General features: G+C 41.5%; 2 protein-coding genes across 6 annotated transcripts; both read right to left on the reverse strand.

The window, feature by feature from the left end:
* Positions 1-1,393: 1,393 nt before the first annotated feature.
* On the reverse strand, positions 1,394-47,428 carry LOC111970978 (contactin-associated protein-like 5). Its single transcript, XM_023997768.2, has 23 exons — positions 47,394-47,428; positions 47,089-47,255; positions 24,689-24,882; positions 23,404-23,554; positions 18,688-18,891; positions 18,309-18,493; positions 17,991-18,134; positions 13,338-13,611; positions 13,028-13,171; positions 12,690-12,855; positions 11,454-11,560; positions 9,600-9,719; positions 8,944-9,144; positions 8,239-8,395; positions 7,938-8,065; positions 7,573-7,743; positions 7,094-7,312; positions 6,700-6,939; positions 5,729-5,989; positions 5,507-5,640; positions 5,078-5,381; positions 3,183-3,245; positions 1,394-2,978 (listed from the first exon to the last, which is right to left on the reverse strand). The coding sequence occupies exons 1-23, from the start codon at positions 47,426-47,428 to the stop codon at positions 2,728-2,730; spliced, it is 4,020 nt and encodes a 1,339-aa protein (XP_023853536.2). The 3' UTR covers positions 1,394-2,727.
* An 11,248-nt stretch (positions 47,429-58,676) lies between these two features.
* On the reverse strand, positions 58,677-61,699 carry LOC111970979 (protein S100-B). Of its 5 annotated transcripts, XM_070445964.1 has the most exons (5): positions 61,344-61,699; positions 60,815-60,923; positions 60,260-60,313; positions 59,697-59,852; positions 58,677-59,411 (listed from the first exon to the last, which is right to left on the reverse strand). In XM_070445964.1, the coding sequence occupies exons 4-5, from the start codon at positions 59,832-59,834 to the stop codon at positions 59,262-59,264; spliced, it is 288 nt and encodes a 95-aa protein (XP_070302065.1). In that variant the 5' UTR covers positions 59,835-59,852; positions 60,260-60,313; positions 60,815-60,923; positions 61,344-61,699; the 3' UTR covers positions 58,677-59,261. The 5 variants fall into 5 exon arrangements, with proteins under 5 accessions (XP_070302065.1, XP_023853541.1, XP_023853540.1 ...); XM_023997773.2 differs by lacking the exon at positions 60,815-60,923 and having other exon boundaries at positions 61,480-61,699; XM_023997772.2 differs by having other exon boundaries at positions 60,260-60,923; positions 61,480-61,699.
* Positions 61,700-72,089: the final 10,390 nt, after the last annotated feature.

Genomic DNA, 72,089 nt, shown 5'->3' on the forward strand with positions numbered 1-72,089 from the left:
AGGCTAGCTGACTCCTGACTCCAATTAGCTTTCGGAGAAGTCATTAGCATACTTTTTCCAACCTACACTGTGAATGTTTAAATTATGTATTCACTATAGACAAGACAAATACAATACTTTGTGTGTTATTAGTTTAAGCACACTATGTGTGTCTATTGTTGTGACTTAGATGAAGATCAGATCAAATTTGATGACCAATTTATGCAGAAATCCAGGTAATTCTAAAGGGTTCACATACTTTTTCTTGCCACCCTAGCCTRGCTACTGTTATTTTACTGCTGCTCTTTAATTATTTGTTACTTTTCTTTTTTACTTATCTATTTTTTATTTAACACATTTTTCTTCAAACTGCATGATTGGTTAAAGGCTTGTAACAAAGCATTTCACTGTAAGGTCTACACCTGTTGTATTCGGCGCATGTGACAAATACAATTTGAGTTGATAATCATACACAGGTGAAGAACTAGGGAAGACAAAGCTCTCAGGGAATGTGGCATCATCATCCTCACCATGTATATCTCTGTAGCTGTCACAACAGCTAGAGGAAGACATATAGTCTCATTACTGGCATGTCCCAAAAGGACTCAGTCAACTCTTCTATTATTTTCTCCCTCTGTAACCAACCTGAAGCTCATGTTGCTGGCTTTGTTGTTTCTCAACATCCAGACTAGATTTCTTCGAAATGTTTTCCTTTTGCTTGATAATAAGTTGAACTGGTACGAGGTGCAAACTTTGCTCATGTGCAAACGCTTAGTACCACGTTTTGAATATTGAACTAGCCTTCTTCTRCCACTGCATGCCATTTTATTTTGATAGGAGGAAGGAGAGGAGAACAACAACAGTGAATGTGGACCAGAGTATAACAGCACGGTTTCGATTTTAGGATCAGCCCACAGCTTGTAATTGTATTATTAACTAGCMGAGGGCAGAGGACAGGGTAATGGTCTACTTCATCACTCTGGGCCTCTAGAACCGCTTCTTCCCGAGTGATATATGATATAACAAGTCATCTCTATCATCCAACCACCCCGCTTTTCCCTAGTCTCCTAAAAAATATAAACAAATGGCCGCATAAGAACATTACTCATAAATATGCACTTCCCGCATTTTTTAGGAGTTTTCTTTTTCTGGTTTGTGATAGTGTGGGGTAAATTATATTGTGGATAAATCACAGTGCCAGACTTTGATAATAGATGTTTTTAAGATTATATGACAGATAACAGTGTGTACTTTGTACTGACCCAAGCTCAGGTGGAAGAGGCAAAAGAGATCTGGGAAAGCGAGATGAGAATAACACATTTCATATCAAATCACAACATATACTGTTATTCACATGAAGCTGTAAAAATGTATTTATTAAATATACATTTGTTTACAATATACCTGAATAATTCTAGAAAACAAATTCAAAATAAATAGAATATTTAAATGAATTGTATTCAATAATTGTATCAGTGAGGTACAGTGAGGTACATCTTTTACAATAACGTTCTGTAGATAAATACCTAATGCACTTAAAATAATATAGACAGCCAATAACAATCCTTTATCGTGGGTCCTTCATGACAGAAAATCATCCCCTGAATACATGTTTCCTTTGTATAGCAAGCTTGCCACCCAGATTTGTTGTACAATTGAGTTGTTCTGTTGGTTTGCTAATTGTGCAAAATATGAAGACTTGACGTTTTACCAATGTAAGAGCAAGTGACATGGTTTCTGGAGGAGACTGTAGCAAATGTGTACAATACTGTACTTCTCCGTTCAACAAAACTCACGACAACAACAACCAGGACAAGCGCTCTCCTGAGAAGGAAACGACCGTTACACCCTAAACTCCCTCGGATTATCTTCTTCAGGTCTAGAGATAATTCATTTCGAAAGTTACTAGCACAATCACATAACGTTGTACTGTACTATATTTTCACTTTCAGACATCTAGTATCCGTTTACTGTACCACTCTTTGGTGATTCATAAAAGCATAACATGTCGCAGGGTGTCGGTGATGGTGGATGCAGAAAGAAATGAAACGGTTATTGGCAGTGAGGGCACAACAAACAACATACTGGGAACAGAAAACCGATGTGTTCAGAGAACAAAAGGGGACCAGCCACAAAGTCCTTGGCACACAGTCACAATGCTTTTCAGTGAGATTTGATCAGTGGTTTAGCCAGGGAGCAAGAACAGGTGCATTGCTTGCCCAGACCTTGCCTTGGCAGATGGCCGAACATCATTAATCAGTCGTTATCACATTCACAATCCACAAGTGAATACAAGTAAGTGAGTTAGAGTACCGGTGCCCAACCAACCCCAAACGGATAAATCCCTTTAATTGTACATTCAGAATGGAAGGCTATATAAAGCGCGCTTATAAAGTCACTGGGGTGGATCTGATTCTTTGAGGCTTTTTGTCTCCTGACTTTAGAGCAATATAATATAAAGTAGATATATCATAAATGTTCTCCAATTGTCATTGCACATAAAAAGTGGTACAGCTCCCATGCCCCAATAAACAGCCTTTGAGATATAAAACTGCGGAATGACCATCCTCCCTTGYGTCATTCTTGGAGCCAGACAGTGAATGGATCACCAATGATCACTGCTCCTAGAAAGRCCAGGGACAGGCAGGTGACTAACCTACCCAGAGGGGCCTGTTCTGTATTTGAGGCCAGGAAGAACAGTGCGCAGAACAGGAGGCAGGAAATTGGGCAAAGAAGGCTATGGTGGCATCAGATGTAGTACTCCATTCTGCTGTGACTCACAGAGCTGAGCAGGTCCAGGTTTAGATCCAAGACCAAGTCTACAGGATAGCTGTTCTCCAGGCCTGCAGGGTAGCTGTGTTCCGGGCTGTGTCTGGGATCCTTCTTCTGTGAGATGGAGGACTTCTCCTGGGGGTGGGTGTGGCTGTAGCGGCGGTACAGGAAGCATGACGTCACGGCCACGGCACAGAGGGTGATGAGGAACACAACTGTGATGAGACCTGGGAAGAGAGAGCCAGAGGGAGAGAACATTGCTTTAACTTTAAAGTTAATAATTCTGGGGGTTACTTGGTAAATATGAATATCCCTAAAGTCAAGAGTATTTGTTTCAGGGAGAATGGCTGTACACTGACAGAAATTAAATAATTTGRTACATAATTTKAATTATGAACAAACAGATAACTGGGGATGATCTTCTGGCTAACCTCCAATTACTGCTGAATCACTTCTTGTCTTCTTCAGTCGATCTATGCCCCTATCGACGCCCTCTGAATGATTTATTCCAGAAGAAAGGAAGCAAGCAAACAAAGGAGATGTCAGACATGACCTTCAATTAAATTCGGTGGACGATGAAAGGCTACGTGGAATTTATAAAAGCATTTCAATCAATGAGTCATTTAATTTAGTAATTATGCCTGCTCATGTCAAACCCTAAAAGAGATAGGTCAAGTTAATGAGTCATTAAAGACCCACTCTGTGGTACTTACAGCCGTTTAAACCCTTTGCATAATTTGGATTTACAGTGCATTCGGAAAGTATTCAGACCCCTTCCCTTTCTCCACATTTTGTTACGTTACAGCTTCATTCTYAAATGGATTAAATAAATGTTTTCCCTCATCAATCCTCATTAACACAATACCTCATAATGACAAAGCAAAAACAGGTTTAGAATTTTTGGCAAATCTATTACAAATAAAAAACAGAAATACCTTATTTACATAAGTATTCAGACCCTTTGCTATCAGACCCGAAATTGAGCTCAGGTGCATCCTGCTTCCATTGATCATCCTTGAGATGTTTCGACAACTTGATTGGAGTCCACCTGTYGTAAATTCAGTTGATTGGACATGATTTGGAAAYGCACACATCTGTCTATATAAGGTCCCACAGTTGACAGTGCATGCCAGAGCAAAAACCAGGAATTGTCCGTAGAGRRCRGAGACAGGATTGTGTCGAAGCACAGATCTGAAGATGGGTGSCAACAAAATTCTGCCCCCAAGAACACAGTCTTAAATGGAATAAGTTTGGAACCATCAAGACTCTTCCTAGAGCTGGCCGCCCAGCCAAACTGAYCAATCMGGGGAGAAGGGCCTAGGCCAGAGAGGTGACCAAGTACCRGATGGTCACTCTGACAGATTTCCAGAGTTCCTCTGTGGACATGGGATAACCTTSCAGAAGGACAAACATCTCTGCAGCACTCCACCAATCAGGCCTTTATGGTAGCGTAGCCAGYCAGAAGCCACTCCTCAGTAAAAGGCACATGACAGCCCACTTYGAGTTTYCCAAAAGTCARCTAAAGGACTCTCAGACCATGAGAAACAAGATTCTTTGGTCTGATGAAACCAAGATTGAACTCTTTGGCCTGAAGGCCAAGCGTCACGTCTGGAGGAAACCTGGCAGCATCCCTACGGTAAAGCATGGTGGTGGCAGCATTATGCTGTGGAGATGTTTTACAGGGGCAGGGACTGGGAGACTAGTRAGGATCGAGGGAAAGATGAACGGGGGAAAGTACAGAGAGATCCTTGATGACCTGCTCCAGAGTGCTCAGGACCTCAGACTGGGGTGAAGGTTCACCTTCCAACAGGACAACGACCCTAAGCACACAGCAAAGACAACACAGGAGTGGCTTCGGTACAAGTCTCTGAATGTCCTTGAGTGGCCCAACCAGAGCCCAGACTTGAACCCGATCAAACATCTCTTGAGAGACCTGAAAATAGCTGTGCGGTGACGCTCCTAATTCTACCGGAGAGAGCTTGAGAGGGAAGAGATTGAGAAGAATGGTAGAAACTCCGAAATACAGGTGTGCCAAGCTTGTAGCGTCATACCCAAGAAGACTCGAGGCTGTAATCGCTGCCAAAGGTGATTCAACAAAGTACTGAGTAAAAAAACAAAAAACYTTTTTTGCTTTGTCATCATGGGGTATTGTGTGTAGACTGATGAGGGGYYAAAATGGTCGAATCAATTTTAGAATAAAGCTGTAATGTAACAAAARGTGGGAAAACTCKWTACTTTCCGAATGCACTGTATGCTAATAGAATTACATAAATAAAATCCATATTGTGAAGCCAAACATGATTCACATCAATGSTGTTAAACTCACCAGATGTTGATTGTGAAGTTGTACTATCAGCCAAGGCTCCACAGTTCGATTCAACTAGATTGCCAAGAACATGGACTAATGAGCTTCCATGATTCAAAATGGCTGTCTTCAGCGGTGTCAAATGATTGAACTGGACAGACGACAGGCAGCCAATGAAACCCTTGGATCCTGCCCTAATGACCTCCTCAGCCAAACCAGCATGTCCTGCTGATGTACCTGTGACTTTACCCAAAGTCAGAGATCGTAGTGTGTTCATCTTCATGTCAGAAAAAAGGTTGTATTTTTGGTTGATGTCTTTGTCAATCTGGTTTAAGAAAAAAGCAAACATTTCCAAATACACTTGAACATGCCATCAAGGTGGGATGACTGTCTATGCTATAAGCATGATGCTTTGCTATGTTGAAATAGATTCAGATAGATATCACTGACCTGGACATGAAGGTCTTTGCCTRCCCGGTGTACTTGGACACGGTGGAGCTGCCCATCGGCTAGGCTGGAGGCTTTGGGAGTAAAGATCTCTGCTCTCTTCTCTCTGTTCAGATGGAACCAGATCTGCAGACTCCCTACAAAAGTTAAGAAAATCATCTTACAATGTTGTTAAGAGATAAAGACAGAGAGAACAATGGGATTGAGATAGCAAAAGATAGCTACCGTTGTTAGCGAGGATGATAGCCAGGTACTGTTGATGGTAGGTGCTGACACAGAGTAACATGGCAGGGGTGTGYGTCGTCAGAAAGCTGAAGGCAACATTTTCTCTGGARTRGCRGTTGTGGGCATAGATGGCTGAGGACTGGCTATGGACTGGCTGACTGCTGGACGACTGGCTACCTCTGTCTCTGTTGTGCATGACTGGAAAAGGCATCTGGAAGGTAAGGGTCACCGAGGAGCCACTCTCAAAGGACATTGACACTTCTGTTACAGGGATACAAACATGGATGTTGTTATTAGTGTAGAAGGCTCRTARTCAGTAGTGCTGTATTGTGCTGTTGATCTCAGACACTGAATCAGACAGCATTTGCAAGAACCGGCTTATCTGAATGGMGAATGGGTCAGAACAAAAGGGATGCTTGAAAGAGTAAAACTCAAAGAAACATGGCTAGATCATCAATGGATCAAACAGAAGTCACAKATTCTCTGCGGTACCAAGTGCCTCTACCCCTAAAGCACGACCCTGTCCAGAAACCTCATTCAAAACGCTGTGAATAGGTGATATCTGAATATCTGAAGTGATAAAACCTGCTTTGATGCCAGTGGATTAATACAGGATTCATCCATAATGGGTGACGTAGTCTCCTGTTGTGTGTCAGGCCAACATGAACAAAGCTTTTGAATGGAARTCAATCCAATAGAAAATATGTCCTGGCCCGTCATATTAGTTTCAGATTTATGGAAATGAATGAGCCAAAGGGATTGAAAAGAAAGTATCTCTGATCTTTTTAATACATATGCTTTGATCACTCCTTTGATCAAATACACTTCCCAAATCTTTTGAAATAACACTTTTGTAAATCTAATTTCATACTTTCAAATATTGTAGCTACATTGTCCTAACCACAAAGACAGGCATTAACTCAGCTTCTCGCAATCTTTTTAGCTTATTGCTGTTTGTTGGGGTTACTCACCTTTCTTGCAGTGTGGTCCATTGTAGGCAGAGTGTGTACAGTCACAGACATATCCACTGTTCTTCTCCATACACCGCCCTCTGTTATGACAGACACTAGCAGAGCCGCTGCAGTGGCCWGGGCAGCCTGGGGTCACTCCTGGGGTCAACTTGGCCTGCTCCTCCAGGTCAAGGGTCACGCCGTTCAGGGTCAATGCACGGATGCAGCCRAGGAAACTGCTCTCTTTGAAGGTGGATCCTCCTGGCAGGAAGTAGGCAGTAGGTAACACAGGAAGTATAAACAGTACGTTTAAACTGCTCTTGAAATAGAAGAATACTACTTCCAATGTGGAACTAAACAGTATCTAATATGCAAAGAAAGTGTTGTTATGGTTTGACCTGAGTCTAGTGCCTACCTACGAACAGTAGTCTTTTGAGCTGCAGGCGGTAGTGCCCTTCAGAGGGGGCCTCCAGAGTGTGTAGGGGCAGCTGGTCCACTTGCAGGGAAGCCTCCTTCAGGTTGCGTTCAGCCCTAACGTAGTGCCACTGCTTATCATTCAAGGGGACAGGGGACGTCACCGTCAAGTCCACCGGGCCATTCCCCACGTCAAAGATMAATGTTATAGCTGAGGGAGCTGAGCAGACAGATAGAAATTCAAGTTAAAGATGGATTTAAGATGGATTTGTCTTTGGCTTGTAGTCTTTGGCTCCTGGGCCAATGTATTKTCCCTACTAAACCACAGTTTTCCATAATGTTATCAGGACTATCTAATCAAATCCAAGTCATCTTTCATCTAGAACAGAAAAWGTTTCAACTTGAGGTGATCATTTACACAAGTGACCAGAGAGGAGTTAGGGTCTGGTTGATTTGGGATTCAGGGAGAGACAGACTCACTGGTCAACTTCAGGGTGATGAAGTCAGAGGTCCCCAGGTTCTCCAGGAGAACACCAGAGGAAGCTGTGGTCTTGAAATACAGGGAGATGTCCGCACTGAGCTCAGCCTGGAACTTAGGGAAGTGGAGGGACGACGACCCAGGATAGAACGAGGCTGCATTCCACAGGAACCCTGCAAATACAGGAAAGTACAGTTAAAAAAATATAGTAACTGAATATGTAATAACTCGGACAATTTACCCGACTTCCCCCTACTGTTAAAAAAATACAGAACTTTTTTGTTGGCATAGTCTGTATGAACAAAAAATATAATTATTATTGGCACACTCGCTTTTGGGATAATTATATGAACTGAACGAAACTTACTGTCACCGTTGCAGTGAAGGGAACCGACTCTGTATACAGCTGCTGAGCCTGTCCTGTTGGTGTCTCCTATTACAATCTCKGTCAGTGGRAGGTGATCTTTGTAGGACAGCAATCCTGTGTCGTTTACCCTGTTGGAAAAAGTCTCAATAAATTTAGACACGACCTCAGTTTACTCATTTTAAAGATGTACTCAAAGCTCTGAGAAATGATCAATTTATAGAAGGAAAGACTGATTGGTAAAACACATAAATGTTGTTAATGCAGGTCATAAAACATATAAATGCAATGGCATCCACTGTACCATAAGTGTGTGTCTGCATCACAGTTGCAGAAGTAGTTCATGTCGATGCAGTTTTCCTCCAGGCTGCAGGAGCACTGTTGGACCCCAGGTACAGAGCCTCCCCAGTAGGTCTGTTTCTCTCCACTCCCGTCCAGCCACCATGACAGGGGCCTCCCATCTACAACCAAGGCACATTTATTTCCATCATGCAATCTCTATGAAAAGAAAACAATGTATTACATCATCAACTCTACTCTTTGTCTGGCCAATGTGGTCTGCTTGGCACATAGGACATGTTCACCTGCTACATACAGAGGTTATTCTTCTGCCATCATAGAAAACACATGATTGATTTTTAGTCTTGTAAACCCGACCCTGCGCACGCCGTGGGAGGCAGACGTCTGCCTCGGGAGACTTTGTAGGCAATTCCACTGCAAGTTGGTGAAATACCTTGTCTTGACATATTGTCTTGCCTGTATCTAAAACAAGACCGTCTGCATCAATATTTCATATGAGACACAAAAAATCCCCAGGCGAGACAGCAGAAGAACTCAGCGAGGCTTTTTTCACAGTGGGAGTTGGAATCAAAGGGAGCAGAGGGTTCGGCAATACTCACTCTGAATATTTTTGCACAACTTTTTTGGGCAGAAATCCATTATGTAATTTGAATTAAACTTGAGCTCTCAGTATACTGTTTGCACTTACCAGGCTTCCGATAAGACTCACCCCAAGTATTGAAGAGACGGGACTTCCTGCAGCTGTAGACCACTTCCTGTTGACAGTGCTCAGACTGTCCAATCAGAGTGCGGAGCTGCTCCAGGGAGGCTGTGTAGTTGAACCGCATCACATACGGCTTCTTTGTTGTGGCTCCAGTCACATTCACAAACCCACTGTTGTTGTGGCCCACCACTGTCCATACCTTGTCCTCTATAGGGAAGACAGAGCAGGCATTTAACTTTATATACAGGATAATCAGGTTAACAGCACTGTGGATAATCCAGATTATCATAGTAGCATGAGAAAGACTTCTAGAATGTAATTTTGTTTCCCAAGATAGGTGTCCTTCACATTTCTAATTATTAATTTAATTCAGATTAGTCAACTGTATGGAACGTACACCAGAGATAAACAAAGATGTGTAAAGTGGTGGACACACTTCAGAATTTTTTTATTTGACCTTTATTCATACAGGTTTTCCTCATTGAGATAACATCTCTATTCCAAGAGAGATCTTCATCGCATTAGCCTCATATTATCTAATTGAGAATATCCAAAAACTGCACCAGTAGCTTCCCTGGCCTAGCCTGGTTACCAAATGCTGTGCTCACCATCGTTTCACTAGAATCCTGGTTTAACCAGGCTATGCCAAGCCATGAGCTCACCAGTCATGTTGCAGTAGACCAGTGTTGCCTTTAGAGGACCACTCCCATCTGGATCAATGTGAAAGTAGCCAGACGTACTCCCCATTTGTCGGTGTGCCTCACACGACGCTTCATAAATAGCTGTGGGAAGCAAGATCAATACTTATATCAATAGCCCATACGCGTGTCGCAGTGAATGTATGAACGTATGCCAAGAGCACTAGCTCAATTACATTTTCTTGTCACACGCAAAATGTGTGAACGGTAATGGTTTGAAGTAGAAAGCCACGGCAGCTTTTAACCGGGGGTTGAGGTACATTATAATTCAGCAGTCAGTAAAGTGCCCTCCACTTCACACTTAATGACACCCTGATGGGAATGTCAATGAGAGTTCAGTGATGGGAAATAGTGTAAACACTAATGTAACGTTAGTCACTCTATACAGTATATTAAACATAATATACACTCAGTGGCCAGTTTATTAGGTACACCCGTCTAGTACCGGGTCAGACCCCCTTTGCCTCCAGAACAGCCTGAATTCTTTGGGCATGGAAACGTTGCTCAATTGGTATCAAGGGACCTAATGTGTGCCAGGAAAACATTTCCCACACCCTTACGCCACCAGCCTGTACCGGGTGGACAGCAGGTAGGATGGGCCATGGACTCATGCTGCTTACACCAAATTCGGACACTGCCATCAGCATGACGCAATAGGAACTGTGAATCGTCGGACCAGGCAATGTTTTTCCACTCCTCAATTGTCCAGTGTTGGTGATCACGTGACCACTGGAGGCTCTTCTTTCTGTTTTTAGCTGATAAGAGTGGAACCGGGTGTGGTCGTCTGCTGCAATAGCCCATCCGTGACAAGGACCGACGGGTTGTGCGTTCCGAGTTGCCGTTCTGCACACCATTGTTGTACTGTGCAGTTATTTGCCTGTTTGTGGCCCGCCTGTTAGCTTGCATGATTCTTGCCATTTTCCTTCCACCTCTCTCAACAACGAGCTGTTTTCACCCACAGGACTGCCACTGGCTGGATGTTTTTTATTCATCCCACCATTCTCGGTAAACACTAGACGTTGTTGTGCATGACAAGTCCAGGAGGCCGGCCATTTCTAAGATACTGGAACCGTCGCGCCTGGCACCGACGCTCATAACACGCTCAAAATCGCTTAGGTCACTCATTTTGCCCATTCTAAAGTTCAATCCAACAGTAACTGAATGGCTCGATGCCTGTCTGCTTGCTTTATATAGCAAGCCATGGCAACGTGACTCACAGTCTGTAGGAGCAAACCATTTTCTCTAACAGGGTTGTGTACCTAATAAACTGTCCACTGAGTGTATTTGTACTGTATGTTTTCACAGGTGAATATTTTCATTGTCATGAAGGAGCCAGTTTAAAGGGCGACTGAGTTGGTTTTGGGGTGTAGTTTGATGTCGGTGTCTCTTGTGTGTCTTCGTCGGTGGGAAGAGTTAACCAAATAATTTAGCCAATTGACTTCAGCCAGCTGGTGTGCGACCATGGCAAAATTGGTTTGACTTTGGATAGCCTATCCATGTGGCTAGTTAGGGACCATCAATAAATTACACAATTTAGACAATATTTTATTTTCATATTTCGTAATATTTTCATATTACACACCTTTTAGTTTTCTCATTAAATGCTTTCAATATTTGTATAGGATTTTCTAAAATGTATAGCTGGTTTGAGGTTTTTAAGCGTTTGAAATTTGGAGCTATTGGAATTTGAACACTTTGTCCCATGTACCTTGTGTCATTTACCGATGGTCTCTAACTAGCCCCATAGGGATATCCAAAGTCAGCCCAAATTTATCACGGGCATTACAATTGGGCCGCAGTTGTGACAGGTTGACTTACAGTTGTGACAGGTTTCTCCAGTGTAGCCTGTCCCTGAGCAGTCACAGTAGAATGTATCCCATGATTGGGTGCATCGTCCGTCATGCTCACAAAAATTAGGCAGACATCTACGGAGAGAGAGAGAGAGACATGTTCAAACTCCAAACACAACTCAAGACAGCAGAGCTGCATATACAGTAGCATGAAAATCCATTAATAGAAGATAAAAGAGATATATAAGGCAGTTCCTCTATCATAGTGTTGTGTCCTTGCATATCCACTGTCTATAACCCTCGATATAGCCACTGTTTGTGCTGTCTCCTCTGCCTGTTCCCTCCATCACTCCACCCCTCCATCTCTCCTTTCCTCCATTGAGCAGGCTTAGGGAGGAAACAGAGTGTGACTCCTGGAGCGCGTCAACCTAATCACTGCTGCCTGCTCTGGCACAGCCACAACATATTTCTCACTCAGCCTAATGGTCAGAGCTGGCACACGGGCAAATCAATATTGGCAGGGATAGATGCCCAGGGACGGCGATCGGAGAACACACACACACACACACACACACACACACACACACACACACACACACACACACACACACACACACACACACACACACACACACACACACACACACACACACACACACACACACACACACACACACACACACACACACACACACACACACACACACACACACACACACACACACACACACACACACACACACACACACAGGAATTCATTATTCAGAGGATGTTTCTGGCTTTGGCAGTGTGACAGTACAGGCATACAGTCCAGGGGCATGCATCCCAAATGGCTCCCTATTCCCTATATAGTACAGAACTTTTGGTCAAAAGTAGAGCACTATGGTGCCATTTAGGATCCACCCCAGGAATAAGCTCTCTGTTGTAATGGGAGTCCTTCCATCTGATCTCAGGTCATACACATGTCATACTGTCTGTTGTAATTGGGAATCCTTCCATCTGATCTCAGGTCATACACATGTCATACTGTCTGTTGTAATGGGAATCCTTCCATCTGATCTCAGGTCATACACATGTCATACTGTCTGTTGTAATGGGAGTCCTTCCATCTGATCTCAGGTCATACACATGTCATACTGATAGATTGAAGAGACAGGAACAGAGATACTTTCCCTTATATTACATAAAACAGTGTCACAAATGACATACAGTAACCTAAATACAAGATATAAAAACATGAATTGTTGAGATTTTGTGAGCATACCTGTTGCGGATCCCACAGATGTCGAACTGAAGCTTGCTGTAATTACCCAAAAGCCCTTGCTGCACACGGGGTAGATCCATAAGTTGGTTGTTTAGGAGGATCTGACGCATGCACCCCTGGAAGGCCACAGTAGGGTTCTTACAGCCCCCACTGTATTGGGGACAACCTGTTGGAAATCATGACAATATTTGAATTGCTAAATCATTCCAGAAATAGTCATCAAACACATTTTGATGAAACACTGATCTAATTAAAACACACACCTAAAAAATTCAAGCATAATTTAAGACACAGTCGTTACCAATCTTCCACCAATAGTTAAAAGACTGCCGTCTTACCTCCAAAAAATACACTATTTCCTGAGTCTGCATGACTTTGTACGTCCATGGTAGATGTTGGCTCATTGTCCAAGACCAGGGAAACCATCAGATCTCTGTAGCTCAGACTAACAGAATGCCACAGTCCATCAGTTACACTGCCTTCTAGTAAAACAGAAGACAGAAAAACACAGCATGGTTTAGGCTACATTTACTGCAGTCCCATAATGCTGCCAGTTCATTGTTATTAGCAAGCGTAGCAAACATTAGCCACCGTAAAGTCACTGTGACATGCCACTAGGTGCCTTTTTCTAGCTAGCTAGCTGCTAACCTATGGAAATGTTTGTTTTCTGCTCAGCAGCTCCATGGACCATTAGGTGCAGTTGGCCTCTGCTGATTTGCAAAACCAGGTGCTGTGATCCCTGTGCCAGGCCGGTGGAGAACAGAAGTCCTTCCTGGTTCCAGGTCCTGAAGTGGAAGTGTACGTCCAGCCCCCACACCCCAAGAGGCTCCAGGGGTAGAGACAGGTAGCTACTGCTGGAGGAAAGGAAGGTGGTGGACACCATCTGGGGCTGGGGCTCAGAGCACGAGAAGGTCACGTTGCCCTGGGGAACAGGGGAAAGGATAAGTCGGGATCAATACCATACCCATTCAGTGGTAGCCTACTACGGTCTTTTATTGAGATGTGCTAAATAGCAACTGATCAAAGAGATGGAAATTGTATACAGTATGGAAAGTCATTCCTTTTGTGTGTCTGTTCTGGAGTCCTTTCCTGTGGCATATACAAAAGGAATGTGCATGCGTCACTGACAATACTGTACGTCACACTAGCAGATACAATGTAATCACTAATTCTGCTTTCATGTCCCAGGGAGAATGAAGGAGCAGTGAGAGTGAATACAGAGTTCAGTATTTGTCCGATACAAATGCTCAGCTTAGCTGTGAAGACATCCTCGATCCTCCTGCTGCCTGCCACAGAGGAGAACAGAACTCAGGCGCTGGCTGTCTATCTGCACTTGACGCATTTTTTAAATGAAATTTCTTATTCCAGTTACTAATACGCATGCACCCATTAAGAAAACGACTGTAAAAACAGTTAAATCCCCGTTGATTGATGAGGAATGGAAACATTTTATAGTTGAGAGGGATGAGGCAAAAGGAATGGCAAGTAAGTCTGGCTGCACAACTGTCTTTTTCACTGCCAAGATTAGCAAACATAGGCATGGCATGACATGCCAGCAACAAACGCTGACACTACACATCCAAGTATATCTGACCAAATTATGAAAGACAAGAATTGTACTTTTGAATTTCCTAAAGTGAGTGTGGAACAGGTGAAAAAAGTATTGTTGTCTATCAACAATGACAAGCCACCGGGGTCTGACAACTTGGATGAAAAATGACTGAGGATGATAGCGGACGATATTGCCGCTCCTATTTGCCATATCTTCCATTTAAACCTACTAGAAATTGTGTGCCCTCAGGCCTGGAGGGAAGCAAAAGTCATTCCGCTACCTAAGAATAGTAAAGCCCCCTTTACTGGCTCAAATAGCCAACCAATCAGCCTGTTACCAACCCGTAGTAAGGTTTTGATGCTATTTGAAGCTATACAATGCTATTTTACAGTAAACAAATTGACAATGGACTTGCAGCACGCTTATAGGGAAGGACATTCAACAAGCACAGCACTTACACAAATAACTTGATGATTGGCGGAGAGAAATTGATGATAAAAAGATTGTGGGGGCTGTTTTGGAAGACTTCAGTGCGGCTTTTGACATTTCAACCATTGTCTGCTGCTGGAAAAATGTATGTGTTATGGCTTTACACCCCCTGCTATATTGTGGATAAAGAGTTACCTGTCTAACAGAACACATATGGTGTTCTTTAATGGTAGCCTCTCCAACATAATCCAGGTAGAATCAGGAATTCCCCAGGGCAGCTTTCTAAGCCCCTTACTTTTTTCAATCTTTACTAACGACATGCGTTTGAGTAAAGCCAATGTATCTATGTATGCGGATGACTCAACACTATACACGTCAGCTACTACACCAACTGAAATGACTGCAACACTTAGCAAAGAGCTTCAGTTAGTTTCAGAAGGGGTGGCTAGAAATAAGATAGTGATAAATATTTAAAAAACTAAAAGTATTGTATTTGGGACAAATCCTTCATTTAAACCCTAAACCTCAACTAAATCTTGGTCAAAACATATTGTTACAACAGTATCTAAGATGGGGAGAAGTCTGTCCATAATAAAGCACTACTCTACCTTCTTAACAGCACTATCAACAAGGCAGGTCCTACAGACCCTAGTTTTGTCGCACCTGGACTATTGTTCAGTCGTGTGGTCAGGTGGCACAAAGAGGGACTTAGGAAAATTGCAATTGGCTCAGAKCAGGGCAGCACGGCTGGCCCTTGGATGTACACAAAGAGCAAACATTAATAATATTCATGTCAATCTCTCCTGGCTCAAAGTAGAGGAGAGATTGACTTCATCACTACTTGCCTTGGCAGCAGCTAATGGGGAACCATAATAAATACAAATACAAATACTGAAACTGAAACTGTCCCCTAACAGATGACAGACTCTCTGCCAGGCAGCATCTCAAATACCTTTACTGTCTCTTTCATTGGCTTCCACAGTTCACATGGATGGTAATGTAAAAAAAAAAAAAGTATTTTATTTCCCCTTTATTTAACCAGGTAGGCTAGTTGAGAACAAGTTCTCATTTACAACTACGACCTGGCCAAGATAAAGCAAAGCAGTCCGACACATACAACAACACAGAGTTACACATGGAATAAACAAAAATATAGTCAATAATACAGTAGAAAATGTCTATATACAGTATATGCAAATTAGGTAAGATAAGGGAGGTAAGGCAATAAATAGGCCATGGTGGCGAAGTAATTACAATATAGCAATTAAACACTGGAGTGATAGATGTGCAGAAGATGAATGTGCAATTAGAGATACTGAGATAATGTGCAAAGAAGCAAGATAAATATATAAATAAATAAATACAGTATGGGGATGAGGTAGTTGGATGGGCTATTTACAGATGGGCTATGTACAGGTGCAGTGATCTGTAAGCTGCTCTGACAGCTGGTGCTTAAAGTTAGTGAGGGAGATATGAGTCTCCAGCTTCAGTGATTTTTGCAGTTCGTTCCAGTCATTGGCAGCAGAGAACTGGTGGAAAGTTGGCCAAAGTAGGAATTGGCTTTGGGAGTGACCAGTGAAATATACCTGCTGGAGCGCGTACTACGGATGGGTGCTGCTATGGTGACCAGTGAGCTGTGATAAGGCGGGGCTTTACCTAGCAAAGACTTGTGATGACCTGGAGCCAGTGGGTTTGGCGACGAGTATGAAGCGAGGGGCAGCCAACGAGAGTGTACAGGTCGCAGTGGTGGGTAGTATATGGGGCTTTGGTGACAAAACGGATGGCACTGTGATAGACTGCATCCAATTTGTTGAGTAGAGTGTTGGAGGCTATTTTGTAAATGACATCGCCGAAATCGAGGATCGGTAGGATGGTCAGTTTTACGAGGGTATGTTTGGCAGCATGAGTGAAGGATACTTTGGTCGAAATAGGAAGCCGATTCTAGATTTAATTTTGGATTGGAGATGCTTGATGTGAGTCTGGAAGGAGAGTTTACAGTCTAACCAGACACCTAGGTATTTGTAGCTTGTCCACATATTCTAAGTCAGAACTGTCCAGAGTAGTGATGCTAGACGGGCGGGCAGGTCCGGGCAGCGATCGGTTGAAGAGCATGCATTTAGTTTAACTTGCATTTAAGAGCAGTTGGAGGCCACGGAAGGAGAGTTGTATGGCATTGAAGCTCGTCTGGAGGTTAGTTAACACAGTGTCCAAAGAAGGGCCAGAAGTATACAGAATGGTGTCGTCTGCGTAGAGGTGGATCAGAGAATCACCAGTAGCAAGAATGATAAATGATAAGAATAAATAAATGATAAATGATAAGAATGATAAGCTGAATGATAAAGAGGGCCAATAATGGGCAAGTATTGTCCAAAAAACAAAAGTGGCTTCTATGCAATGTGCCAGGTACGCCTTCTGCACAGTTACCCAGGTGGGCTGAAAAGAATGACAACAGTGGCTTCCTTTCATTTCTCATTACTGCCACCTCCTCAACATGTCTATCTACCACATATTCACATTGGTTGCGTCTCAAATGACACCCTATTCCCTATATAGTGCACTACTTTTGTCGACCACTATATGGGGAATAGGGTGCCATTTGGGACGCAGACATTACCTCCACAGACAGAGCTCACCYTAGGCTGGGAGGGAGTGGGTGTCCATGGCTCAGCGCCCGCCTGTAATTGGTCACCAAAGGGTTCTAGAGATAGCTGTACGTTATTATATTAAAATAGACTGAGCAGAGGCGTTCTGTAATGGACTGAGAAAACTGCACCTACTTTGCCTCCTCCTAACCACCATTTAATTGTACATATGCATTCTCTTCCAGCATTGTAGTTTTCTAAATGTATTTTGAGAGGTGTGAACCTCCATGACACAAAACGAATTTATAATTAAGCAATAAGGCCCGAGGAGATGTGGTATATGGCCAATATTCCACGGCTAAGGGCTGTTTTTATGCACGACGCAAAGCTGGCGGTGTCTTGATACAGCCCTTAGCCGTGATACATTGGCTATATACCACAAACCCCCGAGGTGCCTTATTGCTATTATAAACTGGTTACCAACGTAATTAAACCAGTAAAAAATATATGGTTTTGTCATACCAATGGTATATGGTCTGATATACCACGGCTTTCAGACTATCAGCATTCAGGGCTCGAACCAACTGGTTTTTAATGCAGAACACCCCACCTTCATCCATACTGGTTCATTTAGGCGCAATGTATTGAATTATTTGAATGAACGGTCATTCTTATTGGAGTTTATTGAGTTGGAGTGCAGTATGTGCCTACAGTATGCTTTATGTATAGTATACCTACCACACTGTGGATCTGGAGCTTGCGTCGCTTGGCCAGGTTGATAATGTTGACTCCATTATAGTAGAGGTTCTCTATGCAGCCATGGAAGTTCTTCCTAAGGAAGCTTCCTGGTTTACCGGGTATAGGAATTCCTCCAAAGCTGAGCTTTGAGACACAAAGAGAGTGGGTTCCAAACAAGATATTACTGATTGATCACACCACTAAAAAACATCTACATATATTTCATTCAGTAATGTATGGATGAATGAATGATTTATGGCACATAGTTTGCAATGGCTCTAATGAAATACAGTATATTAATAATGAGTGATTGCGCACCTCATAGTCCACCTCCAGTGAGTCTTCCACACCTGTGGTGCTGAGGCGACGTGTGTGCCCGTCCACGGTGAGGTTGACCTGCTTGTTGGAGCGTTTAACTAGGACGTAGTGCCAGAGCTGGTCATCCAGGAGACAGCCCAGGAACACTGACACATTCGCACTGCTGGGGTAGAGCTTAGCGTCGTCTAGAGAGAGGGGGGAGGAGGAGGAAGAGGAGGAGGAGGAGGAGGAGGAGCAGGAGGGAAAAAGAAGAGTACAACACACAGAGGTTAAATGAGGAGACTTCAGAATCAGCATCTCATACCGTGCATTTGATTTTGTCATAATGATAGAACTACTATAAGGGAATAGTGGTATGGGACCATTGGACTGTGCTTACCCAGGTTGAGGTGCAGAGCCAGGGTCCCGTGGTGCAGCTCCAATGTCAGGTAGTCTCCTCTGTGTCCCTCCCCGTGCATCAGCACCCCATCTGCCCCGTAGCTCTTAAACCTGAGGGAGATCACATCCTTCACCGTTCTCTGGGACTTCTGGTTAAACCGGTACAGCAGAGCACTCCTGCCGTTGAAGTCTGCCACATCTGACTCTGTGAACCAATTGTGGACGAAGATTGACATGAAGAAAGCACGGTCAGATTACCCATCTACTGAATATCAGTAGATTATTGTATAATCATTATTGTATAATCATTATCATTATTGTATAATCATTATTGTATTATTACATTATTGTATAATCAGACACACACGAACGCACGCACGCACGCACGCACGCACGCACGCACGCACGCACGCACGCACGCACGCACCCACGCACACACGCACGCACACACACACACACACACACACACACACACACACACACACACACACACACACACACACATATTGTGTGGATGAAGGGCAGGTGCAATAACCATGAAAAGAAGTACACCTAATCTGAGATCTGGTGTTTAGGGGGTGTTTGAATGTAAACCCAATGTGAGTGTTTTAATACACAGATTGTGTTGTAAAACAGAAACAAAATAGTCTGAAACACCCCCCAAAGTGGTTCTTCAACTTGAATAATGGTATTTTTAAGAGAGTGGGTTTCAGTGCATGTTTCTCATACAATTAATGGTTTATTGATTGWCGATAAAGGGCCCATGGAGAATTWTTTTTGTGGAATTCCACCTTCATCTTTTCAACGCTTTATTTGGACAGATTAGAAACTAGAGGGGCAATAACATAGCACATTTCTTCTGAGTTTTACCCGCTCAACCACACAGCATCACTGTAAGAAATGATTCTGGGGTCAATAGAAATTGACTCAAAAAAACAAACATATACAGTGCATTCAGAAAGTATTCAGATTGTTACGCTACAGCCTTATTCTAAAATTGATTAAAAAATATATATATTATCAATCTAAACACGATACCCCATAATGACAAAGTGAAAACAGCTTTTTAGAAATGTTTGCAAATGGATTACAAATAAAAAAACAGAAATACCCTATTTACATAAGTATTCAGACCCTTAGCTATGAGACTCGAAATTGAGCTCAGGTGCATCCTGTTTCCATTGATCATCCTTGAGACTTTTCTACAACTTGATTGGAGTCCACCTGTTGTAAATTTAATTGAATGAACATGATTTGGAAAGACACACACCTGTCCATATAAGGTCCCACAGTTGACAGTATATGTCAGAGCAAAATTCCAAGCAATGAGGTAGAAGGAATTGTCTGTAGCGCTCCAAGACAGGATTGTGTCGAGGCAGAGATCTGGGGAAAGGTACCAAAAAATGTATCCAGAGTTGTAAGTCCCCACATTGGCCTTCATCAGTCTTAAATGGAAGAAGTTRGGAACCACCAAGACTCTTCCTAGWGCTGGCCGCCCGGCCAAACAATCGGGGGAGAAGGACTTTCGTCAGGGAGGTGACCAAGAACCCGATGGTCACTCTGAAKGAGCTCCAGAGTTCCTCTGTGGAGATGGGAGAACCTTCCAGAAGGACAACCATTTCTGRAGCACTCCACCAATCAGGCCTTTATGGTAGAGTGGCCAGATGGAAGTAAAAGGCACATGACAGCCCACTTGGAGTTTACCAAAAGGCACCTAAAGGACTCTCAGACCATGAGAAACAAAATTCTCTYGTCTGTTGAAACCAAGATTGAACTCTTTGGCCTAAATACCATGCTCCGTCACMTCTSGAGGAAACCTGGCTCCATCCCTACGGTGAAGCATGGTGGTGGCAGCCTCATGCTGAGGGGATGTTTTTCAGCGGTAGGGACTGAGAGACTAGTCAGGATCGAGGGAAAGATGAATGGAGCAAAGTACAGATAGATCCTTGATGAAAACCTGCTCCAGAGCGCTCAGGACCTCAGACTGGMGCGAAGATTTATCTTCCAACAGGACAATGACCCTAAGCACACAGCCAAGACAACACAGGAGTGGCTTCGGGACAAGTCTCTGAATGTCCTCGAGTGGCCCAGCCAGAGTCCGGACTTGAACCCGATTGAACATCTCTGGAGAGACCTGAAAATAGCTGTGCAGTGACGCTCCCCATCCAACCTGACAGAGCTTGAGAGGATCTGCAGAGAAGAATGGGAGAAACTCCCCAAATACAGGTGTGCCAAGCTTGTAGCGTCATACCCAAGAAGACGCAAGGCTGTAATTGCTTCCAAAGGTGCTTCAACAAAGTACTGAGTAAAGGGTCTGAATACTTCTGTAAATGTGATATTTCATTTTTATACATTTGCTTTGTCATTATGGGGTATTGTGTGTAGATTGATGAGGAAAAAAATCTATATACTCAATTTTAGAATAAGGCTGTAACGTAACTAAATGTGGAAAGGGGTCTGAATACTTCCCGAATGCACTATATACACAGTACTTAATAAAAATGAATGCAAGTCYTGCAGAGCCCGTGGTATAGCGGTAGGCCTAACGCAGACATGTCACTCCTCACCTCACCGAAGACCGGGGTTAAATTCCACGCTCCCTTCAATCTGTTTCCCCTCTCAATCTGTATCCCCTCTCAATAAATTGTCAAAGTCATTTCAATGCTTTGTTCATTTCATTTTACCAAAAATAATGTCAGAATAAATCCAACTTAATAATATGTTGCTCAAAATTTAAGTACAGCATCTTTCATGAGGATAACCAGAGAGAAAATATAGTGACTGAACTAATTTCATTTAACTAGGCAAGTCAGTTAAGAACAAATTCTTATTTACAATGACAGCCTAGGAACAGTGTGAAAAGACTTTTACCATTTTAGCTAACCTGAAAAGGCATGAGAAAACACACTAGAAATAAACCTTATCACTGTTGAAGGAACTGACTTGTTATGGGGTAGAATGAGAGATTTTTACCTTGTCAGTTCGGGGAATTGATCGGTTACTGGCCCAACGCTCTAAGCCARRTGGCTACCTACCTCCCCTCATTGGAAGCGCTTAGTTTGAATCACCTTACATTTTCTATCTTGCCACACGACTCTGTTTTTAGAAGATTGTGGGTCATTCAAAATGTTGTCTTTCTGTATGCATGTTTGAAGAAAGAAAAGTATATTTCTATATAAGTATTAAAACAGCTTGTTGTGCCATGAGATGTAATAGATCATGATGAATGGATATCAAAACWGTCAATGTTCAATGTTGTCAACTGTACCACAGGACTGGAACGTAAATCACAGAGGATAGATGTTGTGGTGGCAGTTGCAGAGAAGTACTTGGGTGTATGAGATTTTACTGCAGAAGAGTTACAAGGTGTTTTGAACAATAGTGTCCCGTCCTCCCAGGCTGCTGGGAGGACCAAGTAGTGGAATKGTTTTAGGTTTTAATGGGTGTAGGGTTAGTTGGTAGGGCAATTTTTTCACAAAGTGTAATGAATTTATACTACCAAAATAGTAGGCTGATACACAGCCAATACTGTAGGTGGCGCCAGGCACATTTAACATTTCTTTGTGGACCGCCATAATACCAAAGAATAAGAAGAAGAACGTGGTTGTCAACAAAAGAGGCAGGTGCAGAATCCCCAATTCTTTCAGGTCAATCTACAGCTACTGCTGGTGATTTGAACACTATGCCTGACAATGTCTGCCAAAATGGCATAAAATGACAAATATATAACACAACGTGAAACATTAAGAGACTTCAGAAATAGGGATTTAATTCTGCACTAGACAGGATTTAAGAAGCTTTAGAGCAGGGCTGCCCAACCCTTTTCCTGGAGAGCTCCCYTCCTGTGGGTTTTCAGTCCAACCCTATTTAACACACCTGATTCTACGAATTAGCTGCTCAACAAGACCTTAACTAGCTGAATCAMATATGCTTAATTTGGGTTGGACGAAAGCAAAGTTAAAGTTTCGTCTCCTTCAAGTTGGTGGCAGCTCAGTTGCCACAAGTTTGGTCGTTACGAAGCACACTGTTAAATTTAACAGTGTGGGGCGGGCAGGTTAAATAATAATGCATTAAAAATCCACGTGCAATTCTTATCTTTGGGTTACATTAAGGTTTTTCTTTCATTATTTTTATCTGGCGTTAGTGCGGAGCCTAAACCTAAGCTTTAGAGCTTAATTTTAGTGAGCCAAATACACACCATTTTCATTAAAACCAGTCAAACCGATGTCATGTGGACATTTTGCACTGAAAATCTTTCCAGTTTAAAAACAAATTATTGCACTTTCTCCCCGGTCCCTAAACATRTTTGCTGCGCGAGAGAGGAAAGCGAAAACAAACTTTAGTGATGTCAACTACATTGAAACATTAATTCTATAAATGTATGACATTATTCTGACGAGCAAGGGTTTATTTAGTCTTCTAGCGCAACACGTAATGACAGAAGAGAAGCTGCATGTACCTAATTATAGACAAGTCGAGTAACAAATAACATACAAAAAAAATCTGAAATGATAAGAAACATAAAAAGGCCTGTCAAAAATGTTTTCGCCATCTCTGATATAGAAAATGTGCCGTACAGTCAGAGTACAACACATTTTCTATATTTTGCGGGCCTCCGATTTTCACYATCACACATAGTCGGGCGGTCGCGGGTGATCAAACAGCTGACACAAACAATATCCTGACTAGAGACAGCCTGATGTGATGACCCACTCACTGTATACACAGCCATAAACCTCCACTCTGAGGCCGATCCATCCTGTAGTGCTCCAGTCCACTGGGACGAAGCGCAGGAACCTAGCTGTGATGGAATGGACCAGCTTGTGTTGGACCACACCCTCTGAGTTAGTGTTCCCTGTGTATGTCTGCTGYGAAGAGGAGCGGGAGAATAGATATTTACTACATTCAAATCAAAGTTTTTAACAATTGGTAACAGATCATGAAAAGTCATCATTCATTTAAAGATAATGTAAAAAAAAAAGCCACGAATAGTAACCAGACCTAACGAGGGCAAATGAGGGCTTTGCTTTTGTGTCAAGATGCAGTTTTTCGATTTCTTCCCCGAAACTTTTGAGAAGAATGAGGAGGAACATGACATTTACGGGGACGATGAAACTCTTTAATGACTTGTATTGGTTCTTCTGTGGAGGCCTAAGCCCATCTGAGCCCATTTGTTTCGCCTTTCAGCATGAGAAGAAGCAATAGCGACCTCTGTCTCTGGTGGGCACAGTGGCCACACAAATCAATTCAGAAGTTGTTCAAATACAACAAACCCCCCAAAATAAAGTAATTAAAGTCAAGCAAAAAGGAAGGCAGCAGAGCTTGGACCCTAGAGGGCAGAAGACTGTGTTGACTGTGTTTTATGCTCTGTGTATCTCTCAAGCGGCCACCCGGAGCATCTGGGGGGAGAGTACAGAGAGCAGAAAATAGCTGGGGGTTGATGAGGTAAACAAAAGTTTACATTTAGTATTTTCAGAAGTGTGACATTTTCATTCCTTCGGATTTTCTTCTTATTTTCTTCCATTAATTGCAGCAAAACATTTAATTTTCGCATTCTACTTTTCTCTCATGTACTTCACCAAAATCTCTAATTTACAGCTTTAAAATMTCTTATAATATCTGCCACGGAAGGATTCCCGTTCAAACCTGAAATGAATCCCTACTTCTTACACAAATCTTATTTTTCTCATTATGCTTTTTMAAGTGACATGTCAACTTCAAATGCCCTCTAAAGATGTAAGATATGCTGTTCACTCAATCACTGAGGTACAGGCACATCTTTTCTGAAAAAGTAATTAACATAAGGAAATGTCATATTTTTTCCGCCCAACTTTTAACCTAAATCCAGTGACATGGTGACATTTTAGTTTTCATGAATTTATACGATATAGCCAATTTTGACTTTGCAGCTGGCCCATCTAYCGGGAAAAGCCGCTTACTTCTGCCTCCAGGGCAAGACTCATGACAATAAACATCAACCTGCCAGACAGGCAGAGCCTCACCCCAGTGTCTTCGCTCTGTCCGTACTGCTTCCAAGCCAGGCCASAGTCACTGAACAGCAGCATAAAGCTGSTCACCCAGTCAGAGCTCCCTGAACGGCCCTGTGTAGCGATGGCCGTGATCTCCATCTTCTCCCTGAGGTCCAGCTGGAGCCACGGCTGTCTGTCTGACCGCTCCGGGGCCCAGCCACCCTCTCCTGCAGCAGGAACGGGTACAATGGGTGTGTGTCTCTCCGTGTTTGTGTGTGTGTGTGTGTGTGTGTGTGTGTGTGTCTGTGTCTCTGTGACAATTAACAACGACATTCATCACTGCTGCAGTTGTTAATATGTATATTATTTATGTCTTTTGTTTTAGGATAATTGTTATTGTTTTTATTTCACTTGGTCCTCACACCCACTCAGTGGTCATGCTGCTCCCCCTATGGTCATTCCCCCCCCACCCTCTCAACAGTCTTTACTCTGCCTCCACCCCAATGGACATTTATTTATTCATCACTGCCAGAGTTATGATGTATATAGTGCAATTTCTTTTGTTGCTTTTTTATTACCATTTTCATTATTTTATTTCACTTAGTCCTYTWTYTCGGAGCTCGGAGCCCACGCTTTTCACTTTACCCTGCAATCACACCTGCAACCCTGTACATGTGACTATTAAACACTCTGAATCMTCTTATTCTKATGATGCCGGCCAATACAGCCAAATCCCTCACTAGAACTGACAATATTTTGCTTACAGTGAATGGGGCAATACTTACCCTCTCTTCTGTTTAGCTTAGCAGAGTGAGGCAGCTGACTTTTGGAGGACGTTGAAGAGCTTTTGAAAGATGACTCAGGCAAAACTGATAACAATGGTCCATTGCAATTATCTGAAAGAGMATCTTGGTTATTTTATACCTTACAGTGAACAATAGTGTGAAACACTGCCTCCAGGAGGGAAAGAGGGAGTGTCCCAGCAAACCACCTGAAACAGTAGCCTACTTCATCTGACTCCTCCAAAACAGTTACATTGAGTAGCCTAATAAGCATTTAACACCTGTCAACTTGAAGTCAACATAGACTCKATGCAATTGTATATAAGACAATTGAATATTCATCCAAAGCCCACCAAATGCATRTTCTTAGCCTAWCATAASTGTCCTAATGTGTTAAAACAATAGCCTACCAGAGTTATTATGGGAAAAATGGTATATATACCTCTCAAAAATCATAACGAAACTTGAGTTGGATGAGTGTCGGAGTGTGACAGATATATTTGCCAACCTTAAACAACGATATCGAATAGGCTACCCTGCTGTAAACAGACTTGCAATTGACTTACTTGCTGCATGTATGGATCCACAAATACTCAAAACAAAGTAACTGAATATATAGAACCACGAGGCGCTTCTCGAGCCCATGTTCGCCAACACAGCAGGCATTATATCCAAGTTGCGTTCCAGCATCTGCCCGTGGTCTCCAGAATATAGATCCAAATGTGTGCGCCCCACTGCTCAGAATGTTCCTGTGGCTTTCCAGCTCTACCCTCGAAATATTTTTGTAAAAGCCATGTGATTAAATCGTAGAGACCCTCTCACAAACATAATCTTAAAGACGTTGTTTCCAAAGCAACAAAAGTCGCTATTTATAAGGACAATAGCTTTACGTTCTTCATCAASGATTGGTGGTTACTTCTGGTGCGTTCCGACGCACAAGCATCGTCGCGACTCCAATGGGAAATCAATCAGAATTTTGAGCACGCAGTGAGCATCTCACCTGCTTCATTTGCAAGCGTGTGTGTGTGTGTGTGAGAGAGAGAGAGAGAAAGTAAGTGTCAAATAGACAGAAAGAGAAAGAGAGCGAGAGAGAGATTCAGCACCACAGACAGCTCCGCGGACGTCCAAGCGTTTGCCAGGACTTGCATATCCCGCTGTGCTTTCACACTATAGCATCAACACATGAGACCAACAATTTTGACGCATATAGATTGTTCAGTTCAGATGCCATAATAAACTCATCAGCCCTATATTTAATTAGACGCTGCTTGGCATTTGATTGTGATTGCCTATCACAGATTATTGCATTGTAACGTGTTAGTCATCATATACTAAACCTAATCCTAATCTATCTCATATCATCTCTGCACCATTAATCCAGCAAGGTCATTCGGACTGAAAGTGATGTTATCCGTGTTACAACAGTATCCATTTGAAATTGGACGGTCAGATGCTCTAAAATCATGAATAAATCATGTCATTTTATTTATTAATCACTTATTTGCAATAATATTTCAGATCTGGCTGCTCTCTCTGTACTTTTATACTTTTGGTTTCTTCTCTCAACTAAATGTCTAATTAAATACATTTTTGTGTCCAACAATGTTGGTACCATGTTTTGTGCTGCTACCATGTTGTGCTGCTGCCATGTTGTGTTGCTACCATGTTGTGTTGCTACCATGCTGTGTTGTCATGTATTGCTGCCATGCTGTGTTGTTGTCTTAGATCTCTCTTTATATAGTGTTGTCTCTCTTGTCGTGATGTGTGTCCTACATTTTTATTTTTAAACGCACGCACACACACACACACACACACACACACTTAAGTGCATCCTGGATCATATAGGAGCATTGTTCCATAGATAACATAATGCAGTGCTCAGTTGGGTTGTCTGGCAAGGCCAGTCAACATCTGTTTTCTGTGGGTACACATGCAGCCATAACCCTAGAAGGCCAGATGGAAGGTTTAAAACAGCTTTAAATAAGCTCTCTTCTGTTTTCACCAACTCAGGTTGGACACGACAAATACGCCATCCATCCAAGTAGATCAACGTTTCGTCGTTCGTGCGCTTTCATGTAATTGAAAGGCACTTTTGAAGGACTAGTTGCAGGTTTAATATAAAGATAACTGGATCCAATTAAATCATGGTAAAGATAGATTCTATGTGAAATATAACATTCATTGCCATGCCAACGAAGTTGTTAGGAATTTGATAACTAAACTTACATCTGATAATGGAATGTTGTTGTGCTGTATTGGAGATCTGTACATATACTGTGCCATTCTTATTAGACTTACTAGAGTGTGCCTAATAACTTTTTAATGACATTACCTGGTCTGTTACACAACAGTAGATACGTGGTCTTATTGTTACCCAAATTCCAATTAAAAGTGCACAGATCTGAAAAAGAAATTATTTTTTGGGGACAGCCAAAATTGTAGCATCTATAAAACCTCTATAAACATCTAGAAATTCACTATCCCAAAAGACTGTAGAGTAGATGTGTCACGACTTCGACCGAGGCAGGCTCTCCTTCCCGTTCGGGTGGCGTTCGGCGGTCGTCGTCACCGGCCTATTAGCTGCCACTGATRCTTTTCTCCCCCTCCCTATGTGTTTATTGGGTTCACCTGTTTTGTATTAGGGTTAATTAGTTGGGCTTATTAGTCAGCCGGCCCGCACGTTTCTTTGTGCGGGATTGTTTGTTTGTAAGTAGTGGTGTTGGTTTTGTGCTACGTGTTTACTGGACTGTGTTCYTTTCCCCCGTGTCTGGGGTTGGTMAAGAAGTACACCCAGTGTGTTAGTAGGGTGGCCTAGTTTGTCCGTGTTCATTAAAGAACATTTGTATTTGCACCTGCTGTTTCCTGCGCTTTGACTTCACACTCCGACACCCAGGCCTTACAAGATGAGTAAATGTACAGAAAATATACAATTCATACACAAASAGAAGATGGTCTTCTTTCAAATTAGACAAGTTTTAAGATATTCAAAGACCAATGGCAGATTTAATCCCCTGACGTCAGAGAAATCCAGGACWAATTTTATTCTGCATGCAGCGTAGTATACATGGGCTTAATACTATCATATATTCAGTCTGAATAAGCACTCCTACATAGCACATTTAACACTTTCTTAGTAATTATATATGAACCCACCAAAATAGGGTTAAACTCACACTTTTTAAAGTGTTGATAAACAAACACCCCAAGATAGTTGCGTCACCAACACCATGGGTTTTGCAAATTCAGACAAATTAATACTTTATTAGAGCTGATGCTATTACACTTTCTCAGTGTTTACATCTATTSTGTTAAAGTAACGAGTTTAGGGATGTTGGTTTAACACTGTACGATGTAGATCCATATTTGCATATTTATTTCCCAGGGTGCTTATTAAGCAACTTTTTTTTAGGTACCAGTACCACCCATGACTGTGTTTTCTAGTGACAGAGACATGGTTGTTGCATTCGATATCTTTCAGTTCCATAGCCTTCCCCAAGTTAATATTTTATTATAAAAATTACATTATTTATTATATGACAATACATTACTTTTTTTGAAAATACCATACTTCGACAGCCTAGTTCTACCATAACACAGTGGTCTGAAACTCCTGGTTTGCAGGCCACATCAGCAAATCATATTATGCTGGTTTGGAAAGTGTTATATAATTCCTATTGGAATCCAGCCAGAGTTAGATAGTGATGTTATGTTTGATACGGAGCTCAGAGGCATGTGTCAAAATCGCTAAGCAGCTAGCTTCGAAGCAGTGTGCCGATGCGTGTATCACTTTATCAGAAGTACGTCATCACTGACGTCCGAAGCTTCATTTGATCACGTTCTTTTTAAACTGTGTGTCGAAAAATGCAAGATCCCACTGATTTTGCCGAGGTTCCGGTGCTTTTTTCAATTCTGCTTTCAAACACCGACCACTACTTACAAATATAGCTAGGATTTTGGAGAAAAAGGTTCACCTGACTAGTAGCTTAGTAAACTTGGAATTCCAACTGATTATAGGCTACTGRTGCCAATGACTTACCGGTGCACCACGAAGTTTTAATGAAAACAGTGGAGAAAAAAAAWATATATCTGATAATCTCACGCTGCTATTTATTGCTGACCAGCAGATGTCACTAATGTGCATTGTGAACAGATAATGAAGCTCTGAGAAACGAACKATTTTTCGCCACAATTTGGTAAAAGCGCCGAAGCCTTCAAAAAGCCTCGGTTTCTCATCACTAGAGTTAGGAAATCCAAATAATTTGAACTTTTAATCACAGTTAGAATGACTGCCAAGGTAGGGAAGATTGATAAATGGGACTACCTAAACCGTCTAAACTGACAACCATCTCAATAACGAGCTAAATAAGTCCAACCAATTACAGATTGGATTAGTTAAGAACGTTTTTATTTAACTTTGTGTAGTATAAGATCAATTAATCAATCAATGTGCATGCAAAACATAGATATTAAAACAAACTATTCTAAAAAGCAACCTGCAACAAAGAAATGTGAATTATTATGTGGATTATAGTTCATGGATATTTTTGTAGGGGATGAAACATTTTTGCTCAGGAAAATCAAGTCTGAAATTTCAYAGTGGAAATTACAAACTTCAGAAACCTTATAAAATGTCAAATTCATTACAAAGTTTGAATTCCTGCAACAGGGTGATCAAATTATGATCCTTCATCTGAGGCTGGTGAATGAGCATTCAATAAATGCATTCAGCATGTTAAATTCATACTTTATCCTGCTCTGCCCTTGACATATCTCACTGGTTGAATCAGATCAGGTGCGGATATAAGGAGAAAATAAGTAGCATTTTATATAAAGGTCACAGTGGCATTGCTTTTAGTTGCTTTGAGGCAGTCTGTCCACAGCAACCAATTATTATTATTTTTTAAAGTCTTGTAGAGATAGTTTTTTTGTGAGCTTCACTTTCKCCTGATGGCCTGCAATTGGACAAGGACAATCTCACAGCTGTGTGATTCTCTCCAAAGGTTGGCCAGGTCACAAGAAGCTCACAAAGGAGGAAAAACTGAAAATGTCCTCTCCTGCCTATTCGTGACTTTTGCTGTCCTTACATACAGTCTATTCCTGCTTGCTCCTGTGACCTAACAATCCAAGTCTAACAATCCAAAGGTTGCGTGTTCAAAATGTGTCGTGGACAACTGTAGCATTTATGCTACCCCTTTCTAACCCTTCCTAACCTTAACCCCCATTCTCATTGGACGGGGCTGTAGTGGAGCAGGTTGAGAGCTTCAAGTTCCMTGGTGTCCACATCACCAACAAACTAACATGGTCCAAGCACACCAAGACAGTCGTGAAGAGGGCACGACAAAACCTATTCCACCTCAGGAGACTGAAAAGATTTGGCATGGGTCCTCAGATCCTCAAAAGGTTCTACAGCTGCACCATTGAGAGCAACCTAACRGGTTGCATCACTGCCTGGTYTGGCTGCTCGGCCTCCGACCACAAGGCACTACAGAGGGTAGTGTGTACGGCCCAGTACATCACTGGTGCCAAGCTTCCTGCCARCTAGGACCTAAATACCAGGCGGTGTCATAGAAAGGCCCAAAAAATGTCAAAGACTCCAGCCACCCTAGTCATAGACTGTTCTCTCTGCTACCGCATGGCAAGCGGTACCGGAGCGCCAAGTTTAGGTCCAAGAGACTTCTAAACAGCTTCTAACCCCAAGCCATAAGACTCCTGAACACCTAATCAAATGGCTACCCAGACTACTTGCATTGCCCCCCCCCACCTGTTACGCTGCTGCTACTCTCTGTTATTATCTATGTATAAGTCACTTTAATAACTCTACCCACATGTATATATTACCTCAATTACCTCGACTAACCAGTTCCCCCGCACATTGACTCTGTACCGGTACCCCCTGTATATAGCCTCGCTATTGTTATTTTACTGCTGCTCCTTAATTATTTGTTACTTTATTTCTTATTTTTCTTTAGGTATTTTTTAATTAAAACTGCATTGTTGGTTAAGGGCTGGTTAAGTAAGCATTTCACTGTAAGGTCTACACCTGTTGTATACGGCGCATGTGACAAATAATTTGATTTGATTTTACTTAAATTATCCTAACCTTTGTCATTACCTCTCAAAAAGCAGCTTGGTCTCAGAGAAAGTCATATACTAGTATATGTTCACATAGATGAATGATAGGTAACGTTATCCAATTCGTATGATATTGTATCGCCAGATAAGACGTATGATAGTATACGTCCTCTAATATGTATGATATTCTATGACCGCTATTCCATTCTTATTGTAACCTGATGTAATGTAATATATCGTACTAAATGGAGGAATAATTTTCCCGTACCAAGTCCTACGAATTGCCTTGAGACCAGGTTGCCTGCTTGTGCACCAGCACATATTTTTATGCCATAAGATATTGCCTCCATGATTTAGGTGGCAAACATCCTATTCCTTGTGCCAGGATGCTCTACAGATGTGTACTAGATAGTGTGAATAGATAAGCTTTGGTTTAGATTCTGGAAAGATTTTCAGACCAGTACACTCTTACAAAAAAAGGTGCTGYTGCAACCAATTACCTTCAGAAGTCACATAATTAGTTAAATAAAGTRCACCTGTGTGCAATCTAAGTMTCACATGATCTGTCACATGATCTCAGTGTATATATACACCTGTTCTGAAAGGCCCCAGAGTCTGCAACACCACTAAGCAAGCGGCACCACCAAGCAAGCGACACWATGAAGACCAAGGAGCTCTCCAAACAGGTCAGGGACAAAGTTGTGGAGAAGTACAGGTCAGGTTTGGGTTATAAAAAAATATCCAAAACTTTYAACACCCCTGGGAGCACCATTATATCCATTATTACAAAATGGAAAGAATATGGCAACACAAAAAACCTGCCAAGAGAGGGCCGCCCACCAAAACTCACAGACCAGGCAAGGCATTAATCAGAGAGGCAACAAAGAGACCAAAGACAACCCTGAAGGAGCTGCAAAGCTCCACAGCGGAGATTGGAGTATCTGTCCATAGGACCACATTAAGCCGTACACTCCACAGAGCTGGGCTTTACAGAAGAGTGGCCAGAAAATAATAAGCAAACATGTTTGGTGTTCACCAAAAGGAATGTGGGAGACTTCCCAACATATGGAAGAAGGTACTCTGGTCAGATGAGACTAAAATMGAGCTTTTTGGCCATCAAGGAAAACGCTATYTCTGGRGCAAACACAACACCTCTCATCACCCCGAGAATACCATCCCCACAGTGAATCATGGTGGTAGGGATGTTTTTCATCGGCAGGGACTGGGAAACTGMTCAGAATTGAAGGAATGATGGATGACACTAAATACAGGMAAATTCTTGAGGGAAACCTGRTTCAGTCTTCCAGAGATTTGAGACTGGGACGGGGGTTCACCTTCCAGCAGGACAATGACCCTAAGRATACTGCTAAAGCAACACTTGAGTGGTTTAAGGGGAAACATTTAAATGTCTTGGAATGGCCTAGTCAAAGCCCAGACCTCAATCCAATTGAGAATCTGTGGTATGACTTAAAGATTGCTGTACACCAGCGGAACCCATCCAACTTGAAGGAGCTGGAGCAGTTTTGCCTTGAAGAATGGGCAAAAATCCCAGTGGCTAGATGTGCCAAGCTTATAGAGACTTCTTAAGCCTAGGCATCCCGCTAGCGGGACAACCTCCGGTGAAACTGGAGGGCGCGCGATTCAAATAAATAATCATCAAAATTATGGATATTAAACATTTAGGTACATATAAGTGTCTTATATCGGTTGAAAGCTAATATTATTGTTAATCTAACTGCACTGTCCGATTTACAGTAGCTATCACAGTGAAAACATGCCATGCGATTGTTTGAGGACGGTGCCCCACATCAAAATATTTTTCCACCGGCACAGGTTTCATAAATTCACAAATAGCGATTAAATATTCACTTACTTTTTGAAAATATTTATCTGATTTGTCATCCAAAGGGTACCAGCTATAACATGTAGTGTTTRTTTGTTAGATAAAATCCTTCTTTATATCCCAAAAAGTCTGTTTAGATGACACCATCGATTTGAGTAATCCACTCGTTCAACATGCAGAGAATAGAATCCGAAAATCTACCCCTAAACTTTGTTTCAACAAGTTAAAATAAGTTTCTATTTACTCCTCAGATACCCTAAAATGTAATAACATTCTAATATTTCTTATGAAATGAAGTATGTTCAATAGGAAACCGATTTTAGCAGGTGCGTCCTGTCTTCATGGCGCGCGCAAACACGAATTTCCAATTTCCCTGTACTAAAACGGATATTTCTTATTCGTTTTGGAAGTTACAAGCCTGAAACCTTGAACATATACTGCTGACACCCTGTGGAAGCCATAGGAATTGCATCATGGGAGCTAATTCTCAGTATGCCCTTATACTTGCCATTGTAAGAGGATGGTCTCGCTCTCAAAAAAATGCTGTTTTTTGGGGGGGGGGATTTCCTCCTACTAAATCTATTGTGTTATATTCTCCTACATTATTCTAACATTTCTACAAACTACAACGTGTTTTCTTTCCAATGGTACCAATTATATGCATATCCTGGCTTCATGGCCTGAGCAACATGCAATTTACTTTGGTCACGTCKTTCAGGRGGAAATTGAGAAAAAAGGGGCCTAGCCCTAAGATAAATTATAGAGACATACCCCAAGAGACTTGCAGCTGTAATTGCTGCAAAAGATGGCTCTACAAAGTATTGACTTTGAGGGGGGTGAATAGTTATGCACGCTCAAGTTCAGTTTATTTGTCTTATTTCTTGTTTGTTTCACAATAAAAAATATTTTGCATCTTCAAAGTGGTAGGCATGTTGTGTAAATCAAATGATACAACCCCCCCCAAAATATATTTTAATTCCAGGGTGTAATGCAACAAAATAGGAAAAATGCCAAGGGGGGTGAATACTTTCGCAAGTCACTATGTATATGGTTCAGAAAAAAACTTTTSACCAGGGCCAATAGGGCTATGAGCAAAAGTACTGTAGTGCACTATATAGGGAATAGGGTGCCATTTGGCACTTMTCCTCTGTCTCTCTCTGTTCATTTTCTTTGTCATTAGAAATGTAGCTAGCCATCATCAGCTAGACTTGTACCCTTCTGGTGCCTGATTGCTCAAGATTGAGGCAATTGAGAGACAAGATTGCTCAGTAATAGCTTGGAGAAATGTGAACTGGGCTGAAGCGGAAAGCCATTCCACATTACATCTTATCTATATGGTCATGTTTCGTCAGCTTATAGCTGGTCTTATGGCTGTTATCGTTGATGCATCTGAACAATTCAGCTAAAGGATTAAGYGGTAGGTTATCATAAATCATGTATTATGAACGTATAGTAACACTACTTATTTCCTGCATGTAATGCARTGTGAGGCAGTTATTACGCATTATAAGGCATGCCATGAACACGTTTTTGTTCATACCCCGAAAACCTTATTTTTAAACCCTCTGTATAAAATTTGAATAACTCTCAAATTGACAAACATMACATTTTTAAACTACATTTCAGGTTTAAATGTTCAAATTCAGTAAGCCAGTAATGGAACATGAAACACAAGACAGAATTTGTGCTGAGCTCAGGCGTCCTGTAAATGCCTCATTTTAGATCTCAATATTCTCTTGATATTCTTCTGGTAAGGCCATGGCACAATTAGAGTCTGAGGTGCTGCTGCTTTATTGAACACGAAGGTGGTCAGGCTAACTATGGGGAGCAAATACTGTCTGTGGTTTCACAGCAGCCAAACAGAGAGTCGCATTCAATACATCAATATGACAATGAAGCCGAGARGCCATCAGATCTGAACAATTAGACAACCTTACAAAGAGGCCACAGTCAGACTGTACTTTGTGGCGCGCTAGACGAATAAACTGATGTTTCTGTCTCTGGACTGTCTTTGAATGCCTTGCAACGTAGTCAAATCAACACAGTCACACTATTGAGGTGATTACTAAGTGATTACTAACACTGTTCGGGAGCTTGTATAAAAATAGTACTAAACTCACTTGTTTAAAACCAGTTTAGCGTGGTAAGATAACATACTTTTCCAGCTCCACTGACCCGACACATTCTCTCTGCTATATTCACCCGTGTCTGAGGGCCACGGCGTTTCTCATTTCAAACCTTTCACCTGTGTCTTCTAACACATCGAAACATACCTGCCTAAGAGGCAGAGGGAGTTGTCCAGCTGCGATCTGAAAAGATATCGGATGTCTGAAAAGTGAACCTCTGCGGCCCCAACATTCATTATTGACTATTGTCGTACTGTTATGCGCGTGAAGATGAAGAGCTTGTATCACATTCCCTGAGCTTAGTTTAAGTTGGATGAATCATCTAATAATTTTTGATCATGAATCATGATGCCCTATTTAAGAATTTACTGAAACAATGGTCAATAATCACTTGCAAGAAATGGGAGGATAGCTTTGACACTTGACTCTCCAAGAATGAATCCATTTTCCAGTAAGATGGTCTGTTCCGTAATGCATCTTCATTAGTTCTGTTTTGAAGAATGCATCTTGTCCCAGAGGGTCCATAGTGCATGTAGATCCAAATCTCTGAGGATGATACAAAACAGTTTCAGATGTCGTGAGAGACCAGTGGAGAGGACATGGCGACAGTAGGACTGTGACCCTGGCCACTAAATCCCTTTCTGAGGACAGACATTGTGTCTCAGTGTGCTCCAGCCATTACAAGATCATGTTCCTCCTGCAGATCAGGCTTCTTAAATGAAAAAGCAATTTGTACAGTATATACAGTAAGAATGTTTATAAGTGCCTCTACTAAATAGCACCAACAGCAATTCACTGTTTTTGGAAATTGCCATACTGTGCAAAATATTAAAACCAAATACATTATTCTTGTAAAAAATATTTTTGGTGCTGACCCTTTCGCTCAAAGAAAAGACTGAACTGAGAGTTGCAATCGAATGCAAAAAAAGTATTAGAATGTAATTGTTTTAAAGTTAATGCCTATCAATCAGATTGTTTATTTTAATCAAAATGTTACATTCCCATTTGCATAGAGTTTAGAGTTTAATCATATATATAACCAGGGATGACTATGCTTGAAGTTAGGTAAGGTCCCCGCTTAATATTCATGTTAAACATTGGTGCACAGAAGCAATTATTGCTTACGTCTTATACTGCCTCAACAAATGACGTTCATTTAGATATGTGTCCTGCATCTCATTTGCTATTTGGATGTGCTCATTTGTCAATGTGTCAATGTGTCGCTGACTGTCATTTCAACAATGGTTTGGGATAAAAGATAAACCAAACACCTCGCTTCCTGATTAGCACATTGTCCTACACTCAGAGTGTCTCCACAATCTCCAGGCAAAATTTAACCCATAGAAGGGGTACAATGACCTATAGGTCCCTTTTCAGTACACAGCACATTGAAGTCATGCTCAGATGAGAGTGACTTTTGGTTGCAGTAAGCAAGCCTTCGCCATTTGCTCCCGTATGTTTTGATTACAAAATAACTTCTGGGGGTTCTCATATGCTTACAATAACGTTTGGATTATTGATTGAACAGTCACTAAGAAAATATATTTTCTTGTGGTGTTTGCAAAATAACTATTTTGGATTCAGCAGTTGTTAGCTAGAATGCTAACATTCATTGACCGACAACATTTACTGTAACAACATTTACTGTAGCAAAAGCTAGCCAAAGAGCCATGAAGTGTAATGCAGTTGAGTTTCGATGATGACATAAACATTATATTAAGCAGGACYTTCATACGAGCCTTAATATCCAATTATAATCCAAAAGTAGTGTGAAATGCACTCATAAGCAACATGTAAATAGAGGTTTTTATTGCTGGCGTTCTATAAGAACTCCCCCGTGTTCTGGCACCAACTTGCGCACATCGCCCTCGTGCAGCAATGTTTGCAAACACAGAAAGGGGTCTATACAAGCAGCTTTTTCAACCATGACAAGGTCTGGAATTCCTTCATTAAGAAAGGCAGAGAGTACTTAGACCCTGCACAGATATCTGCCTCCGTCTCCCTCCACTCAGACAGACAGTGTCTGGGGGGGAAGGTATCTGTCACACCCTGATCTGTTTCACCTGTCTTTGTGCTTGTCTCCACCCCCCTCCAGGTGTCGCCAATCTTCCCCATTATCCCCAGGGTATTTATACCTGTGTTCTCTGTTTGTCTGATGCCAGTTCKTTTTGTTTTGTGAAACCTGCCAGCGGTTTTCCCCTTGCTCCTGTCTGTTCTAGTTCCTGTTTCTAGTTTTTCCCGGTTTTGAAKAATCTGCCTGCCCTGACGCTGAGCCTTCCTGCCGTTATGTCACTTGCCACACCGCACTGATTATTGACCCCCTGCCTGCTCTGACCCTCTGCCCTTGACCTGTCGTTTTGCCTCCCCCTGTACTAGTAATYCACTTTTGTTACTTCGACACTGTCTGCATCTGGGTCTTACATGAAACATGATAGGTTTCTATCGGTTTGGAAGAGTGATGAATTGCCATCTTTGTGATCTCACCCTCAGTGTCATCTCATCTCTCAGCCCCAACTGCGACAGGCACCTGTCCCCTCCCTTCGAGCCTCCAACACTGTTGACATCTGGGTATCAGGAAAGCTGAAGGCAAGACAGAAGAGTGGAAGGAGGGTGGAGAGGGCAGGAAAGATTAATGAATTCATCTATTGTGTCATTCCCTTTCAGTCAAGGTTCAGAAACTATCACGGGTGGTGACCCCCCTCACTAGAATATATAAATACTGCAGCAGTAAAGTGCGTCTAGCCACTCTGAAGTAACACTCTCCGAACTTCTAAACCTGCAGTACTGTAGACTTTAACTTTGAAATATACAGGATATTTGAAAGGTTTATCAGTGTAGTTTCAACAGTAGGGCAGTACAGTTAGGTTACATATGCATGTTTGTGGGAGCCAAGTCTCTCGTGACTGACTGTTTGATTCAGGGTTCCAAAGACTACTTGGAGCCTGACAAGAGGCATTTAAAAAAAATACTTTTTTATATTATCATTTTTTTTGTCACTTAAAAAATAAATGTAGGGGGTAGATCAACTTTAATATTGCAGATAGATTGTAGCTTCCATCAATGTAATTGTCTGCATCACTTCCAATCCCCCATAATTTTTTTTGCAAATAAATATATATATATATATACTGCTCCAAAAAAATAAAGGAACACTTAAACAACACAATGTAACTCCAAGTCAATCACACTTCTGTGAAATCAAACTGTCCACTTAGGAAGCAACACTGATTGACAATAAATTTCACATGCTGTTGTGCAAATGGAATAGACAACAGGTGGAAATTATAGGCAATTAGCAAGACACCCCCAATAAAGGAGTGGTTCTGCAGGTGGTGACCACAGACCACTTCTCAGTTCCATGCTTCCTGGCTGATGTTTTGGTCACTTTGAATGCTGGCGGTGCTTTCACTCTAGTGGTAGCATGAACGGAGTCTACAACCCACACAAGTGGCTCAGGTAGCTCATCCAGGATGGACATTCAATGCGAGCTGTGGCAAGAAGGTTTGCTGTGTCTCTCAGCGTAGTGTCCAGAGCATGGAGGCGCTACCAGGAGACAGGCCAGTACATCAGGGACGTGGAGGAGGCCGTAGGAGGGCAACAACCCAGCAGCAGGACCGCTACCTCCGCCTTTGTGCAAGGAGGAAGCACTGCCAGAGCCCTGCAAAATGACCTCCAGCAGGCACAAATGTGCAGTGTCTGCTCAAACGGTCCGAAACAGACTCCATAGGGTGGTATGACGGCCCGACGTCCACAGGTTGGGGTTGTGCTTACAGCCCAACACCGTGCAGGACGTTTGGCATTTGCCAGAGAACACCAAGATGGCAAATTCGCCACTGGCGCCCTGTGCTCTTCACAGATGAAAGCAGGTTCACACTGAGCACATGAGCACATGTGACAACGTGACAGAGTCTGGAGACGCCGTGGAGAAAGTTTGCTGCCTGCAACATCCTCCAGCATGACCCGGTGTGGCGGTGGGTCATCATGTGTGGGGTGGCATTTCTTTGGGCCGCACAGCCCTCCATGTGCTCGCCAGAGGTAGCCTGACTGCCATTAGGTACCGAGATGAGATCCTCAGACTCCTTGTGAGTCCATATGCTGGTGCGGTTGGCCCTGGGTTCCTCCTAATGCAAGACAATGCTAGACCTCATGTGGCTGGAGTGTCAGCAGTTCCTGCAAGAGGAAGCGCATATGTGCTATGGAACTGGCCGCCCTTCCCCAGACCTGAATCCAATTGAGCACATCTGGACATCATGTCTCGCTCCATCCACCAACGCTACGTTGCACCACAGACTGTCCAGGAGTTGGCGGATGCTTTAGTCCAGGTCTGGGAGGAGTCCCTCCGCCACCTCATCAGGAGCAATAGCCCAGGCGTTGTAGGGAGGTCATACAGGCACACGAGGCCACACACACTATGATCCTCATTTGTGCTTGTTTTAAGGACATTACATCAAAGTTGGATCAGCCTGTAGTGTGGTTTTCCACTTTAATTTAGTGTGACTCCAAATCCAGACCTCCATGGGTGATAAATTTGATTTCCATTATGTCAATACCAATACTTATGTCATGCAATAAAATGCAAATGAAAATTACTAAAATCATACAATGTGATTTTCTGGATTTTCGTTTTAGATTCCGTCTCTCACAGTTGAAGGTACCTATGATAAAAATACAGACCTCTACATGCTTGTAAGTAGGAAAACCTGCAAAACGGCAGTGTTTCAAATACTTGTCCTCCCCACTGTATATATGCATACAGAATATACAGGTGACGTCGGAAGTTTACATAACACTTATAGTTGGAGTAATTAAAACTCATTTTTCAATCACTCCACAACTTTCTTGTTAACAAACTATAGTTTTGGCAAGACTTTTAGGACATCTACTTGTGCTTGATAGAAGTAATTTCCAACAATTGTTTACAGACAGATTATTTCACTTATAATTCACTGTATCACAATTTCAGTGGGTCAGAAGTTTACATACCTTTAAAGGCACTCCTGACGTGCCTTTAAACAGCTTGGAAAATTCCAGAAAATGTGTCATGGCTTGTAGAAGCTTCTGATAGGCTAATTGAACATAATTTGAGTCAATTGGAGGTGTACCTGTGGATGTATTTCAAGACCTACCTTCAAACTCAGTGCCTCTTTGCTTGACATCATGGGAAAATCAAAAAGAATTTAGCCAAGACATCAGAAAAAAAATTGTGGACCTCCACAAAGTCTTGGTTCACCTTGGGAGAAATTTCCAAATGCCTGAAGGTACCACGTTCCACTGTACAAACAATAGTCGTCAAGTATCAACACCATGGACCACGCAGCCATCATACCGCTCAGGAAGTAGACACGTTTCTGTCTCCTAGAGATGAACGTACTTTGTAGCGAAAAGTGCAAATCAATCCAGAACAACAAGCAAAGGACCTTGTAAAGATGCTGGAGGAAACAGGTACAAAAAGTATCTATATCCACAGTAAAACAAGTCCTATATCGACATAAACCTGAAAGGCAAGGAAGAAGCCACTGCTCCCAAAACCCCATAAGAAAAGCCAGACTCGGTTTGCAACTGCACATGGGGACACAAGATATGTACTATTTTCCTCGTCTGATGAAACAAAAACTGTTGCCATATGACCATCATTATGTTTGGAGGAAAAACGGGGAGGCTTGCAAGCCGAAGAACACCATCCCAACCGTGAAGCACGGGGGGCAGCAATCATGTTGTGGGGTGCTTTGCTGCAGGAGGGACTGGTGCACTTCACAAAAACAGATGGCATCAGAATGAGGTAGGAAAATGATGTGCATATGTTGAAGCAACATCTCAAGACATCAGTCAGGAAGTAAAGCTTGGTCGCAAATGGGGTCTTCCACAATGGACAATGACCCCAAGCATATTTCCAAAGTTGTTGCAAAATGGCTTAAGGACAACAAAGTCAAGGTATTGGAGTGACCTTCACAAAGCCTTGACCCAATCCTATAGAAAAGTTGTGGGCAGAACTGTAGAAGCGTTTCGAGCAAGAGGCCTACAAACCTGACTCAGTTAACCAGCTCTGTCAGGAGAATGGCCAAAATTATTGTGGAAGCTTGGGAAGGCTACCCAATTTTTTTTGACCCAAGTTAACAAATAAAGGCAATACACTCAATTAGTATTTGGTAGCATGGTAACTTCTGACCCACTGGAATGTGATGAAAGAAAGAAAAGCTGAAATAAATCATCTCTCTACTATTATTCTGACATTTCAAATTCTTAAAATAAAGTGGTGATCCTAACTGACCTAAGACAGGGAATTCTTATTAGGATTAAATGTCAAGAATTGTGAAATACTGAGTTTAAATGTATTTGGCTAAGGMGTACGTAAACTTCCGACTTCAACTGTATATAACATTCTGTTGGTTGCAAGAATTCTGTATAATAATTTAAATTGTAAAATGTTAAGTTTTGCGTATCAGTTCATAAACCATGTGCCATGGAATCGGTACGTCAAAAATATCTTCCCAACTATTTTGCAATCTATATTGAACGGCTGTCAAGTTTTTGGTCCTTTAATGAKACTGGTATACTTTTTTATTCATCACAATTTTCTTTAACCAATTATGGTCTTTAATGCAGGGCCAACATACAAGTTCCTTACTTTTTCCCTCTTCCACTTTCCTCTTCCATTTTTGCAGTAAGGCTGCAATTAGTTGGTTGTAATTTTGGGTAGAACAGACATTTCCTTAAGTTTTAATTAGCTGCATGTATGACAAAACTCCACTATTCGTATTTATGAAGACTATACCTTTTATAAACATTTAAATWAAAAAATATATAATTTTATCAATTAGTATATTTGAGTTTAACCACACTATTTGTTGTATTATTTGTTGTGTCTTTTCTGGTGGATTAAATTGAAATTGCAACCAACTTTCTATGTCTTGTTTTAAAAATAGTGATATTTGGTAGATTATTTCCTATTCAAATAATTGAAAGTGAGAGGTTGTAATCTGAATAAAGGGTTACTGAATAAAGGGTTAAAGGCCTTTCTTGAACATAGGGTGAGACATTCTTACTAATTTGTTAGAGAACCAGTTTGGATTTAAATATAACTTCTGTATGACTGAAGCCAAGGTATTTATTGTAACACAGGGAGATATGGAGTGCGGATCCGGGGAAGCTTGGATGAGTTGTAGGAAACCAGATGTGGAGGCTGGAGTGTACTGGGTTGGGACATGGTAAACAGGTCCAGAGGGGAATCCAAGGGAGTGGTGGTGTGGTGAGTCCAGAACAGGGTAGCAGGGTGYTGAGATGTGGAACAGGAGCCAGAGTCAGGGTGGCAAAATGAGCAGAGAATTAGATCTGGCAGAGTGGAAGTGGCAGAACTGAGTATTTGTAGAGGTCTTGATAATGGAATGAGTTGCAGCTGGTAGGYATCTGCTCTGACTCCAGCACACCTGTCTCCAACCACACACAAACAGAAAGGGAGGGGGAGAGAYAGAGAGTGTACTGGGGGAATGGCTGCAGGTCAAGCAGACACCGGATGACCACTAGGGGGTGTGGCAGGAGCAGATGTGACAGAAGCATTTAGTGAGAGGTCTAATGCTTTAATATTTAATCATTTCTGCCCTCCGAATTCATATTCATTATATAAATTGTCCCATTTAATTTTGTCTGGCTTGCCTTTCCAAATAAAATTGRTAATTTTTTTCTCATGTAATTTAAAAAACTGTTCACTAGGTGTAGGCAAGACCATCAACAAATAGGTGGGATATGACTAAAGAGTAAATCTGGGTGATTTTTCCACAAATAGAAAGGTATTTACCTTTCCATGGTAGCAAGATCTTTCTATTTTTGCTAACTTTCTATTAAAATGTATTGGAGTGAGATTATTMATTTATTTCAGGATATGTATACCGAGTATATCCACATCACCATCAGACCATTTTGTTGGTAAACTACATGGTAAAGTAAAAGTAGTATTTTTTTGTGATCCAATACATAATATAGTACAGTTATCATAATTTGGTTGTAATCCAGAGAGGTTATAAAAATTATCTAGCTCTATGAGGCTGTGGAGGGATCCAAATTGTGGATTTAAAAGAAAACAATCATCAGCGTACAATGACACCTTTGTTTTTAAGCCCTGTATTTCTAATCCCTTAATATTATTGTTGGACCTGATTTTAATAGCTAAAATTTAGATGGCCATAATAAATAGATATGCRGATAGTGGACAACCTTGTTCTACTCTTCTTGACAGTTTAAAACTTTCTGAGAAGTAGCCATTATACACTTTTTTACACTTGGGTTACTTTTCATTATTTTAACCCATTTTATAAGAGATTCTCCAAAATTGAAAAGTTCCAGGCATTTATATATAAACTCCAGTTGTACTTTATCAAAAGCCTTTTCTATGTACGCTATGAATAACAGGCCTGATTTCCCAGTTTTTTCATAGTGTTCTATTGTTTCCAGTACTTGCTTTATATTATCTCCAACATATCGTCCATGTCAAAAACCTGTCTGATTAGAATGAATAATGTCCGACAATACCTTTTTAATTCTATGCCCAACTGGTATGCCATCCAGCCCTGGAGTTTTCCCAAACMTAAAGGCTTTAACTGTATCAAGAAGTTCCTCTTCTGTAATTTCCTCTTCACATTAGTCTTTCTGTATGGCTGTTAATTTTACATTATTCATAGAAAAAAAATCCAAACAATTAGCTTCGGTTAGAGGAGATGGAGGAGACTGAAATGAAAASCAATGCTTAAAGTACTTTGCTTTATCTTTCAAAATATCATTGGCCCTGTGGAAGTCAGTCGTCATTCAGTAAATCGGCTCAGACYCTGAACAAGAGGAGAGCCTCCATCCTCCACTCCATTCTCCCAAGGCCTCTAATGTCAGCTTGAATTCCTCACCTCCTTCCTCATATCAGCTGTGTTCTGCCCTTGCCTCAYGGCCCTGGATCCTGCCCATGCTTCATACYGTATAAATMATGATCGGAGAAATGAATCCTTCCGCTACATCTCATTCCTTCTCTCCTTACACAGATCTCAAGGAGAGCAGAATAAACCCAGGTCCAACATTACAGGTTACAAAAGAAAGACTCCACGAAAAGGATGATTGTTATTCTTATAGCAATAACCGTCTATAGAGGTCCATGTATGGTTCAACATATCAATACATGAAATCATTGACTATTGGCCTATTTATTTGTCTGTCCATAACAAGTATTTAATGGGAGTCTGTCAMAAATAGTTTATCAACACATAGCTCCACATCTTCATTTCCAATCTACATCTATTTTGTTACTGATATAACATGACTTTACTGAGTGAATTAGAGTCGACACTTGCTAATATATTAGACGTCACAGTCTCAGTAGAGCCAGACCATGTGTTTCTCTGACTAAGAATTTCTTTAGTCCAAAGCATTGATTTCTAATGTTCTCTAGTGACAAAAGCTGAACCCACACTGTAAAGGGATTGACGTGTAATTTACAGGCAGCTTGGTGGCAAGTAAAATTCTGTATTTCATATTACAGTACACCTTCTGTAATATAAATACGGTACCAAAGAAAGTACTGTTGTCACGCCCTGGCCTTAGTTATCTTTGTTTTCTTTATTATTTTAGTTAGGCCAGGGTGTGACATGGGGGATGTATGTGTTTTGTATTGTCTAGGGGTTTTTGTATGTTTATGGGGCAGTGTTTAGTCTAGGTGTATGTATGTCTATGGTTGCCTAGATTGGTTCTCAATTAGAGACAGCTGTCTATCGTTGTCTCTGATTGGGAGCCATATTTAGGCAGCCATAGTCATTAGGTAGTTTGTGGGTGATTGTCTATGTCTATGCTGCCAGTGTCTGCACTTATTGTTTGTATAGCTTCACGTTCGTCGGTTTGTTTAGTGTGTAAAGTGTTGTTCGTTTCGTTTCGTCTTCTCATCATTAAAAGAAGATGTATAGTTATCACGCTGCGCCTTGGTCCTCTTCACTTAAACGTTACGACGAGCGTGACAACTGTGTAATGACACACTCTGCATAACTGTAAAATTGACTTTATTATACCATAAAAAAGTWAATGCTACCATAATATTTCACAGCATTTTACTGTAATGACAAGGGATTGGTGCAAGCAGGATGGCTACTAGGTATAGTGTTTACACATTACAGCATATATTTGGTGTTTTATATCACTTGTGTGGCGGATGAATCAGAATTAGTTGGGTAACATAGATAATTAAGATGTTTTATTTGCATAATATGCTTATGTGAGATACTTGTCATTAGAATGTATCCTTTTGGACTATAGTGTTGGCAGTTGCACTTTTCCCTAAGCTGGGGCTCAGTCACTTGGGGCCCAGAGAGGGGAGAGGTCAGGCTTGTCTTTCACATGTCCCTGGTGCTATGCAGAATATCAGAAAGGGAAGAGAACAGAATGGAACATTGTCTTCATATGTGAATGTGTCTTTACCTATTCTTAAACCATGTGAAGGGATTGCGTGATTAATGGGGAACCAATTACTTGTCTCCACAATGTKTGTGCGCCAGTCACTCCCTCCTTTTCCAATTGGCGGGAGGTMTATGGKAGTGTCTGGAAACATTGTATGTCCTCTTTGATCTTACACTTATCCTGGGATAGTATATGACCTAGAGGCTCACTCCCCTCAGTGAGCTTGTCCAGGAGTGGGGTCAAGAGGGGGTTTACTTGAGATGGGAGTATCTAGAGTTGATAATTGATATATGCCATTGGATGAGTTGGTGTTTTTGTACTATGAAGTACCAGGAACGAGATTAGAACCTCGCCAGGAACGAGATTAGGGACCAGGTACGAGATTAGGGACCAAACTGAACGATAATTTATAGCGAATGTTATCTGGCTAAGGGATACTCCTTTCTCAAGAAGAAGTCTTTCTTTGTTAACAGTTCCTAAGATCTGTGGTTCGTCATGTAAGTTGAGAGGGGTGTATCTTGGCTATAAAAGAACTTTTATATTTTTCTGTAGTCACTTTTCAATGGTTCATTAGAGATAGCGCATCATTGAAAGTCAAAAAGGCTATTGCAAAGCTTATTATTATTAAAGATGGAGTTTAAGTATAACTCTGACTGGTGTGTAGTTTGTAGCMCTCCTCATTTGGTAAAGCAGAAATATGCCACCACACTTGCACTTCTAGAGGCCTTAAAAAAGGCTTCCAAACTGGCAGCGGCTACTGGGCAAAACAGACCAAAAGGACATGGCAAAATGCTTGTCTAAACGTGACAAGCATTTTGCCATGTCCTTTTGATCTGTTTGCCATGTAGCCACTGCCAGTTTGGAAGCATTCTCCGGCGCTCAACGTCGCCAGTTGTCTCATCATTACACGACACCTGTCACCATCGTTACACGCACTTACGCCTCATTACACCTGGACTCCATCACCTTCCTGATTACCTCCACCATATCTATCACTTGGTTCTTTCCTGAGGTGTTATTGACTGTTTCTCTTTCATGTCTGTACCCTTTTCGTGTTTCTCGTTTTGTACTATGTTCTATTTATTATTACATTTGCACTCCCTGTACTTGCTTCCCGACTCCCAACATGCACGTTAGAGAATAAAGCCTCACAAAGGGGAAGCAAAAGGGATTATATATATATTTTTTTACTGGTGACGTCGGGTCCAAGTGCCGCTGCCGATGCAACCGGGGATGCCTCAGCTGGCTCGTCAGGCTCCCATGCCTCAGCCGGCTCTACAGGTTCCTGTGCCTCAGCAGAAGCGACTGTCCCGCTCCTGGTCCTCGGGACCGTCCCTCTGGTCGGAGTCGTCCGGCGGCTGGAGCCGCGAGTCAGGGAGGGGGTACTGTCACGTTTACTCCCGCTACCCCTCTCCGGCACTTGTTGTCGCCCGTTGTCTCATCATTACGCACACCTACCACCATCAGTACGCGCACCTGCACCTCATGATACTCACCTGGACTCCATCACCTTCCTGATTACCTCCACCATATCTGTCACTCCCCTTAGTTCTTTCCTACCACCATCAGTACGCGCACCGCGCACCTACCACCATCAGTACGCGCACCTGCACCTCATGATACTCACCTGGACTCCATCACCTTCCTGATTACCTCCACTATATCTGTCACTCCCCTTAGTTKTTTTCCTATCAACTCTGTTTCTCTTTCATGTCTGRACCCTTTTCGTGTTTCTCATTTTGTACTATGTTCTATTTATTATTACAATTGCACTCCCTTTACTTGCTTCCCGACTCCCAGCTTACACATTGCAATGCTCAACCATTTAATGACTTGCTGCCACTCCAATCTGTCCACTATACATTTTAAATTGATGGGGCACTATAACCACATGAGTTAAATTGGTGCAGCATTCTCACTCACGGGTGCAACAAATATAGCCTCTTACAAGGCATACCTCAAAATATGTTAATGAGACAGAAACAACAATACCATGCACCCACTAGTGGTCAAAAGGTTTTTGGCCCTCTACAGATACCGTACTGTATTCTGTGGGGTGGAACAGTACCATTCGAAATACAGCAATTTCCCCACAATGCAACATAACTGACAGTATGCCGTAGTAAAACATTTAAGAGTTTTTTACTGTTGATAATACCTTAAACTACAGTTTTCTGTTACTGTGCATGTTCACGCTTCACTTAATTTCATTACCATTTTTCAATAGCCTCCCCACGTCGTGTTCCCAGACAGCACTTTAATCTCAGCAAGCGCACAATCAATTTCAGCCGGTCCTGGCGGGATGTCTGTTTATCCAAGGACTGAGAGAGCATGATGGAAGGAGATACCCAGGGGAGGGCAGGATACAGCTTTCCAGAGACACCAAGAATGTGTCCTCAAACAAATGTGTTTGTGGGGGTATTAGCTTTAGGTGTGTGTTTGTGTGCTTCCCGTACATGTCTACATGTCTATGTCAGATTACAATTTCTATTTCACTATTTCATTGCTGTAATGTGAAATATGGCTGGGTTCCTAAAAATCTGTCTGTTGAGGCGAGGGGGGAAATGATCTGGTGCTGGCCATGAGTGATCATCTGCTCTGGGCAAGAGACAGCTCCAGTGCCCAGCTGCCTGCTACCCTGCCCAGCAGCAGCAGCAGACAGTATTATCCCATTTGGACGGTTGATCAATCAGTTTGGTTGCCTTCGTTTAAGCACAGCCAGGCATGATGTGCCAATGGGTTGGTTATACATGAGACGGTACAACCAATAACTAGGCCCTCTTAACAGTTTCTCCAAATACTGGAGATGTGCAGGGAACCTGTTGATGGACTTGTGGCAAAGACATTCACTGCCCAAGCGTTCAATTCATTTTAAATATAGAGAAACCTTTATAATAGAGGTCAAATAGCCTGATTCCATGTATGGACATCATATAATGGCAGGTCATATCCCTGATATCATCATTACACATGCCATTCAATAGACAATCTATTAATAATATGTAATATGACCCTTTGAAAGACCTGCTATCTGATTACAGTCTGAACATCCAACCTTGGATACATCATACTGTCATTAATGTTTTATTAATTTGAAATTTCAGTCCAAATAACTTTAGCCTACTTTTAGTCAAGTAAATGGACTTTATTGCCTCAGGCTGGTACCTGCAGATTGGATGTAAAACCCAGGGGACGCCAGTTACATTAGCGAATGTCACAGAGAAGCCAAGCTATCCTCATAACTCTCAACATTCCACCTCACCTGCTCTGCGACTTCACAGGAACATTTTGAGCAGATTGCATTGTGTAAGTGTAAAGTCTACCTAGTTTGCCTACGTAGCTAATGTCAGAATACCAAGGGTACAACTGTGCTCTCAGAGATMTAAGCCATTAGTTTATCTGTCTACAGAGTTTTAACTTTAAAGCAAGTGTTGGTGGGGCTAAACACAGACTCCGGAAGCTTTCCAGTGCGCACTTCAAATTCAAGATCTCAGATTATAGATCGGTACTTGTTAAAGGATAACATACAARCTGAGTTTAACAAGGAGAATATAGTCCTCTCGCCTGTACAAAACCAGTCTATGATCTGTAGATCTGTACGCCTGTAATGGCATCATGATAGTGATATTATCCTAATGATCCACAACTAGAACAATGACCCATGTTGCTGCAGATGTCATCAAAATGTKATTTCAAAAATGTTGTTAAAGGTAGATTATTCCAGAAGCCAAGAGTCACCTGGCCATGCCAACATTATGACCATGAAACCATGAAGACTCCTTTAAGCAAAGGTTTATCGTCATAAAAAAAGCGCTTTACAGTAAATGTAGCGATAACTTGATGATTAGACTTCATAGTCCCCAGATGACAAACCTGACCCACATGCATGATTTTATAGAATTAATATTATGACATAAATGTAGCTCTCCTGTCAGGGACTATCATCATTCTCAAAACAGCTCCAATGGTACCAGAAACAGAAACAGGACACCAGGAAAACAATGTTGGTTAGGAGTTTACCAGACCCAGATTAAGCATATAAAAAAAATGCTTAATCTGAAAAAAACATTTTCACCACAGTATTATCTGGTGCAGATCGGCCTTATGCATGTTTATAGTATGCTTATCCTTGTACCTCGGCCAGGCTTAGTATTTTTTTATTATCCTTGGAAACAGAATAAGACAGATCGTGCTTGAGTCCCACCCTGCTGTGGAAGTCGCTCCCTATAGAGGGATTTAGAGGATTTTGGATTTACATGTCCATGTGGCTTACATACCTGGGGCTGTCGCTGTCCTCTGGCCCGCATCTGCATCTGCTGCACTGTTTACAAGGCCACTACAGATCACTGGAGATCTATCTGCATGGCTGATARATGATACAGGTCATTTATCACTGGACCAGCAGGACTTACAGTATAGTATATTTACAGAGTTTATTATTTCCTAAACARTATATCCACACATTTTTCACATTTGTGTTTTTTGAMCAGAAATTAGGTACCTTCATGTGTTTGTAAAATATTACTTTTCTCAGATTTCGTATTCATACATTTCATTTTTTTTATTTTTTATAAAACGCGATGTACAGTTGAAGTCGGAAGTTTACAAACACTTAGGTTGGAGTCATTAAAACTCATTTTCCAACCACTCCGCAAATGTCTTGTTAACAAACTATAGTTTTGCAAGTTGGTTAGGACATCTACTTTGTGCATGACACAAGTCATTTTTCCAACAATTGTTTACAGACAGATTATTTCACTTATAATTCACTGTTTCACAATTCCAGTGGGTCAGAAGTTCACATACACTAAGTTGACTGTGCCTTTAAACAGCTTGGAAAATTCCAGAAAATTATGCCATGGCTTTAGAAGCTTCTGATAGGCGAATTGACATCATTTGAGTCAATTGGAGGACCTCCACAAGTCTGGTTCATCCTTGGGAGCAATTTCCAAACGCCTGAAGGTACCATGTTCATCTGTACAAAGAATAGTCGTCAAGTATAAACACCATGGGACCACACAGCCATCATACCGCTCAGGAAGGAGACACGTTCTGTCTCCTAGAGATGAACGTACTTTGTAGCGAAAAGTGCAATTCAATCCCAGAACAACAGCAAAGGACCTTGTAAAGATGCTGGAGGAAACAGGTACAAAAGTATCTATAGCCACAGTAAACAAGACCTATATCGACATAACCTGAAAGGCCGCTCAGCAAGGAAGAAGCCACTGCTCCAAAACCGCCATAAAAAAGCCAGACTATGGTTTGCAACTGCACATGGAGACAAAGATTGTACTTTTCTGTGAAATGTCCTCTGGTCTGATGAAACAAAAATACAACTGTTTGGCCATAATGACCATCATTATGTTTGGAGGAAAAAGGGGGAGGCTTGCAAGCCATCCCAACTGTGAAGCATGGGTGTGGCAGCATCATGTTGTCGTGGTGCTTTGCTGCAGGAGGGACTGGTGCACTTCACAAAATAGATGGCATCATGAGGAAGGGAAATGATGTGGATATATTGAAGCAACATCTCAATACATCAGTCAGGAAGATAAAGCTTGGTCGCAAATGGGTCTTCCAAATGGACAATGACCCCAAGCATACTTCCAAAGTTGTGGCAAAATGGCTTAAGGACAACAAAGTCAAGGTATTGGAGTGACCTTCACAAAGCCCTGACCTCAATCCTATAGAAAATGTGTGGGCAGAACTGAAAAGCCGTGTGCGAGCATGGAGGCCTACAAACCTGACTCAGTTACACCAGCTCTGTCAGGAGGAATGGGCCAAAATTCACCCAACTTATTGTGGCAACCTTGTGGAAGGCTACCCAAAACATTTGAGCCAAGTTAAACAATATAAAGGCAATGCTACCAAATACTAATTGAGTGTATGTAAACTTCTGACCCACTGGGAATGTGATGAAAGAAAGAAAAGCTGAAATAAATCATTCTCTCTATTATTATTCTGAAATTTCACATTCCTAAAATGAAAGTGGTGATCCTAACTGACCTAAGACAGGGAACTTTAACAAGGATTAAATGTCAGGAATTGTGAAATACTGAGATTAAATGTATTTGGCTAAGGTGTATGAAAACTTCAGAGTTCAACTGTATCTATTATTTAGCTGGAATGGAATGTTCTCTGTCTCACCTAGCTATCGTAAAATTAATGCACTGACTGTAAGTGTTACATCTGCTCCTGCCACGCCCTCTACTTCTCATCCTGCGTCTCCCTAACCTGCCGCCACTCCCCCAGTGTTCTCTCCCTCTGTCTCTCTGTGTGGGTGTATGTGATTGTYTGAGTGGAGACAGGTGTGCTAGAGGCAGAGCAGATCCCCATCAGCTGCAACCTGTTCCATAATCAAGACCTCTACAATTACTCAGCCCTGCCACTTCCACTCTGCCAGATCGTAGCCTCTGCTCAGTCAGTCTGCGGTTCAAGCTGTTTGTTCCGACATAGAGCTTGTTATCCTTTTGTGCCTGTTTTTCTCTCAGCTACAGTTCCGTCCACTCTGACTCAGGTCCCTGTCTCCGGTCCCTCGTCTTGTCAGTCCTGGTTCCCTGCCCTCTACTGCTTCCTTGGATTCTGCGCTGGACCTGATTACCCTGCCCCTACTTTCCTTGCCTCAGCCTCAGTTCCTGGTTCCCTGCTACCCGCCCAAACTTCCCCTGGCCTGCACCCCATCTCCCCCCCGCTTTTCAATAAATACCTTAGTTACCTTATCCCTGTCTCCTCGTCTGAGTCTGCACCTGGGTTCACCTGCTCCGCCACGCGTAACAGTACGATCTGGCCATAGATATGAACCCAGCATATAAAATATGTATTTATTTGCTACATTTGACTGTGTAAAAACTAGCAGACTGAAATTAAACCATCAAGTCTGCCATTGAACATCCCCATGATTAGATAGTGAAAAAATGCACTTCTTTCATAATTTCATTAAACAATAAAAGATAATTGACCAACATTTCTGAAAATGGATATGAAACTTTCTTTACTTTATTTTTTCCTCTGCTAGAAAACAGATACCAATTGTGGCTGAAAGGGAAATATTTCCTCCAAACCCGTGTGAAAAACTATTCAGTGTCATTAAAACCAGAAACTTGTTGATGCATTTCAAACGCGTATCGATGTTGACGCAAATGCTCTGTACATTGAATGCAACTGATTAGGTSTCATTTGCCGTGATTCTTATCTTTTCACAAAAGCTTCACTTTTTGTGGATTAAAAGCTAATACCAGACTGGTTGAACTGATGTCATTCCAACCGAGTTCATGTTCACTTGATTTAATGGATTTAGATGTGTATTCTTTTCCCTGTAGGACAGATCTTAAAGATAATTGAAACTTGATAATACTGATGTTGTCTCAGGGGTGGACAGACTGGAACATACTGATATGCTTGCCCCGGGGCGATGTTTTCTCAATCTCTCAGTCAATCATMAATTAAATTAATCAGTCGGCTTACCTGCAACACTCACCGAACAAAAATCTTTACCTTTGTGGTGATAAAGTGTGGGACTTGTCCAGAGTAAAAAAGTTACAAGTTGTCACTGACAATTTCCTAATCCTCAAGGGCCGGACCCACAGGCAGGTTGACGTTTACTGTCATGAATCTTTCCTGGAGGTAGACCTGCACTAGATGGGCCAGCTGCATAAKCAAAATRGMCTATGTCGTAAAAATTKATGAAAACAAAAATTTGCTTTTTGTTCTTTATTTTCTTTATCTGCAGAACTGCCTCCAGGTCAAGATTCATGACAATAAATGCCAATCTGTGACACACAGGTGCTACAGTCAGCCAAAAAAACATTAGTGGCTGACAATACCATCGGCCAATGGAGATGTCAAGGATTTTTTTTAATGCCCTTGATTCCTTAGGATCGCTGTTACCATTTCTCGCATTGGAGAGGTTAATAAAAAAAAAGTTTTACATACACTACCAGTCAAAAGTTTTAGAACACCTACTCATTCAAGGGTTTGTCTTCTTTTTTTAAACWATTTTTTACATTGTAGAATAATAGTGCAGACATCAAAACTATGAAATAACACATATGGAATCATGTAGTAAGCAAAGAAKGTGTTAAACAAATCAAAATATATTTTATATTTGAGATTCTTCAAAGTATTCACCCTTTCCCTTGATGACAGCCTTTAAGGAGTTCCCACATGTGCTGAGCACTTGTTGGCTGCATTTCCTTCACTCTCCGGGTCCAATTCATCCCAAACCATCTCAATTTGGTTGAGGTCGGGGGATTGTGGAGGCCAGGTCATCTGATGCAGCACTCCATCGCGCTCCTTTTTGTTAAAATAGCCCTTACACAGCCTGGAGGTGTTGGGTCGTTGTCCTGTTGAAAAACAAATGATAGTCCCACTAAGCCCAAACCAGARGGGATGGCATATCGCTGCAGAATGCTGTGGTAGCCATGGTGGTTAATTGTGCCTTGAATTCTAAATACATCACAGTGTCACCAGCAAAGCACCCCCACCCACACCATAACACCTCTTCCTCCATGCTTTACGGTGGAAAATATACATGCGGAGATCATCCGTTCACCCACACCGCATCTCACAAAGACACAGCGGTTGGAACCAAAAATCTCCAATTTGGACTCCAGACCACAGGACAAATTTTCACCGGTCTAATGTCCATTGCTCGAGTTTCTTGGCCCAAGCAAGTCTCTTCTTATTATTGGTGTCCTTTAGTAGTGGTTTATTTGCAGCAAATTCGACCTTGAAGGCCTGATTCACACAGTCCCCTCTGAACAGTTGAAGTTGAGATGTGTCTGTTACTTGAACTCTGAAGCATTTATTTGGGCTGCAATTTCTGAGGCTGGTAACTCTAATGAACTTATCCTCTACAGCAGAGGTAACTCTGGGTCTTCCTTTCCTGTGGRYGTCCTCATTAGAGCAAGTTTCATCATAGCGCTTGATGGTTTTTGCGACTGCACTTGAAGAAACGTTTAAAGTTCTTGGAAATTTCCATATTGACTGACCTTCATGTCTTAAAGTAATGATGGACTGTCGTTTCTCTTTGCTTATTTGAGCTGTTCTTGCCATAATATGGACTTGGTCTTTTACCATATAAGGCTATCTTCTGTATACCACCCCTACCTTGTCACAACACAACTGATTGGCTCAAACGCATTAAGAAGGAAGGAAATTCCACAAATTAACATTTAATAAGACACACCTGTTAATTGAAATGCATTCCAGGTGACTTCCTCATGAAGCTGGAATGCGAAGAGTGTGCAAAGCTGTCATCAAGGCAAAGGATGGCTATTTGAATTTGAATCTCTTTTGTTTAACTTTTTTGMTTACTATATGATTGRGTATGTGTTATTGCATAGTTTTGATATCTTCACAATTATTCTACAATGTAGAAYATAGTAAAAATAAAGAAAAACCCTTGAATGAGTAGGTGTTCTAAAACTTTTGACTGGTAGTGTATACTGTATGTCATGAAAGGAAAGTCCCCATTGGTGCCTGAATGTCATTAATAAAAGTCCCACAGTCAGTCAGTCTATGTCAGTAATTGCCATTGAGTCCCATTGTGGTAACCAATCTAGTTCCATGAAACAGATGGTTCCTCTGTTGGTGACTATGGGAAAAGGAACAAGCAATCGACCCACCAGAGTGACAATGCTCCCCATTTCCACTTTAGACCTTGCTCGTCCCAGCAGGGGAGATGCACTGTCATGCCACGACAATGTTTTGCAGAGACACAATGWATATGTCCCAAATAGTACCCTATTCCCTACAGAGTGCACTTCTTTTGTGCACTACCCTATGGGCCCTGGTCAAAATCAGTGCACTAAATAGGGAKTATGGTGCCATTTGGGACGCAGATCACGAGAGAAGACTGTGATACTGCGACATGCTGATAGCCCATTAACAACCTATTAACACAGGGAATATTGTCATTGCATCATTTGATCCCACAGTATGTCATTGTCATATTTARAGGTAGCCTCCACAGAGATGGGTTTTCCAGAGTATTTCAGCGTTGAAATGTCACATCCAATGTKCAAACTTCAGCAGGGGGTAATAAACAGAACAGATGGYTTGATGGGAATTTAAGTGGCATACAATTTACCCCACWGAGTCCCCATCACAGCTCTCCTAGATCAACTCCCAGAATGAATTGCAGTGGAACTCAATATATTGTCCGGCTGGGRGTATTGTTGGATCAGAAACYGGAGTGCTTAAKACACACACACACAACGCACCAGCAGTTCACATATCGTAAAAAAAACAAAAATCTCTCTGCAAAGTCATTTGTTATGCTTTGTCATCTTTGAATAGAACAGGAYTTGAAGGCGTACAGTGATCCTTTCCAGCCCAAAAACACACGTACCGTTACTAATCCCTTTGTTTAGAGTAGCATAAAGAGTAGCATAAGAGCGGCATAATGTAACCTAGACTGCAAATAATTATGGAAAGATTAAAAGGAGGTCCCATCTCTACTTTCCAGCTAATGTCTAAGTGGATGGATACGAGATCTACCTCTATGTAATGAGGTGTGTATGGAGACGGAGCCAATATATATACAGTATGACCTAATTACAGGTGGAATATCCCACGTGAATAAGGTCTATTACAGTCCACTCAAGTAACGAAACAGCTGGAGWTATTTTTGGACCATCTGTCAGTGTCTCAACAAGCCATTTCCACAACACTTCTACTACACAATATTCAAGCCCACCTGTCACCTGCAGCTCCTTGGGAGGTGTTAAAGGGTCTGATGGGACTGATGAGAAGCTTCATAATGTCTTTTAATTGCCATGTATATTGAACAATATGTTCCAAATTGTACTGACTCATTAGACACCGTGGCCAAGCAGATGTTTTTTTGGGTGTGACCACCACAGGCATATCTGAATAACGCAGGCGCAAACATACGGTTACATTCCTGGTTAAAGGGTTAGTTTGCTCTTGAATAAGGAACACGGCAGTGTACAGGAGAGCATCTCGAARCGGCCGTTTATTAAGCCTTTGACAGAGGAGACGACATGACTACATCCGTAGATCTCTCCGTCTGCGCCCGCTCAAAGGGTAGCAGGGATATACCACAGGCCATTATCCAATGAGGCCCTGCCAATTAAGATGGTTACAACCAATAAGAAGGATGCATTTTGTGAACGCGCACTCGCTCAACAAGTGCATGCATGTTTTAACAGATGCACCGTGTGTATAGTAACATTCTGCTGTCTCACACGCAACACATACATCTTACATTTACATTTAAGTCATTTAGCAGACGCTCTTATCCAGAGCGACTTACAAATTGGAAAGTTCATACATATTCATCCTGGTCCCCCCGTGGGGAATGAACCCACAACCCATGCTCTACCAACTGAGCCACACGGGACCACATCTTGCCTAGTCGTGTCAAAATGACCAGGAATCCATCAAGTAAGTGCGTCAGAGATTTATAGTCCAATTAAACTTTTCCCAAATGCCATTAATGTCTGTCTCTATTGAGGAGCAAAAACAAGCTATTTGCCAACTCACAATGTTCCCTCAGAGTTTTGGCGCACTGCCCATCCCCTTTATTTCTTGGTCTCACACTGGGGCTGAGGCAGCTCTCTATACCTTATTATTATGTTCAGCACCAGATGCAGCAGCCTGTGTTGAATGGTGTTTAAATGAGGCGTTTATGTCCCGCTTGCATAAATACTTTTTACATTTTATATCCACAATAAGTATACCCAGCCGCTGTCATGTCCATAGGAAAAAGCCATTTCAGACTACCAAGTTAGAACAGTCAGCTCGTTTAACTATCTTAGCTGGCAAGGTTGGTAGACTTTAGAAGCAAGCAATAACTAAATGTACTGAATAAGACTCACATTCCTTTCAATCTTTTACTCAGCTTTTAGCAGAGATGCATATTTTTGTTTCTTTTTAAAAAAAACATTTAGAGGGACCAGACAGTTCAAGAGGTATGCTTAGATGTGCATAAAAATAAACATATACTTTTTGACAGAATCAAGCGTAATGATTATGGCTCTAGATTGCAGAAAGTCTGTTTCAGGTGTTTGAAAAATTCGAAATTCTCTAACTTAGGATGGGGAGCCTAGCACCCTTGCGAACAACCCCCCCCCCCCCCCCAGCATCCTCACATACTTTGTGCCTCCCGCCCTCCTCAGTTTTTTGGGGTGCATGACGCAACTGACAGTACCATTGATCTGAGTGATAGAAGAATCCATTGTCAGTGGCTACATGTTTGTGTATTTAGTGGATCATGTATCTACAGTAATTCTGCTTCTGCTACAGTAAACTGATCAATGTGGTCCATGTTTAACCTATCGCATCACAAAACTATTGTCCCCTTTCGTGTCCACTCTAAAAGGTTTTACTGTTTGGATTGACTGTGTTTTTTCAGAGAGAAAAATCTCATCCTGTGTCAGCCCTTGTGTATATACGTTCTGAGAACATGGTCTCCCAGGAGAGTGTTGCCATTGGCTCAGTAGACCACTCCGTTTATTGCTTTCGCTGTCTCTTCATTCCCAATACAGTTAAAACACAGAATTGGCGACAGACATCAAGAGGTGGCACGTATGGCACGTAGTCATGATAGCATAGAGATGTTTACTGAAGATGCATCAGGWAGATGRATACATTCTCTGTGTCACTGATTCAATATCTTTTACGTACATCCAGGAAGCGCCGATGCTTTTGTCATGGAGCAACACTGCCACATAGGGGTACACATCACAACTTTTCTACAGGAGACAGAAATATGAATTGTAGGAATCTCAAGTAAAAAGGACATGGTGTAACTGGTGAAAAGTCTGTCCTTGTATTCATTTTTATCATCTTTATTGATTATCTATGTTATACTTTTAATAGCATCTCACAAAGCACAGTTCAATTTGAAAACCATTTTCATAAAAACAGAATTCAATTCAAGATATTGGCTGGAATTCAACATTTTTMGGGGGGGTCAAAATCAAACTGGAGAATATTTGTTTTACTTGCCAAACCATGTCCAATGAATGGGGTAGCTGATTATACATGCATTGTTAGTGATAACAATTTAACCAATTTAGAGCCYCAGAAATGCATGAATCTATTACATTGGTTCTTAGCTAGTGTACAAGAAAAGTGCTCTGAGCTTTGTTGGCAAAAAACTATTCTATGAAGTTTCAGGACTAAACCAATTTGGCTTTGTCAACTCTGACAAGACACAGGCAACAAAGTGCGTTAACCCTTTGTAGGCAAACAGGGTAAAAGAAACCTATTGAATCTAAATGGGACCAACTGGAAAAATACAAAGTTTTCATTGACATTTAAGTTTTTTATCAAACTAAAGTTCCTACTTTATAATTTACTGGCTTTCTCTCTCTCTCTCTTGTTTAACTGGTGCCTAGCTACTCATCCTCATGGTGCTCGCAGAAATCATGGCAACAGACAGTTACCATGGTGACAAATGTCATGAACTCTTGGAAGTCTAATTCCGAGTCTCCATCCGTGTCCAGGCTCTCCATCAAACTGTCCATAGTGGCCTGGTCCTTCACTTGCTGAGGGCAAAAACAGATAAACAGAGATAGATAAGGTCATATTTGATGACTAAAGGTGCATTCTGCAATATTTACAGCTGGTTTTATGGTCATTTCACCCATTGATTCTAYAATAATAATGTGTGAATGGCTCACGAGCTTAGTGCAACAAAGTCTGTAGAATTATATATGATGCGTTGATAAACGTGCGTTACGCTGTAACCATAGCCTAGATCCAAACTGCATGTTCAATGTAAACAATGAAGTATGAAATATTGTAGTGAAATGTGGTAGTGATATACTCACCCCTGTAAGGGCTGGTAGCTCCTCATTGATCAAGTCTTTTAGTTCACTTTTCTTTAGTTTGTGCTTGTCRCCTTCTTTCTCTGCGTACCTATGGAACACCTCCATGATGGTGGCCAGTGAACTCTCCAGATCAGTCATTGTGGTCTGTAATGTGATCTACAAAGTAGAGCAAAAAACATTTCATCTCTAGGCCTACTATGTGACATAAACAACACGTACAGATGTAGGATCTTAATTCATTAACCTCAAATATACTACAAGTTTTACAGTTCCTGCATTGGAGGAACCTGCAACAGGGTGAATGAAAGAGTAAGATCCTACACCTGTAAGCAGTCATGTAACTTCAATGCATCAGATGATGACATTCTATCTCTCAGACCTCTCTCTCTCAACAAAAAAGGACAGCACAGTGATTAGCGGGGAGTAATCAAGATACTCGTACAATTTAAAATAACATTTTAAGCCTGTCGTTACACGGTACAAATCCCCAAATCAAACGAATGCCTCCAGTTAAAGATCAACTCAATAAGAAACAGCAGATACAATAAAAAATCTTGACTTACCAGTGTGTCTCGGACTGAAAACAAAGGTTATTTGCAGATGAGAGTGAGTAGTGGCTGTGGAGGGACAAAGAGTATAGGCTTTTATAGTTGYTGTGGGGAGGGCCTAGTGCCTCTGGTCAACCACCCTGCCAGTCCAGCACACTGACCAATAGGCTCTTTTTCACCCTCTCACTCCACTGTATTCTCACACAGAATTCACCATTGATGGCTATGCCAGTCTTTTACCATGTTAAAATGGTCAATTTACAGTATTGTTTGAATACCATTGTTTTGAATGACAGTATGGCTTTGAGCTGAATTTGTGGATTTGAGCTTCCAGGTTTACAACTGATGTGTAAGAAAGAGTGCGTTATATCATAATAGGCTATCTAATGTTCATATGATTGTACAGGCAATACATTTTTTGGGTCCTTAAAAAGGTTAGACAATTTACAGTTACGAACTGTATACCCCCGTTTAAAGTATTGCGAAATGATTTAGGCTAAAATGCACAAACAGGCCTTTCACCTTCTCCCCCTATACGTCTCCCTAACCTCCACCCTTAAACCACTTTACCTGTAATTGTAAAGAGGATTTTCTATGCATGGCCATTTGTATTGATCCCTCAGACTTTGGACCTTCTGGTTGCCACAATCCCCACCAGCGTTTTGTCTGAGACAATGGCCTGTTTCAGAGGAAATGGATGGTTGTGCATGTTAATGAACACGTTTCTTTTCACTTGTGGAGTTGGCCAGACGTGTGCCCTATGCATTCCCTGACTACTAAGTAGGCACAGCCATCCATGTCAACCTCATGTTAAAAAAGTGAAATATGTTGTGTTGTTTCACCAGGATGAATATATGCCTGAACTGTAGGAATGAWAAGTGTTTACAGTTAACTAGAGCAGAAATAGAGAGGGCTCAGATTTCGTTTATTTACTATTGAGCTAAGTCTTCCAAATTTGAGGCGTCTAAAGTCTAGGTATGCACAAGATACAAAAAGCTTAACCTASAGTAGCAACATAATCCCTTACCATTTAATTAAAAAGAGGTTGAAAACAAATGTGATCAAGTTCCAGAATACATTGAATTCCTGTTCTACTCACTTCACCCTCCCACAAACTCTCTCAACTCTCTGGCCAGCATCTGTTTTGCATTCTTCTCAGGAAGCATTTGGGAGAAAGTGCTTTTTGCAGCATTGATAAATGTTTCTTTGTCTCTTCCGAAATATATTTCACATACTTCTGACAACAGTTGACCATTGTCCYCCGAAAACAGTTGTTCTTGTGTGAAGAAATCACCGTTGCTTGCTTTGAAAGACTGTCTATAGTCATTGTAGTCAGATGACCATAGAAACAGATCCGGTCAAATCCCACAATCTATCATTTTCATACCTCTTCTCTCTCCAACTCATRCATTAAGCATAAAACAAACTACYCTCTGGAAAATGTTATTGGTAGGAGGTTGAGTTTGAGTTTTTCTAGATGATTTTAGCTGAGCTCAGAGAAAAATCCACCCAATCCCGAACAATCCTCTGATCATATCACATGCCACCATCAATTGAACGCCAAACTGACTTCTTTTCCGAGCTGAGAATAATCATTCCTCTCTCCTCTCTCGTCTCTCTCCCTCTCCTCTCTCTCCTCTCTCTACTCCTCTCTCTCTCTCTTCTCTCTCTCTTCTCTCTCCTCTCTCTCTCTCCTCTCTCTCTCCTCTCCTCTCTCTCTCTCTCTCTCTCTCTCTGTCTCTTCATCTCTCTCTCTCTCTGTCTCTCTGTCTCTCTGTTTCTCTGATCAATGTTGATCCTAAGAGAACAAACAAATCGGTGTAATGGTAAATGCAGCATTATTTCAGTGTATCACGTTTCAGGTCAAAGGGTTCATACAGTTCAAGATGAACAGAATAAGGTATTGTATTGGGTCTGGTGGGTCTGACAGGTGTGGTGGACTTGTGACTTCCCATCTTTAAGAGATGCATATGATGAGCCACTGTTATGGGGGATGCTGGGATAGTAGTGAAGACACAACAGACAGGGCTCTGTAAAGACCAGCCAAGCAACCAATCACGTGRTCCCATTGACTAGTCATCTCAGGGCAGGAGTTGTAGTACCAGGATGTGAGTGTGACTGTCACTCCTTGTCCATATCAGCTAGCGATCCATCAATGTCTTTAATATTGCTATTGATACTGGTGTTAACCCAACCCCAAAACTGTATTATATGGCTTGGAGATGTTGGTAGACAGATTTGTTATACTTGTGGCTTAAAGCAAGAGTTCTTCATTGAAACAATAAGAAAGTGCTTACCCCACCTCTATTTTGGTAAAAAGCTGAGGGTTGGGCCTGGAGAAATGTAATCACTCTGAAATTCATAGACAGAGCTATGGATGCAAGGACTGACCATCCATGATATCATGGATATAATGTATATCATGGATATCATGGATGTTTTGAGGTTATACAGTGTTTGTTTACTTTTAAATTGTTTACAAACATTGCAGTAAAAAACAAGCTTATATTTTGTGTTCTGATGGGGTACGACAGTTGAACTAAGCTCATTGATATGTTATATTCTTCAAGAATCAATGGGTATATATTTATTTATTTTATTTTTATTTCACCTTTATTTAATTTAACCAGGTAGGCTAGTTGAGAACAAGTTCTCATTTGCAACTGCGACCTGGRCAAGATAAAGCATAGCAATTCGACACATACAACAYAGTTACACATGGAATAAACAAAACATACAGTCAATAATACAYTAGAAAAAAMAAAACAAAAAGTCTATATACAGTGAGTGCAAATGAGGTAAGATAAGGGAGTTAAGGCAATAATATCATCATCAATATATCATGAATTTARAAGTRCAAAATTGYTATAGCAAATAAAGATTCTAGATAAGAATTCTAGTTCAGTATTCTAAGTTTTTGTAACATTTGAGTTTACATCTTACAAGTTAAAAATCCCCCCTTAAAATGTTTAAGAAAAAAGTTCTCGCTGGAACTCTCCAAAAGAGAGATGTCAGCTTTTGTAGTGTGAGATAATGCGGCCTCCCTGTGTTTTGCTGTAACCATGGCTACAGGTCAGAGCCTCTCGCTGAGTTGAAAAGGTTTGCCAAGTGGCTGACTCATCCCTGGCAGAGTGCAGGGAGCTCTAGTGGTCTGGACACTGACTAGGGGAGTAACCAGGGGTAGAACTAAGAAAACAACGCTGAGGTTTGGTCATCTGAGGACATACAGTATGTTCTCATCTCTCTCCTTCTCTCCCCTTCTCTACCATTCTCTCCTCAACCATTCTCTCCTCTTCTCTGACCTTTCTTATTCTCTCCCTTATCTCCCCTTTTCTCTCTTCTCTCCTTCTCTTCCATTCTCTCCCCTTCTCCAGTTGGTAAATTTCTACTTCAACTGGGATATATATATATTGCTTGTAAGTCATGCATTCGAGTGGGGCTTTAGGTTAACCAGTTATTCCACTGATCCCCTTAGCTTGCCATTTAAAAGATCTCTAGAAATGTAATGTTGGACTCGTTGCCACAAGGTGGCACCCATGCTGTACATAGAGGACAKGTTTCAAGTTTCAAGACACAGGAAAAACGTTAGCAAAACGTCATCATGTAGCACCCATCAGATTTAAAAAACGCACTGTTTATGATATGGGTGAGGAGAGAAAGTCACATCCTTCAGGGAACACTGCTTTTATGAGAAGGAAATMTAATGTTTCGTTCAACACACAAAGACACTTCATTTTCCTCTGGATTCAATCTGTGTTCAGGGACACCKCTCCTCATCAACTTCTACTAATTACATTGCATCTATTAACATATTTGATGTACTCGACGGGTTATCATCAAGTCCCATCGCCAGCGTTTGCACAGATAAGTAGAGCATTTCACTGGAATTGAGTGGCGGAAAGGTTGAGGAAGGTTGGGGACGATCTATTCCGCAAAGTAATGAACTCTATATGGTGAGGTACCTTGCTAGCAGCGACTCCCAGAACATTTCCCTCTGAAGAAAATAGATATCTGGAATTGGTCCATTCATGAAATGATAGGAGTTAGATGAGAGTTAGATTTTATAATGATAATAATGTTACGCTATTCACCACTAGAGGGAAGTAACTAAACACTTTATTTGGTAAAGAAGTTGTGACTTCAGCTCTTGAATTCTTGGCATACCCACATACAGAACACCCATTGGCTGGTAGTAGGCTCTTACAACCCATCTCAGTAGGCTTGTGAAAGCCAATCAGATCAAGATGTATGCCATAGAGCGCGTTCCTCTGCACATGTGTTGCTGACGCATGCCAGATCTTACAACGCCTGGATAGGCATTTTACCTATCAACGCGACCAGTCGCTTTCCCCTGCTCAAATGTTGCATGCATCATTCAATGGTCKCATGCCACATAATCGACTGTGCAGTCGGGCACCAGATTGCTATAAAATATGATGTGATTAGCTGATACGTAAAATACCTTATCCAGGCGTTGTAAGATCTGGCATGCGTCAGCAACGCCTGGGCAGAGAATCACACCCACCATCTTCTCGATGTCACAAGATGGCCATGTGATGAGATAAGTGTGGGCCAACTTGGAGTCTTCACACTTGATATATAATAATAATATGCCATATAGCAGACTCTTTTAGCCAATGAGATTCACTGTCATGCACGCATGCATTTTAAGATATGGGTAGCCCCTGCAGGAATCGAACCCCTTAACCCTTAACTTTGCAAGCACCATGCTCTACCGACTAAGCCACACAGGACCACTTGCACTGCCACTGACCCATTGATTGGTAGTTATCATCACTGTGTCTATATTAGACAAACACTGTGCCATACTGACACAGTATACTGACACCACCTTGGCAGTRGTCTGAAGATTGGCCGATGACACCCACACTCTGGATTAACTACTAACTGGCATTTGGKCTTCTTCCTGAGTGCCTCTCAGTTCATCAGAGTAACCATGAGAGAGCCTATATCCGCCAATCCTAATCCTGTGTGTGTGTTCCAATGCAACTCTCACTGAAAGTAGGACAGGGGTCAGGGGATACAATCCCCACCCACAATCTACTTAATCTTCATCCCCCCACAAAGAAAACACCCAGATGGACAGACATCCTTGTTGGCTCTAAGTATATTTCCTGTGAAGTACAGCTCTATTTTCTGTGTACTTTAGARTGATAGTACACTACCTGTATGGACCAATTTTTCGATGCCAGAAACACATACRGTAATATMAACTAGTCTTTAACTATGGATATTTCCATATAGCAAAGAAAGCAACAATAGGCCKATTTAGWGGGGGTTTATTTGTTGATTYGAGAACCTGCAGATTGAAGCTCAACTCAGTTGTAATTCAGACTTGGCAACAGTAGTGCTCCTCTGTTTGTATACACTTGAAAGGGAAGTGGCTCAGTCAGGAGACTTCTAGAAGTGACCAGGGACAGGAATAGCAACATCTACACACCTAGTTAGATTATGGGTCAGTGTACTAGCAGGGCTGGGCAGGGCTGGGGATGAGTAGTGTGTGTGTGTGGTGTGGTTGTGTGTGGTGTGTGTGTGTGTGTGCTGTGTGTGTGTGTGTGTGTGTGTGTTGTGTGTGTGTTGTGTGTGTGTTGTGTGTGTGTGTGTGTGTGTGTGGGGGTGTGTCTGCTGTGTGTGTGTGTTGGCTAATCCTGTCATTCAGACTCCCTACTAACTCTGGCAACTGCCTCAGTGAGACAGACAGCTAAAGTCTGCCAGGCCTAACACCATATGTGGGTCTCCGGTCTCTGCCGGGAAGAGACGCCACCAGAAGAGGCAAACAAACAGAACAAACCACCGGGGAAGAAACGGAGGTCACATGACATCAGGCCATGTAGCTCTAGGCTTAGCGAAGAGAATTACCAGAACTACATGGGGCAGCTGAGACTTTGGAACAAGTCTCGACTTGTTCTTAATTCTTTGCGTAACACCAGAAGAATAACTACTGTGATAAATGATTGTATTCATGGTCTTACAATCAGAGGTGGAGGCTGATTAGGAGAAGACAAGGTCTGATTATTATACTAAAAGGATAGTAGCCTCAGGTAGCAATGTGAACAGCCTTCATGAGTATAGRCTTGTAGGCCTACGTTCTTCCTCAGATCTAGGCACGCAGTTATTCAGAAAGGATTTGTAATAGAACTGGGGATTTCATTATGGTAATAGGAGTTGGATTAAAGAGGTAGGGTGCCTCTGTTTAAGGGTGCTACTGATAAAGCAGAGAACACCTTGATTAGGTGCACTATTACCAACAGCCAGAAGCSTCTTTYAAATTGTTTTGAATAAATTAGAATACAGCTACAGTACTGTAAGACAAAATCTAATGGTAGAATTGCTTGGTTTTGTTACACAATAGATATGCCAAGAATTTACAATGACGACAGATAAATTACTATCATTTCAGCATTAGTTTAGCTTTAAAATGATGCTTAGTCAAAAGCCTATCTGGAAGGAATGTTATGCCATTCTGTGCAGATCTACAGAGCTCATTTGCTGCTAGTACTGCTTTCCCTCCTGAACCATATGAGGGAACATATTTCACAGTAACGTATGGTGGTGGTACCCCTACAGTAACTCTGTGGCCTATTATACAGTCCGATTCATTGCTGGCCTCTCTCTACTACACTCCAATCATGTTGGACACACACACACACACACACACACACACACACACACACACACACACACACACACACACACACACACACACACACACACACACACACACACACACACACACATTCTAGAGCTGAGCAATTGGACGGGAGGAAATGGGCATGTAACCTTTTTGAAGGGTGTGGTAGTTTTCACTTGCATCACTTCAGTCTCTATAATAAGTCTGTAATGTCCACTGGTTCCGCTAGAGGACAGATGTGAAAATGAACACGTGACGGTCACATTTGCAGTTTCACATGTAAGAAAACTCCACATGTAAAAAATCTCACTTTCACATGTGGAATTGCAAGTTCACATGTGGGGGTGAAAAAGTGTTATTCTCCTCATACTGTATGTGAAAAGCTGATGTTAACATGTTGCTGTAGCAATGTTCCCACATGTGGAATTTCAAATTCTGTAATTCCATTCTGTAAAAAGGCTACTTAGACACCATGAGTATAATAATTAAAGTGCGTTAAAAGTGATTATTTATTTATTATTATATTAGTCCTCCATGGTGATACTGCAWTCAGAAAGTATTCAGACCCCTTGACTTTTTCCACATTTTGTTACGTTACAGCCTTATTCTAAAATGCATTCAATGTTTTTTTCCCCCTCATCATTCTACACACTGTAATGACAAAGCAAAGATTTTTTTCATATCACATTTACATAGGTATTCAGACCCTTTACTCAGTACTTTGTTGAAACACCTCTGGCAGGGATTACAGCCTCAAGTCTTCTTGGGTATGACACTACAAGCTTGACACACCTGTATTTGGGGAGTTTCTCCCATTCTTCTCTGCAAATCCTCTCAAGCTCTGTCAGGTTGGATGGGGAGCATCGTTGCACAGCTATTTTCAGGTCTCTCCAGAGATGTTCGATCGGGTTCAAGTCCGGACTCTGGCTGGGCCACTCAAGGACATTCAGAGACTTGTCCCGAAGCCACTCCTGCGTTGTCTTGGCTGTTTGCTTAGGGTCGCATCCCAGTCTGAGGTACTGAGCGCTCTGGAGCAGGTTTTCATCAGGGATCTCTCTGCACTCTCTGCTCATTCATCTTTCCCTTGATCACGACTAGTCTCACAGTACTACCGCTGAAAAATATCCCCACAGCATGATGCTGCCACCACCATGCTTCACCGTAGGATGGTGCCAGGTTTACTCCAGACGTGCAGCTTAGCATTCAGGCCAAAGAGTTCAATCTTGTTTCATCAGACCAGAGAATCTTGTTTCTCATGGTCTGAGAGTCCTTTAGGTGCTTTTGGCAAACTCCAAGCGGGCTGTCATGTGCTGTCTGGCCCCTCTTCCATAAAGGCCTGATGGTGGAGTGCTGTAGAGATGGTGTCCTTCTGGAAGGTTCTCCCATCTCCACAGACGAACTCTGGAGCTCTGTCCAGTATCCCTGACCAAGCCACATACCTGACCAAGGCCCATCTCCCCTGTTTGGCCAGCTCTAGGAAGAGTCTTGGTGGTTCCAAACTTCTTCAATTTAAGAATGATGGGGGCACTGTGTTCTTGCAGACCTTCAATGCTGCAGAAATGTTTTGGTACCCTTCCCCAGATCTGTGCCTCGACACATCTGTCTCTGAGCTCTCCAGACAATTCTTAGACCTCATGGCTTGGTTTTGCTCTGACATGCTGTCAACTGTGGGACCTTATATAGACAGGTGTGTGTAGCTTTCCAAATCATGTCCAATCAATTGAATTTAGCACGGTGGACTCCAATCATGTTGTAGAAACATCTCAATGGTGATCAATAGAAACAGGATGACCTGAGCTCAATTTCGAGTCCATATCAAAGGGTCTGAATACTTATGTAAATAAGGTATTTCTGTTTTGTATTTTTAATACATTTGCCCAAATTATAAAAAATCTGTTTTGGCTTTGTCATTATGGGGTATTGTGTGTAGAATCCATTTTAGAATAAGGCTGCAACATAACAAAATGCACTGTATATACATTGTTTAGCACATACGCCGGGTTACCCCACTAAGGAAAGGCATTCGGAGCTCCTTTGCTGCAGGTGCCTGTGCCTGTTCTTTGTCAATGGTCTGTCACCGTTGGAAGAAGCCCAGTGAAAAYAACACAGAAGCTTGCTCTCTATTTCCCCTTATTTTGTATCCTGTGTTCCGGTTTGTACTCATTTGTACGTTTTCAAATCAAGAGATAGCATGTTTAAATATACTGTGTTCACTTTTCTGGMCATCTTGATGTATAATTTWYTTGTTTTGACCGATTGAAAAACAAGCTACTTGAGTGTAGCCAAGAAGCTAGCTAGCTCACTTTTATATGAGTGTATGTAAATGTATAAATATGGACCAATGTAATGATATGTATTTTTGTCACACCCTGATCTGTTTCAACTATCTTTGTGCTTGTCCCCACCACTTCCAGGTTTTGCCCATCTTCCCCACTTATCCTCTGGGTATTTATACCTGTGTTTTCTGTCTGTCTGTGCCAGTTCATCTTGTTTGTTCAAGCCTACCAGCGTTTTGTGTCTCAGCGCCTTCCTTTTCCAGTTTCTCTTTTCTCACCCTTCTGGTTTTGACCCTTGCCTGTCCTGACTCCGAGCCCGCCTGCCTGACCACTGCTTGTCCCTGACACTGAGCCTGCCTGCCATCCTGTACCCTTGCTCCTACTKTGGATTATCYACCCCTGCCTGCCTTGACCTGTCGTTTGCCTGCCCCTGTTGTTACAATAAACATTGTTACTTCACCCAGTCTGCACTTGAGTCTTACCTTGATCCCTGATGGTTTTAGAAGGTAACTTTTTATGAAATGTGTATGTAATGGTCACATAATTTCTAACCACTAGATTGCTTAGTGATAGACGATAGCTAGCCTTCCATTWTTTAGCTTCCCTTAGCTAGCCTTAGCTATTTTTAGCTTCAGTTATTGGTAGCTGTCCATTGGTTTTTGTTACATTTAATAAACTAAAAAATCCCTAAATATCAAAAGTTGCGGGTCACAGAAATGTCCTTGTTGTTTTGAAAGAAAGCCCAATTTTTTTGTCCACAGAGTTCCCCTCTTCGCAGTTGTTCTGTGTTCTTTGCCCATTTTAAAAAATATTTTATTTTTTTGGCTGTCTGAGATGTGGCTTTTTTTCTTTTCTCTGACAATGTCAGATTGTTTGGGTTTAGTTGTCATCCAACTGCCTACTCAATGCGCTTTCAACCACTTAAAAGTCTAAGGTTAAAATGAGAATACAACGTAAGATATTTTGTTTATTTATATAACAGAATTATGTTATCATGGTCTACATTATAGTATATGGTGCAACCTCTCCAGACTTACCCGATGCTATCGTTGAACAGCATGCTTTTTGATTATGAAGAAATTATCAGTTACAGTAGCTCACAAAATGTGGCATGGATCCGTGTTACCTCAATTTAAAAGTTGAAGTGTTACATTAAGATTACTTTAAGGGTAATTTGTACTGTATTACAAATGTATATTGAACTGTGTTTTGGGTGGACAACGGCAACCAAATATTAAGGATCAGGCTACATTCTTTAACTGTATTTTTGGTTGAGGTTGGAGACGTGAATCTAACATATAATTTTGTTTTACTTGAATATGGGCTATTTATTGTATTTTAAAAAGTGATATTGAACTGGGTTGTTGGTCGTCAACGCACCAAATATCAGACGATTTTTAAGGAGATTTTATTTTCTGCTTTGATATAGTTCACTGACTTAGTTTTGGCTTTAATTCCCTTAAGTCTGACCCAAAATAATAAACTGAAGTGTTGGAATTCACGTCTCGCATCTCAACACCAAAAATCTTAAGTGTAAAGAATAGAGGACTAAATCAAATCAAATTTTAAATGCACTTTACATTCTTTAACATAGATGTTTGGTTGAGATGAGACATTAATTCAATTTTTCTCTGTGCAAATAATAATTTTAATTGGATTATGGCAGACTGTCAGTGGCACAGATGGAACTTCCAAGGCGTAGTTCAGTACATCCCCTGGGTGGGATTCTTCAAATGTTGATATTTGGTTGTGTTGAACATCACGGCAAACATCAGCTGTACTGCTGAACTTCAGTTGATCGGAATTTACAGGCTATGTTCCCTTGTTAGGCCGGAGACCACATTCACAGTAAATGCTCATTCAGAGCCTTCAGGAAGTATTCACACACTTTTTTTTCCACACATTTTGAGTGGAAAAAGTTACAAGTTACAGCCTGAATTTAAATTGATTAATTTTGATTTTTTTAGGGTAACTGGCCTACATACAATACCTCATAATCGTTCAAAAGTGGAAATGTTTTTTTCAATAATTAATAAGCAATTAAATTAAACAATTTAAAAGCTGATGTCCCTGAAAGTCAATACATTTGCAAATCCTTTATTGTGGCAGCCTAAAGTTCAGGAGTAAAAATGTGCTTAACAAGTCGTAATAGTTGTTAAATGGACTCACTCTGTGTTGCAATAGGTGTTTTAACAGTGAATTTTTATGACTACCTCATTCTGTCCTCATACATTAAGATAATTGTAAGATCCCTCAGTCAAGCAGTGAAATGGTCAAAAACTGATTCAATACAAAGACACAGAGGGTTATCAATGCTTGCCGAGAAGGGCAACCTATTGGTAGAATCGGGTAAAAAAATTTTTTTAAAAAAGCAGCATTGAATATCCCTTTGAGGATGTGAATGTTTATTCATTTACACTTTGGGATGGCGTATCTACACCCCAGTCCTACAAAAGTAGCAGGCCATCCTTCCTCAACTCATGCGAGAGGAAGGAAACCTCTCCAGGGATTTCAACCATGGGGAAAATTGAGGAATGGATCAACATTGTAAGTACTCCTTTACAGAAAATAAATATTCAAAAACAAGCGATCCTGTTTGCAACAAGGCAATAAATGTAATACTGCAAAAAATGTGGCAAGGCCATTTACTTTTTGTCCTGAATACAAAGTGTTATGTTTGGGGCAAATCCATACACACAATTACTGAGGACCACTCTCCATATTTTAAAGCATAGTGGTGGGCTGCATCAACGTTTGGGCTGCTGTAATAATTTTTCAGGATGAAAAAAAGAAACCAAATATTCTGGTTCCGTCTGCTTCGCAACCAGACTGGGAGACCCAAAATATCAAGGCCAATCTACACTGGAGTTGCTAACAAGGAAAGACAGTGAATGTTACTTTTCTTTTATAGGCACTG

Source organism: Salvelinus sp. IW2-2015, linkage group LG12 (genome assembly GCF_002910315.2).
Source record: "Salvelinus sp. IW2-2015 linkage group LG12, ASM291031v2, whole genome shotgun sequence".
NCBI lineage: Eukaryota > Metazoa > Chordata > Actinopteri > Salmoniformes > Salmonidae > Salvelinus > Salvelinus sp. IW2-2015.